The sequence below is a fragment of the Suncus etruscus genome, chromosome 4 (genome assembly GCF_024139225.1).
Source record: "Suncus etruscus isolate mSunEtr1 chromosome 4, mSunEtr1.pri.cur, whole genome shotgun sequence".
NCBI lineage: Eukaryota > Metazoa > Chordata > Mammalia > Eulipotyphla > Soricidae > Suncus > Suncus etruscus.
Window position 1 is genome coordinate 102344567 of NC_064851.1, and position 60948 is coordinate 102405514.

At 53.9% G+C, this 60948-nt stretch overlaps 3 protein-coding genes and 2 non-coding genes across 6 annotated transcripts; 2 read left to right on the top strand and 3 right to left on the bottom strand.

The window, feature by feature from the left end:
• Positions 1-9103: 9103 nt before the first annotated feature.
• Positions 9104-9210, top strand: LOC126007446 (U6 spliceosomal RNA). The gene has a single exon (XR_007495018.1). It is a non-coding gene; the product is annotated as a U6 spliceosomal RNA (small nuclear RNA).
• Positions 9211-17995: 8785 nt separating this feature from the next.
• LOC126007460 (U6 spliceosomal RNA) lies at positions 17996-18099 on the bottom strand. Its single transcript, XR_007495031.1, has one exon. It is a non-coding gene; the product is annotated as a U6 spliceosomal RNA (small nuclear RNA).
• Positions 18100-23228: 5129 nt separating this feature from the next.
• CTSB (cathepsin B) lies at positions 23229-30575 on the top strand. The gene is made up of 10 exons (XM_049771132.1): positions 23229-23319; positions 27532-27671; positions 27920-28005; positions 28228-28342; positions 28460-28578; positions 28672-28757; positions 28879-29025; positions 29209-29325; positions 29792-29920; positions 30043-30575. The coding sequence occupies exons 2-10, from the start codon at positions 27552-27554 to the stop codon at positions 30138-30140; spliced, it is 1017 nt and encodes a 338-aa protein (XP_049627089.1). The 5' UTR covers positions 23229-23319; positions 27532-27551; the 3' UTR covers positions 30141-30575.
• A 1918-nt stretch (positions 30576-32493) lies between these two features.
• FDFT1 (farnesyl-diphosphate farnesyltransferase 1) lies at positions 32494-46441 on the bottom strand. Of its 2 annotated transcripts, none has more exons than XM_049771126.1 (8): positions 46306-46441; positions 41282-41379; positions 40295-40478; positions 36805-36933; positions 35820-36011; positions 35261-35437; positions 34271-34423; positions 32494-32954 (listed from the first exon to the last, which is right to left on the bottom strand). In XM_049771126.1, exons 1-8 carry the CDS (start codon positions 46402-46404, stop codon positions 32733-32735), a joined length of 1254 nt encoding a protein of 417 aa, XP_049627083.1. In that variant the 5' UTR covers positions 46405-46441; the 3' UTR covers positions 32494-32732. The 2 variants fall into 2 exon arrangements, with proteins under 2 accessions (XP_049627083.1, XP_049627084.1); XM_049771127.1 differs by lacking the exon at positions 46306-46441 and adding an exon at positions 45790-45808.
• Positions 46442-46470: 29 nt separating this feature from the next.
• On the bottom strand, positions 46471-59664 carry NEIL2 (nei like DNA glycosylase 2). The gene is made up of 8 exons (XM_049772626.1): positions 59509-59664; positions 55249-55544; positions 53756-53952; positions 52582-52856; positions 52198-52327; positions 47607-47629; positions 46626-46748; positions 46471-46557 (listed from the first exon to the last, which is right to left on the bottom strand). The coding sequence occupies exons 1-8, from the start codon at positions 59644-59646 to the stop codon at positions 46471-46473; spliced, it is 1269 nt and encodes a 422-aa protein (XP_049628583.1). The 5' UTR covers positions 59647-59664.
• Between the last annotated feature and the right edge of the window lie 1284 nt (positions 59665-60948).

Genomic DNA, 60948 nt, shown 5'->3' on the forward strand with positions numbered 1-60948 from the left:
CCTGCAGGCCTGAGTGCTACAAGAACCAAATGTTGGTCGCCCTCTGTATATACAGGCTCAAGTGCTGTGTTCCAAGGAACCCTGAGCCCTGAGACACACGAGGAGCCCACTGCCTGAAGCTGGAGTCCTCCCTTTCATAGCCTGACACTGAGCATGGTTCGCAATGGGCAATCCTAATCATGATTGTTGGCTTCTACATCTTTGCGATGCAGAATTCAAGAACTTCGGTCTTAAATTTAGAGTCGCAGCCTTACTAAAGAAGACCCATCATCCTGCAAAAGCTACTCCAAAGACCACAGAGATAATACAGCTGGCAAGACAAGTGCCTTGTACGCAGCCAATCAGGGCTCGATCCCAGGCACCCCATTGCATTCATTAAACCCCACCAGGAGTAATCCCTGAATGCAGACCCAGGAGTCACCCTGAGGATTGCCTGGGGTGGTCCAAAAACTACCAAAATAAAACAAACAAACCTTCAACTCTATTTTCCAAGTTCAAAATGACATCCAAGCATTCTGTGGAGCCCAACTCACTCACTCTCTCTCTCTCTTTCTCTCTCTCTCTCTCTCTCTCTCTCTCTCTCTCTCTCTCTCTCTCTCTCTCTCTCTCTCTCTCCCTCTCTCTCATTTTCATGTGTGCACACTCTCTCTCACTCTCTTTCATTGTGGAAATAATAGCTTCATTAATTTAAAGTGGCTTCAATATAGACCCTGAATGATGGGTAAGGAGCTTTCTTTCATGTGACTGACCCAAAGTTCAATCCCCGTTACCCTAGATGGTCCGGTCCTGCCAGGAGTGACCCCTGAGCACAGAGCCAGAAGTAATCCCTGAGTACAGCCAGGTGTAACCTCAAAACCAAAACAACAATAATAGTAATGATAATAATAACAGCAATAAAGTAACTTCAAATTAGCTAGGATCAAAGGATGAACTAGTTGCCTTGGGGACAAGATGATGGGTCTCAAGGTAACAATTTTTCATAAAATAAGCCAGAAAGTAAAAGTCAATTACTGCATAGGCTCATTCATGTGGGACTGGAGCCTCTTGTGCGAACAAACTGGCAAAATATATAACAAAACCAACTTCTGATTCCAGGGGAAAACTATGGGCATTAATCAGGGCAGGTGTGATAGTCCCTAGGGATTGTGACTAGGACCCGAAAAGGGTCTGGGATAGAGATTGGAACAGATTAAAAACAGGGATGATGGGGCTGGGAGATATGCATGGAAATAGGGCGTTTGCCTTGCATGCAGAAAGAAGGTGGTTCAAATCTCGATATCCCATATGGTGCCCTAAGCCTGCCAGGAGTGATTCTGAGTGTAGAGCCAGGAGGAACCCCTGAGCGCTGCTGGGTATGATCCAAAAACCAAAATAAATAAATAAATAAAGGGGCCAGAGAGATAGCACAGCGGTGTTTGCCTTACAAGCAGCCGATCCAGGTCCTAAGGTGGTTGGTTCGAATCCCGGTGTCCCATATGGTCCCCCTGTGCCTGCCAGGAGCTATTTCTGAGCAGATAGCCAGGAGTAACCCCTGAGCACCACTGGGTGTGGCCCAAAAACCAAAATAAATAAATAAATAAATAAATAAATAAATAAATAAATAAATAAATAAAAATAATAAAAAATTAAAACAAGGATGAGGACAGGAGACAGGAGGGAGATGCCCAGCGCATTCTCTGCTAACCACAGGTGCTGGTCACAGGTGCCCACCCTGCTGGGCTCTGGGTCTAGACATAGAGGATCCCTGTTGTGCTGTCTAGGGAGACACACTCTGACCCCCAAAGGCCTCACGCTGGGGCATGTCCCAGACCGGGTTTATCCGAGTGTGTTGCAGCCCAGCTGGCACCCATCACAGACTGTGTGACCATGACAGGGGATACCTGGGACATTTCCGGTGTGTAAGCTGCAGGGGGAGGGGTGAGGAGGAGTTTTCAGACTGCCCGGCCTCGCAGAGACCTCCTGACTCTGCCCACCCATTTCTTTCCTGCTTCCCCCTCGACCTGCTAGTAATGCGGGGAGCTGCTCCCATCACCCCACCACTATCCGGCACTTCCAGATAAGCCTGGACTTTCCCAGCGCTGGCGCCAGCCTGGAGCAGAAGACAGACAGACGCACAAGGCTCTGGAAACCCTGGCCTGCCACACACACACACACACACACACACACACACACACACACACACACACACACACACACACACACCGCCCTTCCCTTCCCTGGCACCAAAACAGATGACCTCATCTCTTCGTGCTCAGCCCTGGATCCAGAGGGAGCATGGCTGGAGGTATCTCACTGATCCACTGGGCACAGCCAAAGTCTCAAAGCACAGTGTCCACATCCCTTCCCCTCCTCAGAGTCCAGCTGCCCTGGGGACCCTGCCCAGCTAAGGACCACAGGGGACACCCCCTTTCTCCCTGCATGTGGGAATTCAGAATCCACAGTGGGGCCAAGGATTTGCATCCTCATGGGGGAAGGGGCCTGTGAGTATCCCTCCAACTTAGGGGATGTCCAATGTTTCCCTCTTTTCCATATGGGATTTGACAGTGCCAGGTCCTGCATCACCTGTGGCTGAAACTCAGTGCACCCCCAATTTGGAGACCCCCAACTATCGTTCCTCAGCTTCTTGCAGGGATGTATTCACACTACCCAGAGCAGTGGCCATCAGCAGTGATGGATGTGGGTGTCCACCCCACCCCCTCCTTAGACCACCACAGCATGGCCCCTTTCCTCAAGGCTACACTTGCCTCTTTGGGTGGATGGGTGACTGCATGCCCACTCCAGGCTCTGCTGCTGGACCTTGTGCTGACCCCAGCAGGATGAGGATAACAGTGTAAAGAGCAGAATCAACCTTTGCTGCTTCCTCTGCTGTTAGTGGAACCCCAAATTTCCCTTCTTTCTGGGATGCCACACACAAGAGTGCTCAGGGATCAAACCTATGCCTCCTGCTGTAAAACTCACACCCCAGATGTCTGGGTGCTCCCTCTAGACCTCCTTTCCTGTCATTTGTCCTTACACAATATCATGATGCCAAGTGCAGTGACTAGCTACAGAATGTAGTATATGCTGTGATAAATAGATATCCTACATAAGAAGTATTATTATGGGGGCCGGAGAGATAGCACAGCGGCGTTTGCCTGGCAAGCAGCCGATTCAGGACCTCAGGTGGTTGGTTCGAATCCCGGTGTCCCATATGGTCCCCCGTGCCTGCCAGGAGCTATTTCTGAGCAGACAGCCAGGAGTAACCCCTGAGTACCGCTGGGTGTGGCCCCCCCAAAAAAAAGTATTATTATGGGTGGTCCCAAGGGCCAAACCTAGTACCTTGCACATGGCAAGTGCTCTGCTGTGCAGCAAACACAGAGACAAAGGGAATGGAGAGCATAGTGGGAGGGCATGTGCCTTGTGCTTGGCTGACCTGGATTCAATCTCTGGCATCCCATATGGGCCCCCAAGCAATGCCAAGAGTAATTCCTGAGCGCAGAGCCAGGAGTAACCCGTAAGCATTTCTGGGTTTGGCCCACGAACAAAATAAATAAATAAATGAATGAATGAATGAATGAATGAATGAATGAATGAATGAATGAATGAATGAATGAATATAGAGATAAATTGAAAGCCCAAAAGTACTGCCCCCAAGAGTTAAGACTGTCACTACTACATCTTCTTGGCTTCAGCTCTCTCTGGCCAAACCCAGGTTGGCCGCATACAGGGAAATACTCTCCCAGTTCTGCTATCACTCCAGCTGTTGTTGTTGTTGTTGTCGTTGTTACCATTCTCATTATTATCATTATTTAACATGTAGGAACATAAAATACAGGGCTGACTGCTTTCACTGTTTTTTATTTTGTATGTTGGGAGGCAGCACCCAACGGTACTCAGGGACCTTTCCCTGCCTGGTGACCTGGGATCCCTCGTAGCGGTGCTCAGGGCACTACACAGTACTGGAGGAGGAACTTGGGCCTTCTGCGTGCAAAGTTCACTGGCCATTGAAAAGGGTGGTTTAGCCACCCTGCAGTATTGACCTGTTCCAGCAGGTGGCACATGAGCTCCAAGGTGGAGGAATGGAGTGCTCTCTGTGTGTGCTATTTTCTGGCCTGGATGCTGCTAACAGCTTTATTTTCCCGAATGCAACAGGCAGCATTTTCAATAGATCTCTATATCTCTATTTCCTCTCTCCCCCTCCCTCTCCCCCCTCTTCCACCTCCCCCTCTCCCCTCTCCCTCCTCCTCCCCCTCTCCCTCTCTCTCTTTCTCCCTCTCTCCTCTTTCTCCCTCTTTCTCCCTCTCTCCCTCTCTCCTCTCTCTCCCTCTCTCTCCCTCTCTCTCCCTCTCTCTCCCTCTCTCCTCTCTCTCCCACTCTCTCTCTCCTCTCTCTTCCTCTCTCTCTCTCTTTCTCTCTCTCCCTCTCTCTCTGTCTTTCTGTCTCTCTCTCTCTCTCTGTCTGTCTCTCTCTCTCTCGTTTCTGCAACTTCTGCCATCTGCAGAGGGTCGGGACAGCCTTGTGTTGGCCATCACACTGTTTTGTAGAATGTTCTCTCAAGGTCCGAGGGTCTTCTGCCTCCTTCCAAGCTGCAGCCCCAAGGAATGCCAAATGGGACCAAACCTAGGGGGCACTGTGGAGCTATTCTCAGTCCTGTGGCCAGGGTGGACCTAGGTTCTAGTCTGCCAGGATCCATTGTGTGAGGCAGAGAACAGAGGTTGAGGCCAGGGTGGAGATCAGGTGTGAGTTTCTGAAAAATCACATGGGGTGAAGAGTGGCCCCTTGTGCTAAGACCAGGGGGCTTTAATTTCCACCTTTGCTCCCCCACAAATGCTCATACAAACATGAGGAATTAGGCAAGGAGGAATCACAAGGGCTGCAGTTACTGCAGAGATAAGAGCAGTGTTTGCGCCTGAGCCCCAAATGGGTGTGTATAAGTCAGGTCCAGTTGGGGAGGCCACAGAAAGTTGCAGCCCAGCCCCTCCCTGACCTAGCCTCTCTCTGGCCTCAGATGGGGGCCCTAAGAGGCCGTGGGATCTTGGCTCCCTTTCTTGGTCCTTATCTGCATCCACTTAGTTCAGTGCCTGGAACCTGGGGTCACGCTTGTCTCCAGAGAGACGCGTTATCTCGCTAACTGCGGGGACCTTGGCACAGGCTCAGCTTTCTGACGACAGAGAGGACCCCTGCCCTGGGCTGCCTGCACCCCCTCCTGCCTTTGGCTGGCCAGGCAGGCACTGAAATAGCAGTGTTGATAAGACAGACAGACAGATGCACATGACAGGGCCACCCTGACCTCCTGATCCAAGGAGGGCCCTTTGTAGGAAAGGCCTTGGGTGAAAAGTATGTGTGAGTTGCCCAATACCAGGCAACTCCAGAGACAAAAACTGAGGGTCAGGGCCAGAGCACAGCAGGGAGGCTGTTTGCCTTGCACACAGTTAATCCGGGTTCAATCCCTGGTGTCCTATAGGGTCCCCTGAGCCTGCCAGGAGTGATTTCTGAGTGCAGAATCAGTAATAAACCCTGAGCATTGCTAGGTGCCCCCACCCCAACAAAAATAGTAAAAGCAAAAAAAGAAATATGAGTCCAGAGTGTTAGCATAGTGGAAAAGGCATTTGCCTTGCACAGAAACTGACCCAGGTTTGATCTCCAGCATCTCATAGGGTTCCCCAAGCCTGCAAGAGCAATTGAACAGAGCCAGAAGTAAACCCTGAGCATCCAAAAGGAAGGAAGAAAGGAAGGAAGGAAGGAAGGAAGGAAGGAAGGAAGGAAGGAAGGAAGGAAGGAAGGAAGGAAGGAAGGAAGGAAGGAAGGAAGGAAGGAAGGAAGGAAGGAAGGAAGGAAGGAGGGAAGGAGGGAAGGAGGGAGGGAGGGAGGGAAGGAGGGAGGGGAGGGAGGAAGGGAGGGAGGGAAGGAAGGAAGGAAGGAGGGGGAGAGAGGAAGGAAAAAAGGAAAGAAGGAAGGAAGGAGGGAGGGAAGGAGGGAGGGAGGGGGGAAGGAGGGGGGAGGGAAGAAGGAAGGAAGGAGGGAGAGGAGGGAGGGAGGGGGGAAGGTGGGAGGGAGGGAGGAAGAAAGGAAGGAAGGAGGGAGGGAGAAAGGAGGGAGGGAGAAAGGAGGGAAGGAGGGAGAAAGGTAGGGAGGGAGGAAGGAAGAAAGGAAGGAAGGAGAAGGAGGAAAGGAGGGAGAGAGGGGAGGGAGAAAGGGAGGTGGGAGGAAGGGAGGAAGGAAGGAAGGAAGGAGGAAGGGAGGGAGAGAGGGAGAAAGAGGGGGAGGGAAGGAGGGAGAGAGGGAGGGAGAGAGGAAGAGAGGGAGGGAAGGAGGAAGGGAGGGAGAGAGGGAGGGAAGGGGAAGGAAGGAAGGAAGGAAGGAAGGAAGGAAGGAAGGAAGGAAGGAAGGAAGGAAGGAAGGAAGGAAGGAAGGAAGGGAGGGAGGGAGGGAGGGAGGGAGGGAGGGAGGGAGGAAGGGAGGGAGGGAGGAAGGGAAAGAGAAATTAGGGTTAGGTCATGGGGACCCTATTGGGGCCCATAAGCAGTGACTGGATGGGGTGGGAAGATTTGCAGGTTAGCCACCACGCCGCAGTCTGTCTGTCCATCCTCCCTGCACCGTCCCATCAGCAGCATGGATCTGCTTTGTTTCCTCCCTCCACTCAGCCTCCTTAGCACCTCAGCCAGGCTCTACACAGAGAAGCCTCTGACCACCAGAGCCCTGGGTGAAATGGAGTCAGTGTGGGGCCAGCTGGGTGGAATGAGAAAGCAAGGTCAAGAAAGGCTCAGCTGAGAACAAAGAGTGGGAGTACAATGAAGTCAGGGAATGGAGCACTGTCACAGTGAGAATTGGGAATAATCTGAATCATTCCCCGAATGGAACTCAGTGCTGAAAGGAGGGAAAGTGATAAATATGGTACCCCTCAGGAACAATAGTGCAAACTAGTATCTAAAACAGAAAAAAGAAGGGCCTTGTATGCGGACAGACCTCAGTTTGATCCCCAGTGTCCCATTTTGTCCCCCAAGCCAGGAGAGATTTCTGAGTGCATAGCCAGGAATAACCCCTGAGCTTCACCGGGTGTGGCCCAAAAGCAAAATAAAATGAAATAAAATAAAACAGAAAAAAGACAGGGGCCAGAGAGAGAGCATGAAAATAAGGTGTTTGCCTTGTATGCAGAAGGACAGTGGTTTGAATCCCAGCATCCCATACAGTCCCCCGAGCCTGCCAGGAGCGATTTCTGAGTGTAGAGCCAGGAGTAACCCCTGAGCACTGCCGGGTATGACCCAAAACAAACAAAAGACAGAAAGAAGAAATTGTCTGCTATGGAGTGGGGCTAGGGAGGGGGAAACAAGAGGAAAACTGAGGGCATTGGTGGTGGAAAATGTGCCCTAGTGAAGAGATGCATGTTGGAATATTGTATGACTGAAACTCAATTGTCAACAATGTTCTGACTCTGCATTAAATAGTGCTTCAAGTTGGGGCAGAGTGGTGGCACTAGTGGTAAAGCGTCTGCCTTACCTGTGCTACCCTAGGACGGACCTCAGTTCAACCCCCGGGCGTCCCATATGGTCCCCCAAACCAGGAGCAATTTCTGAGTGCATAGCCAGGAGTAACCCCTAGGCGACAATGGATGTGGCCCAAAAACAAACAAAAAAGTGTTTTAATTAAAAATTATAATATATCCAAAATATATAAAAGAAAGAAAGAAGCTGAAAGACTGACTTAACCCCGAGATAAGCTTCTAGGCATCTGGTCTAGGAGACCTTGTGGCCTTGGGGCCAGAGAACCTTCCAAACATGACTTGCAATTTTACCTTCTTCCCCACCTCTCAGCCTAAGCCCAGTTTCTCCCATCTTCACCAGCATGGGTTGTGACCCATTGACCTGCCACCCAGGGGCCCAGATCTGGTACTTGGGCTGGTACTGATAATTGGGGGTGGTCACCCCCAAATTCAACTGAGTTATAGGACTGGTTTTTACACACAGGATAGTCCGTCCAGATCCCTATCCCTAGGTCTTGTCTCCTGTACTTCCTTTGACATTTAATCACCACTTGGCTGTTTCTCTCACCAAAGATTATTCCATCTCAGAGGAATGTTCACAAACTTATTGTTTGTTACCTTTGGGGCCAAACCTGCAGTGCAGCAGGCCTTACTCCAGGCTCTGTGCTCAGGGGTCACTTCCAGAGATCCTGGGGGATTAGTTGCAGTGCCAAGAGTTGAGCCTTGGTAAAGCCGAGCCTTGACCTCTGTCCTCCTGTTAATACCAGAAGATATCTAACTCCTCGTGACATTCTAAGGTCCCATCTTTGTGACATAACAATCTCCTACTTCTTGAATTCCAACTTCCTTGGGGAACACCTTATTGTGTTCCCTACTACCTTAAACCAAAAAATAGGTTGTCACATACTGAGGTGGCTTCTGGCTAATAGGCCTATGGCCTCATTGTCAATGTCCCTCTGGATGGCCAACTGGGTGTCACATGCCAGTGCCCAGGCTGGTTGGCTGGTCACCAACATAACAGCCCTTATAGACAATATAATCCAAGAGTCCTCAGACTGCTTAAATGGACCAGTTCACTGTCCCTTAAGCCATTATGGAGAGCTGAACTATAGTTTAAAAGAAACCTATGAACAAATCCTATGTACACTGCCCATATCTTATTTTGAGGCAAAAATCCAAACAAAATAAATACAATGTTTAAAATTAAAAACAGTGCTTGTGAGGCCCGGAGAGATAGCACAGCGGTGTTTGCCTTGCAAGCAGCTGATCCAGGACCTAAGGTGGTTGGTTCGAATCCCGGTGTCCCACATGGTCCCACCGTCGCCTACCTAGGGGAGCTTTTTTTTTTTTTTTTTTTTTTTTTGGTTTTTGGGGCCACACCGGTGACGCTCAGAGGGTTACTCCTGGCTATGCACTCAGAAAGTCGCTCCTGGCATTGGGGGACCATGTGGGATGCCCCCCCCGGGGACCGAACCTTGGGTCCGTCCGAGGCTAGCACAGGCAAGGCAGGCACCTTACCTCTAGCGCCACCGCCCGGCCCCCTACCAGGAGCTATTTCTGAGCAGACAGCCAGGAGTAACCCCTGAGCAATGCCGGGTGTGGCCCAAAAACCAAAAAAATAAAATAAAATAAAATAAAAAAACAGTGCTTGCCTTGACAGAACATATAGTAAAATTGGAACAATACTGAGAAGATAAGCATGGCGCCTGTGCAAGGTTGACACATAAACTCATGAAGCTTTCCATATATTTGGCAGAGAGCAAGTGAGGAAGAGGTTTCAATAAACCTCAGGATTTGAAATTTAAAAGTTAATAATAAATAAAAATGAACAATAGCACAGCAGTAGGGTATTTGCCTTGCACACAGCTGATCCAGAACAGACAGTGGTTTAAATCCCGGCATCCCTTACGGTCCTCCAAGTCATGAGTGATCTGAGTGCATAGCTAAGAGTAACCCCTGAGCATCATCAGGTGTGGCCCAAAAAACAAAAAAAAAATAATAATATTTAAAAAATAATTAGTTAAATTAAGAACAAGGAAAGTGAAATCAACAAACTTGCCAGTATTTCCCTGGGATCTATGGGCCTGCTTTTGGCAGGCCATAGTTTGAGGACCCCTTCCCGAGACTGAGAGGAAGAGATGGAAGACTGAAGACAGAGAGAAGGAGGAAGTCAGAGAATGCGGTGCTCAACACACACATGCACACTGCAGGCTGGAACAAACAGACAGCTAAGTAGACCAGCAGCTGTGGCAAAAACACCCCGCTGGCCCAATAAATTCATTGGCGGGCCGAATGTGGCCCACAGGCTGTCTCCCTGTCTCTCTGTTACAGAGTCACCCAAACTATTCACCAGCACCTTGAGGAAGTGATGCGCTTGTGTGCACCCAGAGATGCATCTCACTCCCCAGGAAGGGGACCTGCACTCAGGAGGCAACAGCAGCTCCAGGAAACTCAGGGCACAGATGCTAGAAGGATCAGGCTTTGGCCCCTCTCCAAGGGCAGGCTGGTAGCTGTGGAGCTTTAGCATGGACTGGGTGTGGGCCTTGCTGTCCAGCAGCTTGGGCACATCAGTAACTTACCTTGGGAAGGGGAAGACTTGTACATCAAGGGCAGCACATGCAACTCATGCAGATCCTGAGCTCAGGGCAGGCAGGTGGCTAAGAACTGCCATGGCCCAAGCCCCAGACGTCAGGGGGCAGGGCCTGAGGCAGAAAGCCACCAGCTACAGCCATGTCAGTCACACGCGGTCCAGGGTCCCAGACACACGATAGTGCCACCCTGTCCTCTTTTCCACTCTACTCATGGCTCCCTCCCCACTGGGACACTTCCTTCCTGGGGTCTGCCTGGTGCCCCCAGCCCCGCATCTGCACCCCTGGGACAGGGCACCATGTGGAGACCCAGGCAGGAGGCAAACAGGAAAGTGATAAGCCAGCGGGGAAGTGGATGTGGAGCTGAAGAGGGCCAGGTCGGGGGCAGCAGTTGTCCGGTCCTTCACCCCAGGACGTGAGGCAGCTCAGGGCCAAGACATAACAAGATCCCTCTTCCTGATCCTACTGCACCCCAGGAAGGGCCCTGTCCTCCCTCTGTCCTTGTAGGCCATGGCCCAGCCTCCTGCCTCAGGTCCCAGTATGTCCCCAGATTCCTTTCAGTGCTCCCCCAAACCTGCCGCCAGAGCAGCAAACAGCATATTTCAAGGGGGGTCTTTGCTGTTTGGGGGCCAGACCTGGCTATGCTCAGGGATCTGTGCAGGGGTCACTCCTGGCTCTGTGCTCAGGGATCACTTCTGGCATTGCACTCAGGTCATTCCTGATCCTGTGCTATGGATCATTCCTGGCATTGCACTCAGAAGTCATTCCTGGCTCTGTGTTCAGGGGTCACTCCTGGTTTTGTGCTCAGGGGTTATTCCTGGATCTGTGCTCAGGGGTCACTCCTGGTTATGTACTCAAGGGGTCACACCTGGTTCTGAACTCAGGGGTTATTCCTGACTCTGTGCTCAGGGGTCACTCCTGGTTCTGTGTTCAAGACTGACTCCTGACTCTGCTCAGGGCTCAATCCTAACTCTGTTCTTAGGACATTCTCCTAACTCTGTGCTTTGAATTCTCTCCTGGTAGGACTCAAGAGGCCAAACATGGTGCTGAGGACCAAGCCCAGAGAGGCTGTGCTACACTGCCGCTCTGTCTCAGTCTCTCTCTCCCACACACGTTTCATAGTTGTTTCTTCTGTACCACAAGCTCAGCTTCAACCATTAGAGCTGGGGGAAGTGGGGAGTATTACCTGTTGTGAGAGTGGGTGTACCGGGATTTAATCAGGGCCTCATATGCCAGGCCTCAGTGCTACTCCCTGAGCCATGTCTGTGGTTCCTTTTTCCTTTCCCCCAACACCCCTCCACATTCCAGTAACTGATTCATCCTAGTGGGGCCACGGACATCCTCTAATATGTTCCTTCAGAGTGGGTTCAAGGCTCTGGATAGAAGCTTCTGGAATGAAAATCAGTAAGAGCCTGGAGTGAATTCTTCCCAGTTAATGAATCGAGATGTTCTAGACCAGAGACAGGGCTGAGGGGTCTGCCCTGGCTATGTTCCTGGTCCTGCCTGCACCCAGATCTGGTCCGCCTATTCTAGGCCAGAGCTGAGTCTGGACACCCCCACCCTCTAGCAGGCCTCAGCCTGACACCTGCCCCTGCTGCCCAGTGCTTTAGCAGAAACCTGCCCAGCCTGACTGGTAGGCTGCGTCCCTCCTCCATGGGCCAGCCTTGACCTGCCTTTCCTGGAAATCCAATGGGACCCCCTACCAAGAACCTCCAAGTGATACCCAAGAAAGGCAGGACTGTCCTCTGGGGTGAAGACAAGAGTCACTTGGAAGCATTTTCCCAGATCCCCAAGGTTCCCAGTGAGGCTCTGGGCACCTCAAGGACATCCCAAGTCTCTTCCTGGTCATGTCAAGGCCTTGCCACACCCAGGCTCAGCTACACTGACCAGCTTCTGCTTTGGGGCTAGGCTGGTGAGAGGTAGGCAGGAGATTCCTTTCCTGTCACCCTGAGCAGAGCTTCCTTAGGCTGAAGCTCTGGTTCCCGTCTGGCTCCCTGGAGACAGCAGAGGTCTGGGCCCCAGGCCAGACAGGCTCTTAGTGTCTGAGTTTGTCCTGGGCCTGAGCGTCTCCAGAACTTTGAAAACTGATCCATGCTGGAGTTGTTTTCTGTCAAGGGTTCAGACTGGAGCTGGGCTCAGGCCAACATAACTGAGGTTGGAGAAACTGGCTTATATCTCTGCCGACTTCTAATTAGAGACTGAAAGTATATGGTTTACTGGGGGCTGTGGGGGCACAGATTTGGCATGTGGGTTCTTCAATTGTTCCTCAGCAACTCCTGATCCCCCAGTACCACCCTGTGTGGCCCCAAATTCAGAAAAAAGATCCCCAATCATCTTTTACCTGACTACATTTTTTGAGATGGTTTTGGTAAGCCTAACTGTGGAATAAGTGGATATAGGCGTTGTGGTTGAGGGGTCTATAGCAGAAGAAAGTTTTCCTGCTACTCAACTGCAACATTGGTCCTTCTACTCTTGGACATTAGGGTTCCTTATTCTGGGGTTCTCCCTCCCCCAACTTCTCCAGCTTTCAGCAATAGGGCAGAACCATCCTTCCTGGTGGTGCCTGAGTGTGACTCAGCTCAAGCAGGAGGTCAGCGGGTCAGAGATGAAGATGAAGACCCAGACAGGAATCCCACAGCTAAGCTTCCAGGAAGGCTGAATTAACCCTTTAATGTGGTCAATTAGAAAGATAACAGGCCCTCAGGACTCGCTCTCATTAGCTGATGACCGAAGCCCAGCTTCCTGGCTGGGCTGCCAGCTCATGGGGTGACTGAGGGCCCACGTCATCATCATTGGCATGATACAAACTCACCTGTACTGTGTCAGCGCCCCACTATAGGCACTGCCTGGGGAAATGGGCCGGGCCTGGCACTGGGCTATGCAGATTGTGGCTCTTGGTGAGGTGCCCTCTCTAACCCTTGTGGAATGGGACTGAGATCAGAGCCACCCCCTACCCCCTCAGCAGTCTCTTGTCCAGTCGAGTGTCTCCTCAGATTCTAACATCTGGGCTTTTCATCAAGGCCCCTTAACCTATCTCAGACCCTGGTAGTCACAATGTTTTTCACCAAGGGCCACAGCTGCCCCAGGCCTGCCCACACACTTAGGGCAGATGGCCCAGACTCTGTCCTTCCTGCAGGCAGGTGTCTAGTCTCTGCATTCAGTTGCAGGGAGAACTTTGAGGGCCTCAGGGCCATATTCCAAACTGTGGCCCAGTTACACAGCAGGATCTCGAAGCTGAGCTAGTGGCTTAATGGGAAACTGCAAGAGACCTGGGTCCCATCCCTCCTGTCCCCCACCCCCAAAATAAAACCAAGGCAAAGCTACAGTGATCAGCAGCCTTGTAACAAAGGGGAAACTGAGGCAGAACCAGGTCCATGTGGGTGGCAAAGTCACCTGGGTTTGGCAACTTGGTTTGTCCTCCTGGGTTTAGCAACCCAGTGTTTGAGTTTTCAGGGATCTGGAGTCTCCCCTGGGGTGGGTGGTGCCCAGAACCCTGAGAGCCCATGGTGATAACAGCTGCTCCTTCCAGCCCAGCTGCATTTGGGGACATTTCAGCCCACTCCAGCTCAGCACCTCTGGACTGGCCTGGGAAGCTCCAGACACTGGCCCCCACCCACAATAGGCCCTTCCTACTCTGAAAGCTGAAGAGACAGAGCTGGGGGCTCTGTCCTTCTAGAGGCCTATACCCCAGCACCCCAAAACACCAGCAGAGATATGGGAACCCCAATATCCCAGAAGCACTGAAGTTTGACAAGTCAGCACCTGCCACTTTCTCTTCCCACTTTCACGACTCAGACAAGCATTTTTAGAAAGAAAAAACTGGGGACAGAGAAAAGTGTGGGCTGTGACTTGTGGTCACAGAGCTGCTGAGGAAGCAATAGGGCAGCCTGGGGAAGAGGCAGTAGGAGCCTATGACCTGAATAAGGACACTGTGCCCCCATTTCTGGAAGGTTCTTGCAGTGTGAGGATGAGAGGAGAGATGCCTTTAAGTTTCCGCTTATCCTGACTACTGTGGAAATTGCAACTACTTGATAGGTCGTTCTGGTTGGCCCAGCCCTTTATCTGAGTCCAGCCAACCCTACATCCTCCTTTTGTTTTTTAGGCCACACCTGGAAGTGCTCAGGAGTTACTCCTTCTGCATTAAGAAATCACTCCTGGCAGGCTCGGGGGACCTTGTGGGATGCCAGGGATCAAACCCAGGTTGGCCAATTGCAAGGCAAACACCCTCCTCGTTATGCTATCTTCTGGCTCCTATACCCTTTCACTGTACAGTAGCCCCTCCTGTTGTCAGAACATGGCCTGCACCAACTTGTATTTCTTCTGAGTTTGGCTCAGGTGTTTGGGAACAAAGGAAGAGGAGAAATTCAAAAATATAAGTTATTTAAATAAGTCATAGTCAGATGCACAGTGACAAAGTTGTTTCTGATGGAGTTTCAGCCCTATAATGTTCAACACCATCCAAGGCACATTTCCAGTCACCAATGTCCCCAGTTTCCTTCCTGACCTCTCCCCTGCCTGCCTCTGGGGCAGACATTTTTCTTATTTCTCTCTGTCTCTGTCTCTTTGTGTATCTCTGTCTGTCTGTCTCTGTCTATTTCTGTCTCTCTGCCTCTCTCTCTGTCTCTCTCTCTGTCTCTCTGTCTCTGTCTCTGTCTCTGTCTCTCTCTGTCTCTGTCTCTCTCTGTCTCTGTCTCTCTCTGTCTCTCTCTGTCTCTCTCTCTGTCTCTCTCTCTCTCTGTCTCTCTCTCTGTCTCTCTCTCTCTCTCTGTCTCTCTCTCTCTCTCTCTCTCTCTCTCTCGCTACCTCTCTGTCTCTCTCTCTCTTCCCGTCCCCTAGTTTTTTTCCCTTTTAGACACTGGTTTGCAGTATTGTTTCTGAAAAGGAATCATGTCTGTCACTTTCCATTCTCTCAGCACCCAGATCCTGTCCATAGTGACCATTCCCAACTCTCATTGTCTTAGTGCTCCCTTCTCTACCCTCACTGTACTCCCTGCTCTTTGTGACAAGCTTGAGAGGAGAAAGTTTTAAAAACAGAAGAATAAAAATCTGTAACTGGAAACAAATGTGACTGAGCAAACTTTGGCAACCAACCAGGCCTTTGGTGTGGCGTACAGTCCATCACCCTGATTTTTCCTCTTCCTCTCCTGTTAGCTTTTTGCTAATTTTCTTCCAGGCCCTGGTTTAGCTGAGCCCACTGCCCTGGCCTGGTTCCAATTTCAGGGAGGGGGCAGACCTACTCCCCTGATCCCTCTGCCAAGCACAGGAAACTTGGGACCCCCTGGGGTCCTGCTGAGACATTTTGCTCTGGGACCGCTCACTTCTCTGTGCTGGGCCCCCATGACCACATGTGTCTTGACTGTGGTTGGGCTTCAGGAAGCTCTTGGGCAACCACTGGCTTTGGCAACAGCAGAAGCTGGAACCTCGTCAGCAAGAACCCCAGCATGGGGAGAAGGATGCAGTGTCCCCCAGACAGGCTGACTGGGGTGCACTGGAGCAGGAGCAGGAGGCCTTGGGGTGGCAGAACCCCATAGAGCTTGGCAGGGGTCTTAGTCTTGGAAGTGGGCAAAGATGCATGCTAGAGTGCTAGGGTTGGAACGGGGCTGTGGGTGCGACCTCATCTGCTGCTGGGGGACCTGAAGACCACTCTCCCATGACCCCTATGAGAAGGACCTCATGCTGATCTTCCAAAGAACTTGCCCTTCATATGTCGCCAATGGGGGCATCATGCATGTCTGAGCCCCCAGGGTGCCTTCAGGAATTGTTTGGGGTCTGTGAGGGCCTGCAGCTCCCAGCCCATCCCCTGAGGTGATGGTGTTTCTCTAGGTGACCTTCTAATGGTGTGTCCTCTTAGGACCCGAGCCAGGACCCCCGACACTGCAGCTCTCACATGGATAACAGGCCTCAGGCTTGAACACAGAGTTCGAACCTGGCCAGCCTGAGCATGGACAATCAGTCTAAGAATCTGTGGGTAGCTATGTAGACAGGTGGTGTGGACAGGCAGTGTGGATCCTTCTTGCCTGTCCCTTCTCACACACCACCTTTAAGGCTGCTGTCTGGCTCCAGGTTTGCCATTGGTGCCAAAGGGTGCTGCCAAGTGCCGGTGACTGTGGCCTCCGTTGACACTAGTGAACCAGTCCTGCCAGTCACCTTCAGCTCCATTTTCAGGGCCTCTTCCTGCCACTGCATGCCCTTAGGGTGCGGGGCAGGTCTGGGGGCTCAGCTGTGTTTCCCTGGGGGTGACTCATGCTGAAATCACTCTGTATGCTCACAGGCCACCTCTGCCTCCCCCGGACATATCTGTCCCAGCAAGAAACTCCCTGGCAGCATGAGCCACACAAGCAGAACCAGGTTAACACAGGAGCCATGAGCCTGGTTTCTGATGCTGCACTCACTGGGCCTGCGGACGCCAAACTGTACAAGGCAGAAATGCATGTGATTCAGTGTCTGAAGAATGGGCAGTGACCGCAGTCGAGGATCCACCTGGGGCCCTGAAGGAGCAAGATTTGTACCTAATCCGTTATTATATTTTTAATTAAATATAATTTGGGAAGGGGGATGCTCAGGAATATCCTCCTAGCAATACATAAGGGACTCTGTGAGTTGCTGGGGAGGGAACCAGCTGTATGCAAGGCAAACACCCTCCCTGCTGCACAATAGCTCTGATCCTGCAACTAGGTCCTTTTTTTTTTTTTTTTTTAATTGTGGGATCACACCTTGCGGTGCTCAGGGGTTAATCCTGACTTCACTCAGAAATCGCTCCTGGCAGGCTCGGGGGACCATATGGGATGCCGGGGATTGAACCCAGGTCCATCCAGGAAAGACAGCATGCAAGGCAGACAATGCCCTACTGCTATGATATCACTCCATCCCCCAACTAGGTCCTTTAAACAGAGTAAGAGCTTTAACACTGTTCTTTTGTGTTGGCTTGTTTCTAAGGCCACACCCCAGAAACAAGGTTTTCAGAGTTTACTCCTGGCTTTGTGCTTAGGGCTCACTCCTGGCTCTGCCCTAAGGAATCACTCCTGACTCTGTGCTCAGGGCATACTCTTGGCTCTGTGCTCAGGGCTCATCCCTGGCTTTGCACTCAGGGATCACTCCTGGTTGTGCTCAGGGGACCATATGGGATACTGGGGGAAGAACCCTGGTCAGTAGCATGCAAGACAAATGCTCCCCCCACTGTGTATATCTTTCTGGTCCTAAAAATATTCTAATATGGGGGGGGGCACACCTGTCAGTGCTTAGGGCTTATTCTAAATTCTGTGTTCAGGGCTCACTCCTGTCTCTGTGTTAAGGGCCACTCTTGGTGGTGCTCAGGGCTTACTCCTGGCTCTGTGCTCAGGGGGTCACTCCTACAGGTGCTCAGAGCTTACTCCTGGTTTTGTATTCAGAGTTTACTCATGACAGGGTTCAAGGGCCCCTATAGGGTGCCAAAGATCAAATCTGGATAGTCCACACGTAAGACAATTGCCCTTCCCACTGTCCGATCGCTCCAGCCCAATCTTTAAGAGCAAGTGATCCCCTGTCTGAGGAACATCTACACTCTGATACAGGGATTGGGTCCCCAAGGTAGGAGTCACCCCAAGTGACTCTTGCCCTGCAGGGCTCAGGCTGGAGGGTTCCTGCTTCTGTCCTCTCCCACCCTGTCAAACAGCCCAGAATGCGGGTCTGAGTCTCTGGGGTCTGAGCTCTGCTGGGTCTTGCTGAGTCCACACACATCAGAATCCTCCCACTTTGAAAATGGTGACAATCCCAGCCCCAACCCTAGAGTGCTGGTCTGGGCTCCCACACACAGCAGCCCCCTCTGAGGCCACCTCCCGAGACCCAGAAATACTCCTCCCCTGTGTGGAAGGAGAGTGTCATGGGGGCTCAGAGGAGATGGGCCTGTCTTGGCTTCCCCTCCTCCCTCCCCTTCTTTGCTTCTCCCTCCTTTCTTCTTCTTCTTCTATTTTTAAATATGGAACGCTTCACGCATTTGCATGTCATCCTTGTGCAGAGGCCATGCTAATCTCTGTATCGTTCTAATTTTAGTATATGTGCTGCCGATGCGAGCACTCCCTCCTTTCTTCTATCCCACCCTTGTCTCCTCTTTTCTTTCTCCTCCCCTTCTTCCCCCTTTTCCCTTTCCTCTTCCCTTCCCATTCCCTTCCTTCCCTCTCTCCCTCTTCCCTGTCCTCTCTCTCGCATCCTCAACATCCCTCACTCTGACTACTTTCACAGACCCATGATTCACTTGAGCCTCAGTTGTGTGGAAGCCCAGGGAGAGGGTCAGTGGAGGCCTTGGTGCACCTGAGTCTGGGACTCTCCAACATCATGGGGACCCATGGATGTGGAAGACAGTGCCCAGCCTTCCACACTCTGAGCGGGGTCACCCTGGCTGCACCTGAGTCCAAGGGTCTAATCAGGCAGTGGGCTGTGTGCCCTAAGGGGCCTGCTGGGCTCTGGTGGCGAGACTCCTGCTCCCCCTTCTTGCCTTTACACTCACATACACACATTTACACTTGCACACACAAACTCACATACATATACGCACACATTCAATCACATACACATTCACATACACATAGACACATACCCATACATGCATACATAAGTACACACATATAAATGTGCATGGGTGTGTGTGGGTACATGTGTTCACATGCATACATATATGTACATGTATGTACATGTACATACATGCATGCTCACACACATAAACAGCCATGTATATACATGCTCATACACATCTACAGGTATGCACATACACGCTTATGCACACATGAGAGGCCTGGCCCCAAAAAACCGTGTGCCTGTCCAGCCCCCAACACACTGGTCTTTTCCAAGGATGTCTCTCCTCTCTGGTCCAGAGAATAAGCCCAAGGAGCTCCCAGGCAGACAGTTGGGAAGATGAGGGGTCCTCATCTCCCCTAATCGCATCTAGAGACTCAGCCACATTCACCCCCATGCCTTGAGCCGGCTGAACCTGAAAGTCACTCACTACCTTTCTAAGTAAATCACATAAGTCCACAGACAAGATGGCCGTGGGTCTCTGGAGCCGAGCAGGGCCCAGAGCACAAGGATTATTTTTCAGCAGCATGTGAGGATCCTACAGCTATGCCCCCCAGATCACCACCTTGGGGGATCAAACTAGGGACCACCCAGCACAGAAGTGGGGCATTTCTTCTCCCCTCCTCCTGGGGGCATCTGACTGGACCTTCTGAATTGCTGTGGGCAACCCGAGTCCCTCTGTCACTGTCATGGGTCTATACCAGAAACAGCTCTAGGAAGCTAGACTCCAGAGCATCCCATGACAGCCTGAGGACTCTGCACCAGGCAGCAGCATGGACACACCCGAGTGCCACCTTGGTCCAGACTCGTGGCCATGGGCACTGGGCCAGTCACTGCCCAAGACAAGCCTGTCTCACGGGACCACCAAGATACTGCCAGTGGCAAGCTGCTTCATGTCTGCCACACCCTCGGGGCAACCACTTATCCACCACTAGTTTATTTATTCTTGTTTTGTGTGGGGAGCACCTTGTTTATTTTTTTAATCTTGTTTTATTTTGGAATACATCTTGTTTGTTTTCAAGACTTATTCATGGCTCTGTGCTCAGTGATCACTCCTGGAAAGGCTTGCGAACCCTCTAGGGTGCCAGGGTCTGAACCTGGGTTGGCCACATGCAACAGCAGATGCCTCCCCACTATGTTCTTGCTCTAGTTCCATCACACATTTTAAAGTCAAGAGTTGATTGTCTTAAATAAGGGCACGGAGTGGGTAGGAATAGAAATGGGGGGCATTGGTGGTGGGAAGTTTGCACTGGTGAAGGACTAAAACCCAACTACAATCATGTATGTAATCATGGTGACTAAATAAAGAAAAAAAATCTAAACTTAAAAATAAAAAGTTGATTTTCTCATTCCTTTTCGCACACTTCATGCTAAAAAGAACCCAGTTTCTGCTGTTGGGGGTTTTCTAATGCAGAAGGTCCGAGCAGTGATAAAACTTGTACTTTGGACCTGTCCAAGGGGTCTGCTAAGCCTTTTGCTGTTAGTCAGAGCTGGCCAGGGCTGTTGCCTACTAAGGTGTCAGGTTCTTCCAGGCCAGCCACAGCCCTGCAGCTGCTTTTGCCATCCTGACACTTTTTGCTCCATTCTATAGTTTCTGCCACAACATACCTCTCCAACTTCAGTTTTCTGCTTGTCCTAGAGCTTGGCTTCTGGGGAGCCCAAGGTGTGCTCTGGCTCAGGAGTTCTTTCTCTGTGAGGGCCTATCCCAAGCTGTGTATGGCTGAACCCACCTCTTGCTGGGGGCTTTGTTTCTAAATGCAACAGCCCTGGCCTAGGAACACTGTACTGTACCTGGATCCTCTCACACGATGTTTGTGGTCAGATATGTGGATTTTTCTCTGAAAAAAGCCTAAATGCTGAGCTGAGTATACGGATATTCCAGCTGAAAGAGAATCAGAGCTGGGGCTGACAGCACAGAAGGGAGGGCTCTTGCCTTGCACTTGGCTAACCAGGTTTAATCCCTGGCATTCTATATACTCCCCTGAACCCTGCCAGGAGAGATCCCTGAGCACAGAGGCAGGAGTAATCCCTGAGCACTGCAAGTGTGTTCCAAAAACAAAACTAAAAAGGGAAAAAAACTGTTGTTAAGATGTTTCTTTATTGTTTTGTTTAGTTTTGGGGACCCAACCCACATCCATTCCTGCCACCACCAGAACATTCCAGGTGGTGATGCCTGGGCTCAAAGACAATGACCACAGGAGAGAAGTTCCAGTGAAGACAAGGCAGGAATTTAATTTAGGGAATAGGTAAGGGGGAGAGAGAGTAACACACTAGGGAGCGTTGAGGAGGGATGGAGACAGGGCACCAACCAGGCCTTGGAGCTGGGCTGCAGGTGACCATGGGGTACAGTCTCCTGGGAGGGGGACACAGTGCATTCCCCCTTCTACACCCTCCTCATTCCCATCATTCTGGGCTTTCTGGACATCATAAGGTGAGCAATAGACAGTGAACAATGACAGTGACAGACAGCTTGGGTTGCTCCAAGCTCAGGTCTAGCCAGGGTGGGCAATCTTTTTTTTTTTTTTTTTGGTTTTTGGGCCACACCCGACAGTGCTCAGGGGTTACCCTGGCTGTCTGCTCAGAAATAGATCCTGGCAGGCACGGGTGACCATATGGGACACCGGGATTCGAACCAACCACCTTTGGTCCTGGATCGGCTGCTTGCAAGGCAAACGCCGCTGTGCTATCTCTCCGGGCCAAGGGTGGGCAATCTTGAGAGTAGAGTCAGTGGGCTCAGGAGATGCAAGAGCACTGGGTTGGGCAGGACTAAGTGGCATAAGAGTTTTTATTCTTCCCCTAACTAGGGAACGTAGCACTGCCAGGGCAGAGGCAGGGGCCAGGTCCAGGACTGTCTCGGGGTTCATCCTCTTTCTGCTTACCTCACCTGTTTCTCTCCTACTCCCAATTGTTCTGTCCAGTTCTCTCTCTGGCCTGCAAGTATGCCTGGACTTCCACATCCTGGTCTGTTCCCCCACACCAACTCTGCACCCTCCTGTCTGGTCTGTGCAGGTCCTACACCTTGAAAAGAAAGAGGAAGGAACATCAATTTTCCCCAACACTTCCCTCTACCTGACCAGTAGTTATTGGGGAGAAACCCCAGTAGGGTTGGACTCATGACAGCACCAAGTGATGGGAGCACTCCAAAGGTCTGCATGTTGAGGGGTTAGGATATATTCCTACTGGGGTGGTATAGGGTGAAGGGCGGGATCCTGGGGTCGGGTGTGCCAATGAGTTTCAGGCGTACTGGCAAAGGACAAGGCAGTCAGATCCCAGCCTCCAGCTCACTCTCCAATGACACAGTGAACACTAGGTGACCAGCACATCTGCTGAGCGGAGTCCGGGGGGTGATGCTGGCACTTAGGTTGTACACCCCGCCCTGCCTTTCCTGTCCCCCACATGAACCGACCAGGCTGGCCTAGCTGCAGCCCAAAGACAGAAACCCTCATTAGCCGCTGGGAAACAAGAGCCTGACCCAGAAGAGAACACTGGCCTCTACACATGCCCACCTGGGCCCCAGCAGCCTGGGAAGACACCTCACCAACAACAACCCTGCATCAGCTTCCAGCAGTGCCTTGAACACTTCTGGTCTAGTGGAGGGCAAGGACAGGGGTGCTCAGACTCTCTGATGTCCTCCTGGCACACACCCCAAGGAGGGGCACAGGAAAACCCACAGTCTACTTGCTGTAGAGCTGGGGGCCAAGCAAGCCAGGAATCTGGCTGGGCTGGCACCCCCTTATACACATATATATGATGTGCACACAGAGACACACACATGCAGACACAGACACATACACATTCACCATAGATGCACACAGCTACAGAGCTGACCCAACCCCAGGATAGACCTGGACTTTCCTTCAAACCTCTGGAAAAAAAAAGGAACATACCTCCCCACCAGGCTGCCCGAGCACTTGAACCCCTGAGATCAGCACTCCATTGCCAGCACCCAATACCCGCATAACTCCTAAGGCACCTAAGGTGCCTGCTCATTGCCAGCCCAGTTTCCCCCAGACTCCCAGAACTTGCATGCTCTGGGGGAAGGGGAATGGCAGCTCCCCCACACATCACGGCCCTTCAGCCTGTGGTCTGGATCCCGAACTTGAGTGTATGTGCTGAGGCAAGACAGAAGGGACGGGTCTGGGGCTGGAGAGATGGGACAGCAGGTAGAGTGCTTCCTTCCTGAGGCACCATTCTCTGCACCCTGTATCCATTAGGTGCCCCAAGCACTTGGCCAGGAGTGATCCCAGAATCAGAGTCAGGGGTAACCCCTGAGAATCACCGGGTGTGGCCCAACAACAACCACCACTATAACAGCACCCATCTTCTTGTGGTGCTTCCTGCCCTCTTTCCAGCCCCCAGCAGTCCTCCAGGAGCCGGATTATGAAGGGAGAAGCAGGGAGGAAGGAGAACGAGATAAGGGAGGTCGAGAAAGAGGGCCAGGGTGAGGGTGGATATGGAGGTGAAGTGGGGGGGGGGAAGGAGGAGGAGGAGGAGAAAGAGAAGGAAAAGAAGGAAGAGGAGGGGGGATAAGACCAGACCAGTAGAAAGCAGGGGCGGGACCGCAGCACATGTGATCGGATGGGCGTGGCCTGCGAGGCGCTGTCACGATCACGTGATCGTGGGTGGCCCCCGGGAGGTCACGTGACTCGCAGGCTCGCTACTTAGGTGGTTCGGGCTGGGCCGCAGCGGATTCGGCGCGGATCAGCCCCTGTTTTGCCGAGTTCGGTGAGTGGCCGGCCTGGGTGGCGGGCGCTATCGGAACCCGGGGCCTGTGCGGGGCCTGCTCATGGGTCCCGGAGGCACCTTTGTCCCCGGCTGGGGCTCCCAGCGGCCCAGATCGGTGGAGGGGCCGGAGCTGCGGGGCGCTGCGCTCTGCCCTCTCCGCCGGCCTGGCCCTTGTCCGGGCAGACCGAGTAGCAGCACCCGCCCGGGCTCCGGCCCCAGCTTTTGCTGGACAGCGCGGAGCTGGCCGGGCCGGGCCGTGCTGTTGGCACCAGAGAGCAGGTTGATTGCCTGGAGGGCGGCAGGAAGCCCTGTCCTCGGAGAAAGGGGTCCCTGGGCCTTTTTGGGGGGAGCAAGTGCGCGCCTTATCTGCCAGCCACCTTCGAGAATTGGAGTGAAGAAAGTTCCAGAAGTGAGCGAGTTGGGGCTGTGCAAAGGCAAAGGCAGAGGTGGCCTCTTTTCCCTCCGTGGTTTCGGGGCACGGTGCCGGCCTCAGAATTCTGGGGATTCAGGAACTGTTAGGGGATTTGGGTGAAGCACTTTCCGCACTCTTGCGGCTGCGGGGCGGATTTCCTTCCTGCACCCCCGGGCCCCTGACTGCGGGGGAAGGCCCTAGCAGACGGGAGTGGTAAAGTGCTTTGAGAGCTTTTTGCTTGGTCTATCTGTTTTTGGTTTTGAGGCCACACCCGGCCGTGCTCAGGGCTTGATCCTGGGTCTTGGGCTCAAGAATGCCTCCTGGTGGTGCCACCGGGTGGGGCACCATATGGGATGCTGGGGATCAAACCTGGGGCTGCCCCATGCAAGGCAAACACCCTCTGCAATGCTGTGGCTCTGGTCCTACCTTTAATACTTTATAAGCGCTTCTGAGCTTCAGGGCTGTAATTATTCCCTCAGAAGATGGGGTTCCCATGATCAAGACCTGACGCCTCCCTGGCTGCGAGAGTCTGGTTTGCAGCTCCTGCTTCTCTGGACCCCACAAAGTTCTCAGGGCATTTGAAGAAGCCGACTGTGGTTTTCCTGGGCCTGGGCCGGCTGGACCTTGCAGGGCCCCCTGACCTTCCAGTGGGACTCGATGTGAGGCAGGGGTGGCATGACTGGGCCATTGCTCAGAGGCAGGGTTGTCCTGGTACATCCGTCCCTGGCATGTCCTCTTCCTGCCTGGGGCTCCGTGGTAGGGACACCCTCAGCGCAGGCCCTTCAGGATGCCCCTGGAGAGCAGAGGCCTTGTGGGTCTCTGTGGGCCAAAGATAAGCTGAGTGTGTTGGAGATGGGCATGCTGAAGGAACTAGATAAACGGGAACAGAGTCCCGGTGAGCACCTGGAGAAGTTCTGCCCCAGGGGCCTGTCTGATCTGGTGCCTGGATCACCTGGTCTGTATGTGTCCACACAGTCACTGTCACAGTCACATGTCTTGGGCTTTGCGAAAGCCCTGGGGGGCGGTACCAGGCTTGGGGGAATGAGGAGGCTTGGCTCAGCGACTCAGCGAGAGGCTGGGTCTCCTCGGGGCAGGGGGCCAGGAAAGAGCAGCTGCCAGCTAAGGAAGGTGCCAGCTAGGCCAGAGCCAGCAAAGGGTGAATGGCCTCAGGAACCACCTCAGCAGAGTAGACCAATCCTGCACAGCCCATAAGAGCTGGGCCAAGTGCATGGACTCGGGGGGCCACCTGGAGGGATGCAGGCACCCAGATGGGAGACCCCGAGCAAGGGCTTCTAGAACTCTCTGCCATAGTGGCCCAGTGCCTTTGTCTCCCTGTTCCCACTTCCAGCCATGAGTCAAGGTCACAGTCTGGCACCTGCATTCTTGCAGGTTCCACAGGAACTGCAGGGGCAGACAGCCTCTGTTGGGTAGGCATTGAGTCAGAGTGCCAGGCTTTCTCTGTGGGGGTTGAAGGGGGCTTCTGTCAAGGCAAGCTGCATTGGGTGAGGGGCCCAGGTCAGTAACTGTGAGGCAACCTGGGGTGCTAAGGCTCAGAGAATTGCCCCCAAGATAGAAGAGCCACCTGAGTGAGGTATCCAGCTTCTCCGTCCTAGTCCATTTATTTGGGTACTTTTGGTGCCTAGTCACTTCTGAGTCTCTCAGGGGATCTGAGAAGGGCACCCTTCTGGAAGCACCCTCAGCCCTGTACCATCCTCTGTCCTGTGTCTTAAGGTTCAAGGCTCTGGCCTCTATAGAATCTCAATGGCCACAGCCTGGAGCTCTGGAGATCTAGACAGGCAAGGCCAGGCACAGCCCTGCCTACTGTCCTCACCACCCTCTCTGAGGGAAGGTGTTTGGCTTGAGGCCCCTTGATATCCCTTCTAGAACCTTCTACAGAGCCTCCAAGGTGTGGCCCTGATCTACCCAGACTGCAGTCACTTTGCCCAGCCACTCCCACAGCCCTGGGATCTGCAAGACCTCTAACCCCTTTTAGCCTGCTCTGGTCTGCCCGGTGCTGGTCTGTCACCGTCCTTGCAGGCCCAATGGGACTCGGGGAACTGGCAAGAGTGCGATGGCATGACCAGGAGAAAGTGCCCTACTCTTGGCCTTGTCATTTCTCAGGGCCCCTTCATGGGGCCCCAACTAGAATTGCAGCTGACCATGCATGGGGAAACTGAGCCCAGAGCTGGAAGAGGAAAGGCGGTAGGGACCTCAATCAGGTGTGGGTGTGCAGGCTGAGGCTTCCACAGGACTCGCCCCACCATGTCTGTGGGCGTGGAGAACCATCTGGAAGGTGTGAAGGGCCTAGTTCTGCCACCGTCACCCCCAATCCCCCCTATGCTATGATGGTGCCCATTCCTCTCAGGAGCGGTGATTTCCATGTCACCTGGGTAACCACAGATGGGCTCTGGGTCTGGTGCTCCCCCATCCCCTCTGAAAAAGGGAGGTGAGAGAATCAGCAGGGTACAGGTTTACAGCTAGCATCAGCACTCTCTCTGCCTGTGCCTACCAGGGAATGTGGTATGTGGAGCCCAAGGGTGGCTGGGGAGCACACTGGGCCTCCTCGGGTGTCAGTGCAATGAGGGGCCAGAGTGACAGCACAGTGGTGAAGGCCCTGATTCCATCCCTGGCACATGTAGTTCCCTAGTATGGTCAGTTGTGGCCCCACCCTCACCCCCCAAAACCCCACCTCTATGGAGTGACAGTGTCTGGGGCTCCCCAGGAGGGAGCAGAGTCAGGGGCAGTAGCTGTGTGTGGCTTGCCCTAGGCTGCGTCCCCTATGAGCCACCCTGGGGGTGAAGGTGCTGTTACTAGGCCCCGAGCTCCAGGACACTGATCTTGGAGCCCCTTGGCTGTCTGGGTCTTCCCTGGCACTCATGTCTCAATTCTGTCATTCCAGTTCCTGTTTTCCTTGGGGACTCTCCTGCCTGTGGCTCTGGTATGGGGGGGGGGGCGGTCCTGGGGTGTCCCTGGTGCTCACCCAAGCCTTGTGTTTACTTCCTGGTGTTTCTCCTGCAGTCTCCCCCAGCAGGTGCTTCCCCAACCTTGCCCCATCCTACATCTCCACTTATCTCTGAGCTTCTTTCTGTCTGTCCCGTCCCATCCCAGGCCTTTATCTGGCCTGGGCCTGCCCTGGGCCCCCTTATCCTCTCAGGGGTTACTCCTGGCTCTGTGCTCAGGAATTACTCCTGGAAGGCGATCTACTCCTAACAGGGATCAAACCCTGGTCAGCCACATGCAAAGCAATTGCCCTCCTCTTTTTACTGTGGCTCCAGCCCCTCATCCAAGATTTTTGTTTTGTTTTGCTTTGCTTTGTTTTGTTTGGGGGTCACACTCAGCAGTGCTCAGGAGTTACTCCTGGCTCCATGCTCAGAAATTGCTCCTGGCAGGCTTAGGGGACCATATGGGATACCGGGATTTGAAACAGTGACCTTCTGCATGAAAGGCAAGCGTCTTACCTCCATGCTATCTCTCCGGCCCCCATCTAAGATTTTTGACTTCTTGATTGACTGTTGATAGGGATGGACATGTGTGTCCTGTGTCCCTCACATCTGAGGGGGTGGACACATGTGTCTAGTGTCCCTCACTGTGGGGCCACAGTGGGGTCAGGTGGGGATCCCAGGTCCCCTTTAGGGCACAGTGGGGTGTTCTAAGCACAGTCCCCAGGACATCAGTGAGGCCCAGGGAAACCAGCCTGGGCTCCACAGTGCTGAGGATTCTCTGCCGCCTGCCCCTTGGCAGCGAGCCTCAACAGGCTGCAAGGGCTTTGAGCAGCCAAGCTGATTCACCCTCGGTCCTAGGAATCAGAACCTACTTCACCATGTGGCGGCTGCTGGCCGTGCTGAGCTGTGCAGTACTGGGGGTGCAGGCCACCCTGAGCTTCCAGCCACTATCAGACGAGCTGGTCAACTACGTGAACAAGCAGAATACCACATGGCAGGTATGTGCTGGGGACTGGCTCAGGGATGCAGATTAAGGGGCCAGTTGGCAGCTGCATCCCGGCCCAGGGACATTGTAGCAGTGGCACTGCCCGGACATGGGCACCGGGGTGCAGGCTCGTCACTGCAGCCTCAGAGCCCATCCTGGAACCTGGGACCTAGGCATGAGCCAGCCAGAGTCTGGAGTCCAGTAGAGGTGACCCAGACCATGGTGGCCTTGGGGCAAGGACTGACAGAGCATCTCTCACAGGCTGGACACAACTTCCGCAACGTGCACATAAGTTACGTGAAGAAGCTGTGCGGTACCTTCCTGGGAGGGCCCAAGTTGCCCCTGAAGTGAGTGTCCAGGGAGGGAGTGACCGATTGGTGTCTGGGACAGGGGAAGCAGATTCTGGGCTTGCTTCCTTCTTGGAAACCGCCCTGCGGTGGACAAAGGAGCTTTTGTAGAGTGAATCAGAGTCTGGCTTGACACCCCCAGGGCCCTCCCTCCCATCTGCTGCCCCCACACCCATTCCCATCATCTGGGTCCCCCACACCCACCTTGCCTCCTGCCCCCAGGCTGCAGCTCTCTGGGCCCATCTCACTGCCTGAGAACTTCGACGCCCGCGAGCAGTGGCCCAACTGCCCGACCATCAAGCAGATCCGTGACCAGGGCTCATGCGGCTCGTGCTGGGTGAGGCCCGGGGGGGGGGGGGGGGGGGAGTGGCAAGGGCCAATGTCCAGGCAGCACTGCAGAGAGTGGTGGTCGCATTCATCTGGGGACCTTGCACTTACCGCTCCGTCCCCACAGGCGTTTGGGGCCACAGAGGCCATGTCGGACCGCTCCTGCATCCACAGCCAGGGCAAGGTGAACATTGAGGTGTCAGCCGAGGACCTGCTCACCTGCTGCGGCCTCCAGTGCGGAGAGGGGTGAGTGGCCCCTCTGCCTGTCCCTGGCTGTCCCTGGCCCCCACATCCCCTCGTGCCTGCTACAGGCTGAATTCCGTCTGTCCCTATCCATAGCTGTAACGGGGGATTCCCGTCTGGAGCGTGGAACTTCTGGACAAAAGAAGGGCTGGTGTCTGGGGGTGTGTACGACTCCCACATAGGTGAGTAGTGGCCCCAGCTGGTGCTGGGGAGGGGTAAGGGGGGGACGGCCAGGCCTCTCTGTCCCATCGTCTGCCCCCCACCACCACCCCTCAGTTAGGACTGATCCCACTTCTCCTCCAGGCTGCAGGCCCTACTCCATCCCACCCTGTGAGCATCATGTGAATGGCTCCCGGCCCCCCTGCACCGGAGAGGGAGGGGGAACCCCCAAGTGCAGCAAGAAGTGTGAGAACGGTTATGGCACTACCTACAAGGCAGACAAGCACTTTGGTAAGACCTCAGCGGGCAGGCCAAGAGTGCCTCAGGAACCCTGTGTGTGCATGTGTGGCCTGTGCATGTGTGTGCGTAACCTGTGTACGTGTTTATGTGTGCATATGTGGCCTGTGTGTATGTATGTGATCTGTGTACATGGCCGTGTGCTAATGCCTCTCCCACCCCATCTTTGTCCCCCAGGCTGCAGCTCCTACAGTGTGTCCAGCAACGAGGAAGAGATCAAGGCCGAGATCTATAAGAATGGCCCTGTGGAAGCTGCCTTCTCGGTCTACGCTGACTTCCTCATGTACAAGTCAGGTGAGTGCCTGCTGTCTGCCCACAGGCCCTTGGACACCAGCACAGGGGTGTCGCTCCCTCCTCTCACTCTGCCTGATCCTGAATGAGGGAGCAGGAGCCCATACTGTGTGTGCTTGCTGCTGAGAGCTGCCGGGATCTCTTCCCATCCCCAGCTCGGCACCCTGCCCCCCTCCTATGGCTCCCATCTGCTTCAGCCAGGCTGAAGGCCTGAGCTCTGCACTCTAAGGCCTGAGCAGTAGCTGAACAAGCCGAGAAAGGGCCCAGACTGGCAGTGAGTATGAGGCAGAGCCAAGAGGACCCCCACGGCCTGGTAAAGCAGGAACCAGCGTTCTGCAGCTCTCGTCCTCCAGAGGCAGCTAGACGTGCTCTGTTGTACTTTGTGTGGGGCCAGGCCTGAGATCAGGGAAGGCTTCTCCCTTTCCCCATCTGGCCTCAGATAGCTTCCTTAGCAGCACCTCTTTCTCAGGAGTGTATCAGCACGTCACCGGGGAGATGATGGGAGGCCACGCCGTGCGTATCCTGGGCTGGGGTGTGGAGAACGATGTGCCCTACTGGCTGGTGGGCAACTCCTGGAACACTGACTGGGGCGACAATGGTGAGTGGCAGGCACTGCCCAGGGTGACCAGTGTCCTGTGGTTGCTGGGCTAGGGGGCAAGTTGGGGTGTATGTGTCCCTCCATCCTGCCTGCTGACCACCTACCCGCCTGCTGCTTTCCAGGCTTCTTCAAAATCCTGCGTGGCCAGGACCACTGCGGCATCGAATCTGAGATCGTGGCTGGCCTGCCCTGCACCAACCAGCACCAACCAGAGCTCTGAGCGTGGGTGTGGCTGCCTTAGGGCATTCAGGAAACACCAGCCACACTTCAGGAAGACGCCCACTGCACCCCCCACCCCAGTGGTGACGTCCCCAGCACGCTCACCGTGTGTAGTCTTGAAGCCCCTGCCTTTCCCCCAGCCCCGTACAAGTCAGGGGTCACATCGGCCCCATAGGCAGTGCCTGGGCAGCTGCACTGACCCCGTCTCTGCTTGCCCCGCGCATGGCCTTTAACACAAGTTTTAAATGGGGGGTTCCTCAGCTGATCATGTGAATTGAAGAGGACTGCTGCTGTCTTCCGTCAGACTGAGGGGGCATATCCCGATCCAACCGGTAACTGGGTCCCACCACTGGAGGCAGAAGGATCGTTCCACTTTAACCCCATAAAGGACAGGAAATGGTGTTGCCAATCAATAAAAGGTTTTTCCTGTGCGGTCTGTCCTGTGTTGGTCTGTCCAGGAACACACACCAAAGGAATTGTATCTCACCCACCTGACGTCAGCAGTCACCTGTTCAGGGACTCCAGTGACTCCCACACCAAGTCCCTGTCATGGACTTTCTGTTCACTTTTTGTTTTTTGGGGCCACGCCAGCAGTGCTCAGGAATTTCTCCTGGCTCTGTACTCAGGAGTCACTCCTGGGAGCCTTAGGGACCCCGTAGGATGCCAGGGATTGAACCTAGGTTGGCTGTGTACAGGGTAAATGCCCTCCCCTCTGTGTTGTTGCTCCAGCCCTTCCTGGTTACACACAGGTCCCAACTTGTTCCCTGGCACTGCACAGCTAAGCTTTGCCCACTGGGCCACTAACACAGTGTTGTTAGCAGGGCTCCCCCCACCAAAAAAAGAAAGTTGAGGTTCCGTCCAGTTCAACATGCTCATGTCCAACAACTTCAAAGCTAAGGGGCTCAGAACTGCATGCCCAGCCAGGTCCTCCCACAGGTAAGACTTGTACTCAAAGGGAGCCCCAACATTGGCAGTGGGAGACAACAGGGCTGCTATGGTGAGATGCCACAGGCAAGCTGGGCTCAGCCCCACACTACACCAAGTTCGGTGGGGACCCTGGCCATGATAGGTGAAGGTTCTGGTATGTTCAAGGAAGGCTGACACCCTGGCACTGCATTTGGCCACACATACCAAGCTCAGGGCCTCCTCCAGCCCACAGGGGCTCCTGGGAGGATATACTGCTCCTTCTCCCCTGCTGGCTACGTCATGCGCTCCCCACCCCCAGCACTGGATTCAAGTGTTTTTTTTGTTCGTTTTGGGATTACACCCAGCAGTGCTCAGGGGTTCCTCCTGGCTCTATGCTCAGAAATTGTTCCTGGCAGGCTATGGGGACCATATGGGATGTTGGGATTCGAACCACTGACCTGCATGCAAGGCAAACACCTTACCTCCATGCTGTCTCTCCGGCCCCTGGATTCAAGTTTTTTAAGAACCCCGAGGAAGGGCCAGAGGGAGCACAGGAGTAAAGGCAATTACTGATCTGTAAAGCCAACCCTGATCTGGTACTATAGATAGGCTCCTGAGCACAGAATGGCGTAATTCTGGAGCACTGGCCAGATAGGGTCCAAAAATCCAAAAGACTGAAAAAAAGAAAGTATAGTGATGATATCTGTGAACTCAGTGATGTCAATGTCTACGCTGAGACCCTTTCTGATTTAGCTTAATGACCTATTAAACTACCGTTTTCTGCACTTTATTTAAAATTTCAAAGTTATTGCTGCTAGTTTACAGTTTTTCTTTAGCAATATTCAAAGACATTTAAAAAAAAAAAGTGTAAATGCTGGGAGAGGAACTAGAGCAATAGCACAGCAAAGAGGGTGCTGGCCTTGCACGCAGCTGGCCAGGGTCACACCTGGCAGTGCTCAGGGGTTACTCCCACCTCTACAATCGCTCCTGGCAGGCTCAGGGGACCATATGGGATGCCAGGATTCGAACAACCGACCCTCTGCATGAAAGGCAAACGCCTTACCTCCATGCTATCTCTCTGGCCCTAACACTTTTCTTATCCAAATTTGGGAGTTGCTGAGGATTGTCTCCTGGGCCTACCTGTGTCAGGCAAGTACTCCTCAGTACCTCTGAGCTAGTGCAGGGCTGAGCCCCATAAAGTAAAGATCCTTTAAAATCAGAAGTGCAGGAGTCCATAAGCAGGCAGGGTAAAGCGTTTGTCCTGTGCATGTTGACCCAGGTTTGAGGCCCCGAGCACTGCTGGGTATGGCCCCCGAAACCAGAAGACCAGCCAAATGACCGAGAAAGGCACAAGGAGGCAGCTCTAAAACACAAGAGCATGTGACAGAGGAGCCCACAGGCCCCTCTGCCACCTTCGAGGATCTCATCATTCAAACAAGATGAGAAAATGAGGACCCACAGCAGAAAATTTATTCTATATCCACAACAGAAATTCCGAGACGGCACTGGGTTAAATAACCTCGTCATTCCAGCTGGGTAGAGGTTGGGTGGGAAGTGCTGTCCACCTCAGTGGGAGGATGAGGTCAGTGTAGCACGTAGCCCAGCCCTCCAGAGATCACCAGGAACCAGGCTGAGTCCAAGCTCCTTCCAGGGCAGATATGGGGCCACAGTGTCTTGTGTCCATGTCTCAGTGTTCCCCGCCCTGCACATAGTCCCCCGTGACCTGGGCCATGGTGCTCAGGTACTGCCAGCTGAGGGCGACCAGGAGCATGGCGCAGGACAGGTACAAGGGCAGGTTCTGGCTTCTGGGTACCAGCTGGCAGCTGGCAAAGTTCTGCGTGCGGACCATGGAGATGAGCTGCGTCGTCTTGGCGAAGGATGGGTCCGAGTGGGGGGCCTTCTGATAGATCTAGGGAGAACAGGGAGAATGGGGGGAGGGACCCCCATATACAGTTTGGTTAGACTGAAGCTAGGGGCTCCTCACTGCTGGCCACTTGTCTGCAGTGAGGGCCAGGCTAGGCCAAGGGTCAGTAGCAGAAAGACACTGGCTCTGCCAGGTGTTCTGTTTGTCCCACACCTAAGGCCAACTGTCCCCCAAAAGTGGCTGTGAGCCTCAGAGCATGTGAGGCACGTGAACACAGTGCTGAGGGGTCCTGAGGTCAGTATCTACAATAATGAGGAGGCAGCACAATGGCATGGGTCGTGGGGCCACACAAAGAACATGAGGGAGCTCAGCCTCACACCCCCACTGGGGGTCACTGTTCAAGTCATCAAGTCAGTGAGTGTGACCGAGCCACACAGTGAGCACCCACCAGGCCTCCGGGACGGCCATGCCATGGCCCAGCCAAACTGTGTCGAACCCAAGTCTCCGGGCTACCACCATTTCCCCCGTACACATAACCAAACTTCACTCCTGTCCTAAGGAAGAACTGTGTGTATAGTAAGGGGGAACACTCCCTGTCTTGGTCTATCCAGTAGGGAGGAACTCTCCACATATGGGTCTGTATAGTAAGGAGGGAGCAATCCCCATCTTGGTCTACCCAGTAAGGAGCACTCCTGTTTTGGTCTGAATAGTAAGGAGGGAACACTCCCATCTTGGTACGTACAGTATGGAGAGAGCACTCCTAGATGGTGAGCAGGCTGCAGGTCCTCCACTCTGACTGACTGTGGAGCCTAGGTCGGTGCCACTCCACCTGGTGGCCATAGCCACTCAGCTACTTGCCATCATGCTGATTCACCAGTCCTGGGCCCCAGTGATAGTCCCAGTTCTGGGGTTGTCACGAAGTTTCCCAGATATTAATAGCCGCATGAGCTGTGCCAAGCTGACCGCTGGGCCCAGGGTGGCTGTGGCCACTGTACGACCTGTGCCTGGTATTTCCATCTGTCTCAAGCAGACTCCAGGGCAGGAGGCCATGGGTACAGCTGCTGGGCAATGCATCAGATCCTCTCTGGTGTCCCACTCTGGCCCTCAGAAGCTAAGGAAGGGGCCTGGGATCAGCAGCCCAAGGGGTCCCATACATCCCAACATCCATTCTTACTCCTTCAGCAGCCCTGAAACTTCCCATGGAGCTTTTAAATCAGCCCCAAGACCAGGCTCTTGCCCTGAATCCTGGCCAGCCGGCCACACCACAGGAGCATTGGCTCCCCGGCCCCTAGAACCCAACTTTCTGGGGGGTTCCGGTCCCCTCCCATGTAGCGTGACCAGAGCCCAAGCATGGTGCCCACCTCATCAGTGTACTGTTGGAATATGGCCCTGACGGCAGGCAGGTTAGTAGCATCCATCATCAGGGTTACAGCCTGCCCCCTGCGGATCTTCACCACCCCTTTGAACACATGTTCGTTGTTGTAGCAGGCAGCTAGCGTGGCAATAGCCATGACCTGCAGAGGAAGGAGAGAGGCACTGTTCACGGGCAGTGGCAGTCTACATAGGTGCAACAGTCCCAGGGCCATGAAACCTCACAGCCCTGATGCCCATCCTCAGCAAGTAAAAACCAGAAAGTTTTCATCATAGGGGACCAGGGTGACAAGCGTGGCTGGGAGTCAGTGAGGTCAGGACATTCTGTGGAAGTTGTATTTAAAAACTGTAGGCTGGAGAATGCTATCAAAGTAACTTCTAAGGTCCAGAGTGACAGCACAGTGGGGAGGGTGTTTGCTTTGCATGTGGCCCGACCCAGATTTGATCCCCAGTACCCAGAAACCACCAGGAGTGATTCCTGAGTGCAGAGCCAGGAGTAAGCCCTGATGCACTACCAGGGATGGCTCCAAAACAAAACAAAAATTCTAAGGTCAGGGCTGGAGCCCAGGTCAGCCACAGTTTCAGCTCAGCTCAAACCCTGCAACCAAAAAGTGCACTCAGTACCCTATTCAGCCTTCTAGGGGCCTTTACCTGTATTAGTGAGTGTCTGGAAGGCTCACCTAGACCAAGAGAATCTGGAATATTCTAGCACATTTTAGGACTCATGTCTCAGACTACAGAGGAGGAATAGGAACAGGAGAATAGCTGATGGGAAAGTAGAGGAATAGCCAGAAAGGTTCTGGAAGGTTCTGAAAAGGGCTGAGTGTGCTGCTTGGTGGATGACAAAGTGCTGGTGGCCCAAGCTCCAAGTTAAAAAATCCACTGTGTTCCTTAAAGCCTCAGTCAGGCTAGCGAGCCCAGCATGGACCACAGACACAATCACCAGGTATTGGATAGAAACTTGACACAAAGCACTCTACCTGTGGGATGGCACAGAAGTTGAACAAGCTCTGGTTCCTCAAGCGTGACAGGAAGAGTAGCACATCAGGGACATGTTGCAGTGCGTCGGTGACTAGCTCATTGAGACACTGCACAGCCAGCTTCAGGTTCTCTGGTTTAGGGAAATCCTCCAGTCGCTGAATATACTTGCCCCATACCTGAGTTGGGAGGAGGGAAACAGTCTGAGGAAAAGGAAAGGGAAACCCTGGGCCAACTTGGCAAAGGGCATGACTCTTCCTGTCTATGAAACACAAGGTCAAGGCCTTCCTGTTGCCACAAGTAGCCCCCAGAGCCCCTTCTTTCAGGGCAGATACAACATGGCATGGCCAGCTAGTGGCTGAGCCCTCAGGAGGGTCTGGCTATCAAGACTGTAGGTGGAACTCTTGGTGGTCACCTCCTTCCTGCCATCATCCCGTCTCCAACTCCAGAGGCAATTCCGCTTGATTGATTCCAAGATGCTAACAAGCATTGGGGGGGGGTCCACAATGTCCCCCCAGACGGCTCCAGTGATTCTCCATCATGGTTACGACTTGCCCTTACCTCCTTTGGCCAGAACACCCGGCCGTCCTGGAGATCCTCAAGGAAGTCGCGGATGATGTTGGTCTTCTGCAGGAAGAGGCCCATGGAGTTGGCAATCAGTGTGTCCTGGCCGCACAGCGGGTCCTCCAGCCCCGAGTTTGAGAACAGGCGGGACAGGCCAATGCCCACCAGGCCGGCGACATAGTGGCAGTACTGAAAGAGCCAGTGAGGGGTGAGATGAGAACTCAGTGCCTGCAAGAGTACTGAGGCTCCAGGCGGTTAGGACTGGCACTCTTGAGCTCACAAGAAGGCCCCAGGTCACAGGTCACTGGTCACTGGACTGTGATGACTGTGGCACCCTCATGCAGGTCCTGAGAAAGCTGCCGTTCACACATCTTGGTGCTCTCTGGAGCACTTCCCAGTGCCAGGCCTCCCTGTACCAGCTGTGGGCATCTGGGCCCCAGCCCACCCCATTGTCCTTTCTCTGGCCACCAGGCAAAGGGGGACCCAGACACATGCCACAGTGCCCTTGTGAGTGCTCAGAGCCAACGAAGAAAGGGCAGAGAGGTAGGAGTTGCCACCGTGGGTGTGTTGGGGTCAACGGTCCCATCACAGCCTCCTAGCACCAACTCTTCCAGAACCAGCAGGCCAAGGGCACTGACAGGAATAAAGGGCTGTCCCAGACACAACAAGACTCTTATGAGTCAAAGAATGAAACCAGGGTTTGAGTGGAAATGCCAGATGTCACCCTGTCATGTTTAGTGATGTCAGGGAAGAAGAGAAAGGGGAGAGAAGAGGAGGAAGAAGAGAAGAAAAAGCAGGAGGAGACAGAGGAGGAGGAGGTGATGGCAGCAGCAGTCACGTGACTACCAACTCTGATTACATTGGGGACACTTAGTAAAGACTGGGCACTTCAACATGACGAGAAGGTAGCCTCTAGGTCTCATCATATACAACCCTGAGCCTGGGAAGGGACTCCTGGAGGACCCCTCAGAGCAACACCCACCGTGTTCCACTCCTGCACCGAAGTCACTTTCTTCTCCAGGAACTCGGCCATCCCATTGCCCATGCGCTGGCACGTTTCAGAAATCACAGCCTGGTACACCTTGGCCAGGTTCCTAAACTCTAGGGAGATCTGAGAGGAGAAAACAGGCTAAGTAGATGTGTGTGGGCCCCATGGAGCATGGCCATAGTGACTGGCACAAGACCCTGTAACCCCCGACTCTCCACCAATGCCAAGAGAGGGCAGGAATGTTGGCTGGGGGGGCACAACAACAGGCCATCCCCCACTTCCCTGGTCTTTCCAACGCATGGCAAAGGAATTGTGGGGCAGGGGCGACAGCACAACGGGAGGGTCTTTCCTTTGACAATGAGATGGGCTGGCGCCCAACCCGGGTTCGATCCCCGGCATCTCATAGGATCCCCTGAACCTGCCAAGCATGATTTCTGAGGAGAGAACCAGGAGTAAGCCACAGCACTGCCAAATGTGACCCCAAAATTAAAAAAGAAAAGGGGATATCTCCACAAATGGAGCCCAAGTGGAAATCGAAAGATGAGCCCGCAAACCTCAGAAATTAAGTTGCTGGTCTGGGCCACATGGCAGTAACCTGATTTGTATAATGCATCTATATAGGTGCTGGACATGAAAAGAAACAACCAGAACAAGTGTCCTGCAGATTCTACTGGCCAGGACTCAGCAGCCACCTTGTACTGCTCCATATTTCTTGAGTTTTGGGGAAAGCAAAGATTTGGGCTACACAGGTAGTACAACCAGGGCTACTCCTGGCACTGTGCTCACTCCTGGCAGTGCTCAGGGGCCCATACATGGTATTGGGGATGGAATGGGATCAGCTTGAGGCAAAGCAAGCAAGAGCTTCCCTGCTGGCCTCTGTCCAACTCGCTCCATCCTGGAGATGTGGCATGGCGTGGCATGGCGTGTCCTGTCTCCCCTCGCCCTGGGTCCCACATGGGAATCACACAGCATCTCTCTGAATCACTATTCCTATATAAGAGTGTCCAGTGTTGGGGCCAGAGAGACAGCATGGAGGTAAAGCATTTGCCTTACATGCAGAAGGACGGTGGTTTGAATCCCAGCATCCCATATGGTCCCCCAAGCCTGCCAGAAGCGATTTCTGAACATAAAGCCAGGAATAACCTCTGAGCGCTGCCGGGTATGACCCAAAAACCAAAAAAAAAAAAAAAAAAAAAGAAAAAGTGTCCAGTGCAGGTGGGTGACCAGCACCCCAGAGTAGAGCACAGTGAAGGGCAGGGCTGGGAGGTGGAGTAGTTGGACCTGGCCAGAGCCTCCTCTACGGGGCTGGTGGGGTCCAAGCACTGGCCAGTGTGGCCTACACCAAAGATAACAAAAATATTAAAAGTATGAAGAAATTGGGCCAGAGAAATAGCACAGCAGGGAGGGCATTAGCCTTGCATGTGGCAGACTCAGACTCAGGTTCAATTTCTGGCATCCCACAGGGTCCCCCAAGCACCGCCAGGAGTGACCCCTAAGCACAGAGCCAGGAGTAACCCCTAAGCATTGCCAGGTATGGGTTAAAAATGAAACTAAGAAAGTATATAGAATGTTTTTCACAACAGGGCTAGGGGCCGAAGTGATAGCACAGCTCTAGGGCATTTGCCTTGTATGCAGATGATCCAACACAGACCAGGATTCCATCCAGGTATCCCATATGGTTCCCTAAGCCTGCCAGGAGTGATTTCTGAGCATAAAGCCAGGAGTAACCCCTGAGCATCACCCACTGGGTGTGCCCCCCCCCCCAAAAAAAAAAAAAAACACTCACAGGGCTGCTTCAAGTGCTTCAACTATTCAGTATAAACACAGCCCAGAGAACAATAAGATTGGGGTGTGAGGAGCGCATCGCCTGGGCTCAGGGCCAACAAAGCCCCTCAAGGATAAAAAGGGGAACGCAGGTCACAGACTCTAATACAGCCCGGGGGGCTGGGGCTGCTTGCACAAAAAGGCAGGTATTCAGTGGTGTCTGAAAACCAACAGCTAATTCCTGTCTGCTATCTCAAATGAGCAAACAAAACTCCGAAGGCTGCAGAGCAGGAGGCAGAAACTGGGGGCAGGAGAAGCCCCCCCAGCTCAGATGAAGGCACAAGGTCAGACTCGTGTCCTGGTCACACTGTTTCCCAATAAGGCCCCTCAGGTCCCACTCTGGCCAAGTTCGAGAGGAGCCTCCTGGGGCCATGGGCCAGTGGCTTGTGGGGGCAAGGGCAGCATGGCTCTGCCAATCTGTCAACCAGATGGGATGGGAACCTCGCCTCCTCCAGATGCTATGACAGAGATCAGGGCACCCTCCAACCTCAGCCAGGGGTCTACTACACTTTCAAAATGCCTGGTGACACCAGGATGCCCTTGACTCCCCGCCACCACCACCACCAGGAATCGGGTTCAAGTCCTGGCTCAGCCACTTTAGTGGCAGCAGGACTTCCAGGCCCTGACTCCTCAGCGCACCTCCAAACCCATGAGGAAGGGAGAAAACAGATCAAGGGGATGCCCATTCTGTGCCCGGCCCTGGGCTGTGCCACCCTCCCACACTCCTTGCGTGCCAGTGGTTGTGCGAAGAGGTCAAGGAGGGTCTCTCGACTCTCATGGAAGGAGATTCTCAATCTACCCCAGAGACTCAACTCATAGCCCGAAGGAGCCCTGGGTCCCCCAGCACAGTTTAAAGAGAGTCACAGTTAAAAGAAAAAATATCACATAAACAGGGACTGGAAACAAGTATGGTTGAGGCCACAATCAGAGAAAGGTAGAGAATCCTGCTCTGCCCTAGAGCATGCAGCACAGAGACTATTCTAGATAGCATTCTAGAAAACCAGGCCTGAATGACCATGAGGGCTACAGAGGCACAGGGTCCCAGCTCTGTCCAAGTGCAGACAGGCTGACCGAGAAGAGAGAGCACTTGTTTCCCTGAGTCCCACCAAAGCGACCTGCCAGCACTGGACTGGAAGTCGGCTCTAAGCACTGCTGGGGGCGTCCAAGCCTTGGGAAAACACAGCAAAGCCAGACAGGGTGAAGGATGGTCCTTGACGGGATGGCAGGGCAGGTTTACACGGGTGACCAGACTCACTTCTCCTCATGTCCCACAGTTAGCACAAAGAGCTAACCGGCAAGGGTGAAACATGGGTAGGGCCCTGCACGGCTGAAGCTGGTCCGGAGTGGCACAGATCTGTTAGCAAGAGAGTGCAGGTCACCCTAGGCCTCCCCTCCCTGTCCCTGCATCAAGGTCTGCACTCTTGCAGCCAGGCTCCAGAGTCCGAGAGCTGGGGACTGGTCCTACAGTCTGGGCTCTACATCAGGCCCAAGCAGTAGAAGCAAGAACTGCCATGATTCTGATTTTGAAGAGGGCAGCACAGAGTCTCGGGTGGGTGGCAGGGATCACACAGGAGAGGCGGGGAGACAGGCCAAGACCCAAGCTGCATCGCCAAAGGACCCAGAAATACCCCCATCCCAGGGGAGGGGACCCAGGCCGCACCGTGGGAAAGTCCTCTAGCACTTGGCGATGCTTCTCCTTGCTGTCCAGGAAGCACCAGTCAGGCTCATACAGGTACAAGTGAAAGTTCTGCAGCATAGGGACCTTCTTGGCCAGGGGGATGGACATGTCGTCTTCCACCGTGTCCAGAGCACGAAGCACCAAGTAGAAAATGCAGATAGCATTGCTGGGAAGAAGAGAGCAGCGTGAGCACCACAAGGCAGGCCCACCACAAGCCTCCGGATGGTGGGTCAAACAGACACCTGCACAGGGGAACCCAGCTATGTCCACTAGAACAAGAGCTTTCGTCTCTTTGGGAGGCCCGATGGGCTGCTCCGGTCAGCAAAGTGACCTGCCAGCTGGCCACCACCACTCCTCCAGCTGAGGCCAATCAGCCAGTGAAGGAAGAACAGCTGCTCTCAGACCTCAGGCTTAGTTGGACCTGAGGACCAGCTATCGAGGAGGGAAGATATTTGAAGATAAAGGCAAAGTCTGAGGGGCCGGAGAGATAGCACGGAGGCAGGGCGTTTGCCTTGCATGCAGAAGGTCAGTGGTTCGAATCCCGGCATCCTATACGGTCTCCCGAGCTTGCCAGGAACGATTTCTGAGCTTAGAGCCAGGAGTAACCCCTGAGCGCTGCCGGGTGTGACCCAAAAACAAAACAAAAATTAAAAACATAATTTCAAAACACTGTCAGAGGTAATAAGGAAGCAGGTCCAAGCTCCTGTGCAATCCACAAGGAACAACTTTAGGCCAGCTATAAAGGAGTAAACAATACAGCCGAAATGCAAAGTGGCAGAAAGGCCAGAGAAGCCCGGGCTGAGCTGCCAGGGACCAGAAGGGAGTCAACACCCCCTCCCCCTGCACGAGCTGGGCCTTCGGGACATGAGAGGGGGCAGTACGGGGGCACTGCGAGGACAAAGGCGCGTCTGCAGATGGGAACCATCCCCTCCCCGGGACCCCCAGCCTGTCGACCCCTCGTGCACTCACCGCAGCTCCTCGTCCAGCGCCTGGATGACAGCCGCGAAGCTGCGGCTGGTCTGGTTCAAGTACTTGTAGCACGTTTTCATGCTGCTGCTGAGCCTGTCCTGCGGGCAAAGACACAGCGGCCTGGGGCAGGTGCGGGAGTCTCCGGGGCGCGCGGTCAGGACACTCCGCAGCCCCGCGCCCTCAGCCTTAGCCCAGAGCTGGCACGGCCGGTCGGCGGTGGGCACTGGGCAGGGGCAGGGGCAGCCGCGCGGCAGGCCCCGCCCTAAAGTCCGCTGGAAGAGGCACAGAGCCTTGGCGCCGCCGGCGGCCATGGAGTCCCGGGGTCACTCCGGCTGCGGCCTCCATAGAAAACTGCGGGAGACGCCCCCCGAGGGGCCGGAGCCCATAGCTGCGGCAGGCGTGAGGGCTGGGCCCGCGAGGCTCCGCCCACCGTCTCGCCCATATCCCAGAGCCACGCCCACTTTTAAAGTGCTCCGCCCACTTGCCAGATCTGCCTCGCATAGCTCCGCGCGATACATTCCTGGAGCTCCTCCTACCTAGCAGGCCAAACTCGCAGATTCGCCCACGGCGTTCCCGGACTCACACGGACGATCCCTTCCACCTCCCGTAGCCACGCCCACTACCGCGCACCAGATTTGCCTAGCTCCGCCCACAGCCGTTGAACTCTTCTCAAGGCCCAGCCCAGGAGCCGGACGGAGCTCAGCCCACTTATCAGACTAGCCCCGCCCATATCCCACGCCCACCTCTCCACCCATATTTGCCAGCTCCGAATTTCCACTTCTACGCCCGTCATTCTATAGCTCCGCCCACCTATCAGACCCCACACACACACGCTGGTTCCGCTCACCTACCCGCCCACTCTCCGCCTTTCCGCCTCTAGGCTCCGCCCACTCCTCGCTAGGCCCTAGCAGCCCCAGGCGGCCAGGCTGCCTTGATTTTTTTCCAGATCCCGAGGCTTGGGATTCAGGCCCCTGGACCAACGTTGAACTTTGTGCAGAGAGCAAGGAAATTTTCTCTTACTGGTGTGTACTGTTCTGCAGAACCGCGCTCGGTTTGAAGCCAACATTTGCCCCCAAGTTGCCTGCCCTTCTTACGTCAGCCTGGGGCTCCCCATCCTCTGGAAAAAAAGGAAGCTCAGGCTGGCAGTGCTGTCCCTGACGCCTGTGCTGTTTTCTTTCCAGGCACCTCATATAAAGAGGTCCTTGGACACTGAGAGAAATTGGGGTAGAGGCATATAAAAGCATAGGATATGTGCCTTTTGGGGAGGTGCCCCCAGTGGATCCCAGGAAGCAGTGCTGCTCCTGTCCTGTGATACTCAGGCCCCATGCAAGCCCTGTTTCCCAGACTATCTCTGATGCAAGAGCATCTTCAGGAGGGGACCCTGACCCACAATTGTTTGAAGCTATAGTCATAGTCGGCAGTGTTCAGGGGTTTATTCTGCACTGAGGGATTCCTCCTGGCGGTGCTCAGAGGGGCCATGAGGGGATCAAACCCAGGTCAGCAGCGTGCAAAGCAAGCACCCAGCCGCTCTTACTCTAGCAGTGGTCCTCAAACTATGGCCCCCGGGCCACATATTGTATTTGTATCTGTTTTGTTTCTTCATGGCAAAATAAGATATATGCAGTGTATATAAGAATTCGTTCATAAGTTTTGTTTTTACTATAGTCAGACCCTCCAATGGTCTGAGGGACAGTAAACTGCCCCCCTGTTTAAAAAGTTTGAGGACCCCTGCGTCTAGAGTCTAGCCAGTGCACTCTATCTTCTTATGGTTATAGCTGGGTGGACCTCGGCCTCACCCTGAGGCCAGTGCATAACACTTCACTGCACCTCCCCAGAAGTTCACAGTAGCCCAAGCTCAGCAGGGCACAGGCAAGTCAGTCAAGCAGAAGCTAGAGAACAGAGCATATGCGGGCGCTTATGCCCTTGCTACCACACAGGGGGTCTGGGATGCCAGCCAAGGTAGCAGGCCCCTACACCCAGGGTCCTCAACACTCTGCCTTTGGCCAGCAAATCAGATCAGCAGGAGAGGCTAATGGAAGCCAGAGAAAGGGAGAACACAGGTCAGGTCCAGGTCCCCTAGACCTAGACTCCTGCGTGTCCTCAGGGAAGTAGTGGCATTTGTAAGCTGGTATGTGCTTTAAACCACGACCAAGATCTGCCACCACCTGTATGCGTGCGGAGGTGAATAGGTTCAAGCACACAGCCAGTGCATTCAGTTCAATGCACATGTGTGGTGCAATGATGCAAACAAGAATCCAGTAAGTGTAGCTGAATTTGGTTTGGTGGATAGGTCTGCTCATCCAGAACCAACACAAGCACAGTGCGCCTCAGGCACTCAGCTCAGTGCCCGCAGGTAAAGAGATGGAGGCAACTGCTCTTGACAGGACTGGCAGCAGCCTCCTCCCACTCCCTTGCCAAATCAGTGTACAGAACACCACTGAACCCTGTCCTGTTAACTACTCTGCTGCTGGACTCCTTCCCACAACCAAACTTTGTGTCACCAGCTCTGAGTCCTCAAGCTCCAGGGACCAGGCCAGAAAACAGTCCTAGCACCTTCCTAGAGTCCCTGTCTATCCTAGAACCCAGGACAAATGAAGCAATGGGTATTTAGCCACCTGTCCGCATCATTATAGGTATGCCTAACTTGGAGCTGCACAATGCTCTGTGCAGACATTCTCAGGGACCGGTCCCTTCCTAAATCTCAGATGGGCTGAGGAAGGAACGCTGCTAGACCTCAGACAATTTGCCAATCTCTGATGTTTCTCCATCTTTAAGATGAAAGCAGTAATAGAAGTTTCTCAGACTATTCTGGGAGGTTTAAAGGACAGCTTTGAGGAGGCATTTAAACCCAGTGCAGGGCACAAGGCATCACAATCCTGGTTCAGGACCAGATAGAGGTCAGTCTGACCATGATCTGAAACTGTTTTTCTGTACCAAAACATCAATGACCAGGGCAGGGGATGTGGCACAGAGACAGACTTGCCTTGCCTGCATGAGGTTCTGGGTTTGATCTTGGCACTACAAACAAAAGCCAATGAGAGAGAGAGAGAGAGAGGCAGAGACAGAGACAGACAGAGACAGACAGAGACAGCAGACAGACAGACAGAGACAGAGATAGAGAGAAAGAGAGCACGCTTGTAGTGTCACTGTTAAAGGATTTAAGTTGTCTCCAAACATCTTAAGAAAAAAGGATTAGGGGCCGGAGAGATAGCATGGAGGTAAGGCGTTTGCCTTTCGTGCAGGAGGTCATCGGTTCGAATCCCGGCGTCCCATACGGTCCCCCGTGCCTGCCAGGAGCAATTTCTGAGCCTGGAGCCAGGAATAACCCTTGAGCACTGCTGGGTGTGACCCAAAAACCAAAAAAAAAAGAAAAAAAGAAAAAAAGAAAAAAGGATTAGACAACATGGCAGAAATTATATATTTAGAGTTCAGTACAGACCTAAAATGGATTATTGTGGAGGCTTTTTGTACTTGCTCCAGAAATTGTAAAAATGTCATCATTGCCCTTGGTTTTTGTTACTGTTTTAGAGGTGGAGGAGACAGAACCCAGGGCCTCACACACACACACACACACACACACACACACACACACACACACACACACACACACACACGAAAGACATGAGCCCCACAGCTGAGGACACCCAGGGTCCCTAAAGCACTTTTAAAATTGAGCAGATGGTCTGAGAGGGGCTAAGATGCAGAAACTGCCCATGGCAAGAGATCAGAGGGAAGGACCAAGGAAGGGCAGAAGGACACAGATTCTGTTTTGTTTCTGGGGGCCACAAGCCAGTACTCAGAGGAAACCCCAGTTCAGCCAGCATCAACACTATCAGACAGGAGGACTCTTAAAATCCCTGCAGTCCTGGAGTATGGTGTGGGCTGACACTCTGGCAGAAGAGGGAAAAGTCTTGAGTCTGCCCAGCCCCACGCTGTTGAGGACACGGATCAGCTGGACTTGGGGACATGCAACCCTTAGGGAATCAAAATAGCAGTGCCCCTCACATACACAAGGAAGCCAATATTTAAAAATTATCCCAAACATCTCTATACGACTCTTCTGAAATAAATATCTACTGGCCAAATACCGGGCAAAACTCCACTGTTTCCCAGGGCATCCTTCAAGTGCACCCCCATCCAGCCAGAAGCCGAGGTTCCCTCCATACCTGAACTACCCGAAGTCAGAGAGTGACCCTGAGCCCAGAGAGTCCTGAGCACAGCTGGCTGTGACCCAAAATATAAAAGTCCTGGGGGTAGGCTGACACTTGGTCTGACACCTGTCTCTTAAAGAAACAGCAAAGATTCCTTATTTGCAAACCAGAGAATCCCGAATTCTAACCCCCATGCCCGATGGACACAGGCCCCTAAAAATCCCCCTGAACCCCACTCACACACCCTAATATGGCAGAGGAAGAAAAAGGACACAGGCTGGCCCTGCCTCCAGCATCCAGGATTCCTTTCCTAACCCCCTCCTCGTCGGGCCCCGCCCGGCCGCAGCTGCCACTCACTCCTGCAGGCTTCCTATCTGAAGCCGGGCACCAAGTGGCCGCTCCCAGCAACAGGACCCGAGGGGCCAAGAGTCCCCCCTGGGCTTTGTTTTGATTTCTCCAGAGGAGCCAGTGAGGGCGCAGCGCGTCTTACAAGGATGATACTGGGAAGGAAACGGGGTATCCCTTCGTGGGGACCGCTCATTCGGGCGATCCTATGTCTCGGGTACCTGGGGGGGGGGGGGCTTTCCCTTTAGCAAGGACCAGGCGGCTGTCACGGAAATAAGACCACCCCAAGGGGGCGTGGAGCAGGGTCCGAGCCCAGGAACAAGGAGCGGGGCACCCGGCTCGCGGGCACAGCAGCCAGCCAGCCAGGCCCAACGAACGACTCGGGCTCGAGGCTCTCAGCAACCACCCGCGTCGTCTTCGGGACTCCAGGCCTGGGGGTCCCCACCCGGCCCACCCCGGATCTCTCCTCGGCCTGGGAGGCCGGGATGCTCCGCACGGCCGCGGGGATGCTCGGTGAATTCATCTTACCAGGTCCACCTTGGGCATCACTTTACTCCGGCCCCCCATCCGGAAGCGCAGCAGGTTGTAGAACTCATCGGGGCGCCCCAGGCATTTGACGAACTCCATCGCTGCGGCTCCGACCCGGCGGCGCTCACCTGGGCCGAGTCCCACCTGGGTGGCTCCCGGTCTGGGTCAAGTGGACTGCGAGATGGTGGGGCGGGGCCTACGCGAGGCTCCGCCCACTCCCCGCCGCCCCGCCCGCCTCTTGCTCTCGCGCGGCTGCCCGCCAGACCCCGGGTGAGCTGACGGGTGCTCATTGGCTGAGCGCCCGCCTCGAACCAGGATACGGTAACCAATCGCCGGCGGCGTATGTCTGGCGTGACGACCGCGCCTCGCGGCTCATTGGAGAGTGGCAGAGAGGCCAGCCAATAGGACGGCGGCGCTGCGTCTCTCCCGCCCGGATCCTGCGGCTGGGTGGGCCCGGGGTGCCCTTCCAGGAATCTCGCCTGCGCAACTGCGAGTGTTCCGGCAGGCACTCACCTACAGCGCTCGCTCGCGGGCCACCCCCGGGCCGGGGTCACCGTAGTCCGCGCTCATGTTCGTTACGTTTCTTCGAGTCCCTTTAATCTCCCGCTTTGCCGCCAAAAGGCTTCGGTGCACTCCTGGCTGGGACCGGAGCGCTAGCACAGCGGTAGGGCGTTTGCCTTGCACGCGGATGACCCAGGAGAGATCTGGGTTCTATCCCCGGCGTCCCATATGGTCTCCCCCAAAGCCAGGGCCGACTTCTGAGTAAACCCTGAACGTCACCGGGTGTCCCCCCCCCCCCCCATCAAAGAAAAAAATCACTCCTGGCGGTGCCATAGGGACCTACCCTATGGGAAGCTGGGGATCGAATCTGGGTCGGCCGGCTGCTTGGCAAACGCCCTCCCCATCATGCGATCACTCTGGCTCAGGATTTAGTATGTTCCTACCTGTGGCAGGCAGGTGAGTGTTGAAGTTTTTTTCTTCTTTTAGCGCCACATTTCTGCCTCTGCACTCAGAAATCACTCCTGGCAGTGCTCAGGGACCATATTGCAATATGTGCAGGGGATCTATCTTAGGTCTGCCGCCTACAAGGCAAACGTCCTATCCACTGTACTTGGTGGCCCGTGAGTGAAATTTTTATTTTCACCCTGGCTCTTGCCAGCCTACTTTGCAGACCTTTGCCTCACACCTGTTGTTCGCCTTAGCGCACTGATCAGCAATAGCAATGAGGTTCACCCAGGCTCAGTCCCAAGGAAAGAAAGTAGGTGTTTGGGGTTTGTCTTAGTTTTGTTTTTTTGAGCCACACCCTGTAGTGCTAGGGTGGACACTTGGCAGTACTCGGGAGACCATTTGGGGTGCTGGCCCTACTCATATACTATCTCTGGGGCCCCTGGAAGATGTTTTAAGATCTTATTTTGGGGTCTACACTCATTGATGCTCAGGGATCACCTATGGTGGGGCTGAAGGGGCTCTGTGCAATACTGGGGATCAGACCCAGTTCAGCCATGTAATAGACACAGACTCTGGTCTTTGGGCCTCTGTACATTTTAGGTGCAGGGAGATATGTATGAGCAGAAGGAAGAAGCATCAGACATCAGGCCTAAAAGACTGCACAGGGCAATGTCTGCAAAGAACTGAGACCCAGAGGAGACTGGGAAGCACTGCAGAAGAGCCAAGCTAAATACTGGGAACTGACATCAGTGAAGCCATCTTGCACAGAGACTGGAGGCTGCATCCGTCACCTCTGTGGTTTGAACCAAGCCAAGTATCTTTCAAACCATCCCATTGTTTGAGAAACTACCTGGATTGTGACTGGCCACCAAGATGTCACCAGAGGCCAGATCAGTTTAAGCTCAGGCAACTTTCCTTTAACCACAACCCCCAATTGTTTTCTGGAACATACCTGTACCACATGGCTATTCCCCAGACCGCAGAAGAGTGAACACAGGTCACACTGACCCACAGCCTCTCAGCCACAGAGGAGTGAAGCCCAACGTTGATCCCAGTGTCTTGCCCACTCCCTGCACCACCCTGCACTCATTCACTGCCCTGCAGCTGGGGTCTCCTGGGCCAGGGTCTATCCTTCACTTGTCAAGGCTATCTTGGTCCGGACACCAGAGAATTCTTGGGGTTCCCAGAAAGTGGGCACAGGTTCAGCAAAAGACAGCCACATTCATTGTGGGAATGAATCTGAATTTGTTGCTACAGTGTTATAATTTTTTTTTGGGGGGGGCACATCCAGTGACGCTCAGGGATCACTCCTGGCTTGGGGGACTTTATGGATCGCCGGGGAATACAACCGCGGTCCACCCTAGGCTAGCACATGCAAGGCAGATGCCTTGCCGCTTGCGCCACCACTCCGGCCCCTACAGTGATGTATTTAATATGAATTTACATGTGAGAGACTACCTATATCTGCTTTCCTGCGAAGTTAAATTGTACTTTCCTGTTAGCAGAAACCTTATCCGTACATACTGTTTGGTCTATAATTTTCTTCACAATAGATATAATTCACAGTATCAGTTTGAGGGTCAACTTTCCTTTAATCACTATCCCCTTGTTTTCTGAAACACCTGCACCTCATGGCTGTTCCCCAGACTGCAGAAGAATGACTGTAAGTCACACTAGCCTGCGGCCTCTTGGTCACTTCAGGACAAAGCCTAGCTTTGATCTCAGTGCCTGGCCACTCACTGCACTCTGCACTCGTTCCTGACATCACAGCCCCACAGCCAGGCTCTGTCCCTCTCCTCAGGTGGCAACAGCACCAGGTATTTATCTGCAAGACCCTCATCTTGCGTGCAGTCATTCCTGTTAAGAATTGCACAGGGGTGGTGTTGGCAGATGGCCAAACAGGAAACAGTTGGTACTGTAAAGAGGTCCGAAAAGGAAGATACAGCTTCCGTCCTGTCCGTGCACTCTTGTTGTACCCTTTCTGAGCTGTCGAGACAAGTCCGAATAGTTCTCCCATACAAGGAAGAATTTATGACTACATGATGAATGGAAACTAGATTTATTCTGCTAATCCTTTTGCAAAAATATACACAAGTCACATATCACACTGTGTCTCAATGTCCATTATCTCAATAAAATTGGAAATGTGTTAATCCTAAGGTTTAGTTCCTCAAAGAGACGTAGTTCACAGGTCAAGGTGCTTGCCTTGCATGTGGCTGAGCACCCAGCCACCTTCCACCCCAGTTCCTAATAAAGTTTTTGAAAAATTAGGAACTGGAGCGATAGTACAGTGGTAGGGTGTTTGCCTTACACACAGCTGATCTAGGACGGACCTTAGTTTGATCCCCTGGTGTCCCATATGGTCCCACGAACCAGGCGCGATTTCTGAGCACATAGCCAAGAGTAACCCGAGTATCACAGGGTGTGGCCCAAAAAGCAAAAAATAAAGTCTTCAAAAAATTATAAAAGTGGGGTCAAAGAGACAGTAGAGCCAGCAGGGCTCTGGGTTCCATCTGTTACCCCCAAATGGTCCCCCAAACCATCCAGAAGTGATTCCTGAGTGCAGAGCCAGGAGTAACCCAAGCACCTCTGGATTTGGCTGAAAAATGAAAACAAGGGGCTGGAGTGGGTAAAGCGTTTGCATTACATGTGGCTGACCTAGGTTCAACTCCCAATACCCCATATGGTCCCCAAGCACCACCAAGAGTGATTCCTAAGCGCAGATAAGAGTAACCACTGAGCAGCTGCTGGTGTGGCCCCAAACACAAAATATAAAGCTTCCTGGCACCAATGAAGCACTTCCTCATGAGGTCTGGAGGTGTGGCTCAGTGGTTGGCATTTGCCTCATACTCCAGATCCCGGGTTTAATTCCTGACTCCACACACGCACACATGCCATTAAGAATGGAGCCCTGAGGGCCCGGAGAGATAGCACAGCGGCATTTGCCTTGCAAGCAGCCGATTCAGGACCAAAGGTGGTTGGTTCGAATCCCGGTGTCCCATATGGTCCCCCGTGCCTGCCAGGAGCTATTTCTGAGCAAACAGCCAGGAGTAACCCCTGAGCACCACCGGGTGTGACCCAAAAACCAAAAAAAAAAAAAAAAAAAAAAAAAAAAGAATGGAGCCCTGAGAAGCACCCAGATGCTCTCCTGGCATATAGCCTCCTCTTCAGGGATTCCCATATGGACATTGCTCCCTGCCCTGCTGGTTAGGTTCCTAGTGTCACACAGGCAAGTCTGAGCACGAGCCATTCACCCAACCATCCTCACAGTCCCTGCTGCACCCACCAGCCTGAACCACAACATGGGAGCACCTATGTAAGACACACATTTTTACATCACCTGTATCCCACGTACAAATACTATACCAGGGGTCTCAAACTCGAGGCCCGAGAGCTGTTTGCGGCCCTCCGTACAACATTTTGTGGCCCTGCCCTAGAGGAATCTTTGTTTTACCATATTTTCTGTCATATAAGACTGGGCGTATAAGACGACCCCCTAATTTTGCAGTTAAAACATAGGTTTAGGCCTCTATTCGCTGTATCAGACAGAACATTCCTGTGCTTCAACTGTATGTACTACAGTGAGCCAATCACAACAAGCAAAGGTTCAAAGTTATACTGTAATAGACTTCCTCTCTGACTCTGGCCAATCTGAGCAGGCTTTTGACAGTGTAGATTCGGATCCAGGACATTGTCTAATTTGCATGCATAAAAAGCCTGCTTGGACTGGCTGAGTTAGAGAGGCGGTCCGAGCAGCCTTGCAGTGATTGGTGCAGGATCGAGTTGGAAAATTCGTTTTGTGGCAATATTCAGACAATTTTCGTTTAGTGGCATATTGAAACATTTTTCAGGATATACTGGGCGTATAAGACTTCTCCCGATTTTCGGTTGACTTGTTTCAAAAGTCTTATACGCCGGAAAATAAGGTAGATATTTGGGTCACACCCCCCAACGTTCAAGGCTTACTACTAACTTTGCACTCAAGGATCACCCCGACTTTGCCTCCTGCAGCCCCCAGGTAAATTGAGTTTGAGACTCCTGTACTAGACAATGGAAGCCAATGTTACTCAACTGTTCCTGGTTTCTGGCCTGTGAGTTGTATTGCTGACTGTTCCATTTAAATCAGGGGAGGGAGGTTGTAAAGGCCAACAGTGGGTGCAATAGCACATCTGAATGGTGGGGTCTGAATCATCTCCTGGTGTCTTAGTTCCCATGTTCATGTCCCAACCCACTGACAATCAGGCCTTTGAGTGGTCAGAGGGGACTGGAGCCAGAACACCCAGACACAGCATTGACCTTGCACACAGTAGATCCGGGTTTGAGCCCTACTATCCCATAGGGTCCAAAGTACAGAGCCAGGAGTAAGCCCTGAGCAATGTCAGGAGTGACACCCCCCCTCAAAAAAAAGAGAAAAAAACAAATGATTAGTGAAACACAATTGTAAAGGGCAGCCCTGGTCCAGTTAAGTCCCAGTTCCTAATCAGAGGTGTCAAGAATGGAGCTGCGGCAGAAGACAGCCTCCCAAGAGTGAGACTTTTGGAACTAAAAGATATCCCAGAGTGGCACCCAGAGGGAACAGGAGGAACTGCTCGCAGGACAGAGGGAGAGGGCAGCCCTGACACATGCCCCACCTATGACAAGCCATGGGGTGGCATGGAGGCGGTGCTGCCTGCCTGAGTCTTGGGTAAGCCCCCTGGACTGCCCTGTGTTCATGCCCGGGGTGGGCAGAATAGGGTGGCAGCCAGAGAGCCTACTCAGAGTCCTGGACTGTGGCTGCTGCTCTACCCAAAGCATACTCCCCCCAGGGTGCCACTGCTCTGCTGGGGAAGCTGCCACTCTTGTGCCAGGACTCGATTCCCACGAGCTAAGTTCTGGTGTGCAGACCCTATGCATAGGGTGGCAGTGACTCAAGAGTGACCAGAGGCTTTATTTCCACACACTGACCTGGTTCCTCAAAGGTCACACTGTGGGCATCTGTGCCCTTCCACCAACTCCCTGTTGAGCAACCAGCAGTGGCAAAGGGCTCCTCCGCAGGAACAAGAGGAGGCTGGGAGCTACCTTTTTCTGCAGTCCACTGGGCATGCATGGGTAGTAGTTACCCTGTGCTGATCCAGGTGAGTGAGCCTCAATTCAGACAAACCAGCTGGGCAGGGGCTTCAGGGCTGTTGGGGATGGATGGGGTGGGAGGAGGTTTGCTTTGCTGCTCCTTCCTCTTCACAAGGGACCATCACACAGGGAGCGTGGAGAGAACTCCAGAACTAGCTCTAGAACTGCCCAAAGCCCCAGTCCTGCGTCTTAGGACGCCTGCAGCTATTCCTTGGGAAGCACCTGGGACTGGCACTGTGGGCACCACCAGGTGAGCCTCGGCCAGCCCCCCGGGGGGCCCAGGGCCTCCCTCCGGACCAGATGGCCAGCTGGGCAGTGGTCTTTTCCATACACAAGTGTGCACTGCCGGCGGCCCTGGGCCTTGGCGTGGAGCCAGCCCTTGCTGAATGCCAGGACCTCATCCAGTAGAGCCTCTAGCCGTGCAGAGCCAAGAAGGGAGCCGGGGGAAAGAGGGTGCACTCCAGCTCTGTACAGGGCTTCGTTCTTGATGATGTTCCCTGGAGAAAAGCGGGAGACAAGAGTGTGAGAGCCAGTCCAGCAGGGACGAGGTGAGTGGGCAGCTGGGACCCAGCCCAGGGCTCACCCACTCCCCACCTGGGTCTGATCTCTGGCCATGTACTAATGCTGGAAGGTCTCAAGCTGCAGTTACTTGGCTCCAGGATGGGCACTGGGCACAGAGAGGTGGGAGAATCACACCCATGGCCTCCACACCCACAAGGCCCAGCCAGGTCTCCTGATCTTAGGAGAGGGAGAGGGATGGAACCACGGCCAGTCCAGAGAGGGCACTGTGGCCCTTCCACACTAATACCTGGGCACTGGGAGGAGGCAGGATTGGTCTGAGGTCCAGTGCCAATTCCCTGGGATGAGAGGAAGGGCAGAGCATGAGACAGCTCACCCCTGGCATCTGTGTGCCAGCAGGCCCAAGCTCAATCCCTGGAACCACGGAGCTCTAACCACTGCCAGGTCAGAAACTGTGGGTCAATCTGGGCATCCAGACTGACTCCTGGCTCTGCACTTGGGTCACTCCTGGCAGGGCTTGAAGAACCGTATGGACTGCCTGGGATCAAACCAGGGCTACCTATGTGCAAGAAAGGCGCCCTCCCCACTAGATTCTTGCTCTACCCCTAAACCAAATAAGAAAGGGAGAGCAGAAGCTAGCAATAGGGGTAGGGCTTTTGCCTTGCACGTGGCCAACCTGATGGAACTGGGTTTGTTTCTGCATCCCCTGTGGTCCCCTGAGCCTGCCAGGAGCAATTTCTGAGTGCAGAGCCAGGAGTTACTCCTGAGTGCCGCTGGGTGTGGCCCCAAAACAAACTGAAAAAAGAAAGGGGAGAGCTTAAAGAGTTATATGACACCGCCCCCACCAGCAGTGCACACCCAGCCCATGCCCGCCTACCAAGGCCAGAGAAGCAGCGCTGATCCATAAGCGTGTAGCAGACGGGCCTCGCCTGGCCCAGAGCCTCCAGGGCTTGTCCACGGTGGAACTTCGGGGACAGGATGTCGGAGGCAACTGTGCCCACTGGCCCCAGACTCCAGGCCAGCTGACAGTTGTAGAAGGTCAGGAAGCCACCCCCCTCAAAGCGCAGGAGCAGCCTAGGAGTGTGAGAGAACCCACAGGACAGCTGACCAGAGAGACAGTGCAGCACTTGGGACTGACCAGTCACCCCATAGATATGACTGCTCAATTCTTGGCTCTCTGCATAAGGCCACAGCTCCCCCTTCTACACATAGCCACAGCTGTCCACAGACACAAAGTCCATCAGCTCCCAAAGAATTAAGTTTGTGGTTCCATCCCTGCACCACATGGTCCCCAACAGTGCCAGGAACTGAGCACAAGATGTAGCCCTAAACCAACAGATGCAGAAAATGAAGTTGACTCTCAAGTGACCAGGCTTAAAAGGGGGAAACCCACAGGTATTCTGACATAAGAGAGAAAAACAGGGACAGGCAGGGCCTTTCCCTTCCCTTCATGTTGTCAGATACAGGGTCAAAGCCTGGCACCCCATATTGCTGCTCCAAACCCCACCAGGAGTGATCCTAAGGACAGAAAAGGTCCTGAGCACTGCCACGTATAGCCCAATAAAAAGAAATACCTGGGGCCAGAGACATAGTACAAGAAATAAGGCACCTGCTTCACATTGGGCAGATCCCAGTTCAAATCCCCAGCACCACAGAGGACCCCAAGCATGCCAGGGCACTCCTGAGCCAGGGAGAGGAAGAGAGGAAGGGAAGGACTCACACCCACGAGTCCAGACCTTGAACTGTCTCCAAAGGACACAGGAGACTCTGATGAGATTAACGTTGGCTTGTGTCACTGCAGATTGTAACAGCAGAGACCTGGAGGCTACCCAAGTGTCCACGGAAAGATGTGCAGCTCCAGGAAACGGGGATGGACATAACATGGAGCTGCAGCCAGGGCGCAGCTTACGAAAGCCCCAAGGCTCATTCTGGAAACTGAACAGGGAATAGGTTTCTGGGGGTCAAGAAAGGCAAGGGGGGAGGCATCATCAGCTGAAACTGTCATAGAGCAAGAGTCGCCGGCACAAAAACATGAAGAATTGGAATGACTTGGGGCACCCAGGACTCAGAGCCACATGTCCTGGGATTCCCTCCTGCACCCACAGCCAACCTCCTGTTCCAGGGACACTCCAACTAAGGGTGAGAGCACTGGAGCCCAGTATAGGGACTTCACCAGCCCCAGTCTTCTCTGTGGCAACAGCATCAGTACAGTGAAAAACAAACCTGGGGAGCCCCAGGGAGAGGCAGCGGCCTCACTAGGCCCAGCCCAGGCCATCTGATTTTCCAGCCCGCAGGGCTGACACTGCTGTCAGGGTACTGACCCCTCTCCTCCCTGGGGACCCCTTCCCTCCCACAGCCTGCCTGGCTCACCTGGGAGCGGGGTCCCTCCAGTCACCCCTCTTGTTGGCCTTCGTGGCCCGCGAGAAGCTGTTGCTCCGGACACTGCCAAACAGGCCAAAGCGCACCTGCAGCCACCTGTCAGCACCTTCAGCCGTGCCATCAACCCCACCTCGGGCAGCAGGTTCTGAGGTCTGGGGGCGCCCAGACGGGCCTTCCTGGCTGCCAGGCCTCTCCTGCTGTGCTTGTGACCTGAGGGGCTCTGGTTGGCTTGGGCCCCCTGTCTCTTCACCTGGATCAAACCGCAGGAACAGCATCTTCCCGTGGACCTGTGAGGAAACAGGGTGACTCTGAGTCTCTGCAGCAGACACACCAGGTCCCCGTCTGCCCCTGGTGTGAGGGAGTCAGAAGGAACACAGAATGAGACTGACCGCCTCAGCCTCAGCCCAGGAGTCGTGACCTCAAGGAAGCCACAACAAAGCTGCGCACTCACCCACATGCGGCCACGGCCACAGGAGGAAGACATGGGACCACTGGGCCACCAACAGACCCAGTGCTGCGCTGCCCATGTCTGGGACCCACAGCAGGAGCCTCCAGGACCCACGGGGGGGTAGGGTGGGGGAAGGAGACCAAAGTGCCCATATGGAGCTTCATGCCAGCAGCTCCCTCAGTTCTTCCTAGAATTTTCCTGAGGAAATGCTCTGGACTCACCTTTTGGTTCAGTGATGGCTCACCTTTTTGAGCCCATGTGCCCAAACTGCTGCACAAAACCAAAGAATTTCCTCAAAAGTGCCAGCACATAAGAAATAAAATAAGAAAAAAGAAAAAAAAAATGCCAGCACATCAATTAAACCTTAATAACAAGATTGTAGTATCTAAAAACTGCTTGGCACACGCCGCATATCTTAATTGCAGACCTCCCCACGTGCCAGCTGCAAGGCCTTTGCATGCCACCACTGGCACATGTGCCATAGGTTTGCTATGGTTTTTGCATAGGTTTTGGTTCCGTGGTTCACTGGAATCCTTGCCACCACAAATAGTGCTGGTGACACATGCCAGGCACAAGCTCTGCCCCTAAGCCACATCTTGGCCTGTGTCCTCTGCAGCCAGTGGGGGAGGGCAGTAAGCACACAGTTCTCAACCACACAGATCTACACTGAGGGGGTCCTCGCGGGGCCCAGTGAAGACACCAGCACCAACTGCTCACTGCGGGGTCTCTCCTGGGCACCCAGAATCACATACAGGCAGCACCCATAAACCATTCTCAAGCACCCCAAAACCATACTACAGATGCCAAAGTCCTCCCAACCCCAGACATCAGACTGGGGAGCCCTTATGAAAAAAAGCACTGCTGGCACCTGGACCAAAAACTCAAGACATGAATATCGTTCAGGAGGGGCCAGAGTGATAGCACTATGGGGAGGGCATTTGCCTGGCATGCAGCTGATTTGGGTTTGATCCCAGCATTCCCTATATCCCCCCCCCCAGAACTGTCAGAATTCCTGAGTGCAGAGCCAGGAGTCACCCCTGAGCACTGCTGGCTGGGTGTGACCCCAAAACAAACAAACAAAAAAACTCTCATCAATGACCCACTCCCACATGAAGTTCTTCTGCCCCTTGCCATCTATCAAAACACCTATTCACCAGCCTCACTCCCCTTTTCAGGAGATGCAGGATGCAAACCTCACAGCAACACACTCAAAGAGTTTCTCTTTTTGGGGCCGGGCGGTGGCGCTGGAGGTAAGGTGCCTGCCTTGCCTGCGCTAGCCTAGGACGGACCGCGGTTCGATCCCCCGAGTCCCATATGGTCCCCCAAGAAGCCAGGAGCAAAAAAGAGTTTCTCTTTTTTTAGGGTTACGCCTTCCGATGCTGAATAATGGCACGGGACCAGCATGTGGCTGAGCAGACTTCCCTATGCTCTCTTCAAACCCAGCTCTCTCCTGCAGCCTCACTGTAAATGCACCTTCCAAATGCAGCGTCTACGATTCATGGACCAAATCTGTGCTCACCCATTAAACAAACCCTGGACAGGCTTCAGGGAAACTATAGACCAGTTAAGCAGAGGGAGTCAGACGAACAGGCGCATTTCCGACTTGACTCAGGGGTGGGAAGACCCTGAGTGTTCCCCGAGGATGAGCTGTACAAAGAATTCAGCTTCTGGACAGAGATATAAAGTGCCTCAGTGACAGAAGTGCACAGAGCCTGAGCCCATCCTAGCTGTGCTGGAGTCTATTTTCATACCTGAGCCCAAGAACCAAGACATGTAGGGTGGGACTGCAAGAAATTCAGGCTATTAGAAACTCAAAGTGTCAGGGGAGAGAGCCCAGGAGTTGGGGCACACACTGAGATGAGCCCCTGTAAGGCCCTGCAGCATGCATCCCTGGACTAGACTCAGAAGGCCCCTGTAAAAAAAAAACATTAATTATAAAGTCCAGGATGGTTGTGGATGATGGAGGGATGGACGGAGAGAGAGGCCTTTCTCTGCCGGCCTGGACCACGTGCCTGCAACCCCCTCTAACCAGGTCTCAGAGTGGCAGCGATGAAGTGATCCATAGGTAGTCAGGTTTCAGGAGACATCAACTTTATTAAGGCCCTAGCCAACATGTGTGGGTCCTAAGCTTTTTAAACCTTTTAAGCCTGCCCCATAACTAGCCCTGCATTCAAACCTGTCTCTCCCAGACACCTCTCTTGCTGAATCCTCTCTCCCAATCCTCATGCTCAATCTTCCCCAATCTATCTCTTGCCCCTGAGGCAACCCCCCTTTTACCTCTCTAGGTCAGCAAAACAGGAAGCCAAAGACACCCCCCCCGCAGATGTGGGCAGGTATATCTCTCAAGGTGATCAAAACAGGAAGTCGGGGGAGGGGAGTAACAGGCCCCAAGCTGGCCAAGTTGGGGTGGCCAGCTGATCTGCATGTGGCCCCAAGTGTGACCTTGTGGTCCCAGCACTGCAGAACCAAGCCTCAGGATGAATAACAGCAGGAGTGGCACCCTGATCCCCTAAGCATTTTTGGCAGGCCGAAAAGAAAGGGGCCAAAAAGATAGCACAAAGAGATAGTTCGTGCCTTGCAGTGGCAGACCCAGATTCAACCCCAGCACTGTACATGGTCCCTGAGCTCCACTAGTATGACCTGTGACCAGTCCTAGTACTGCAGGGCCCCTCTGGCAATAGCTACATGGACACCCACACTTGGCTCTCACCAGCCCCCATTCCCCCACATTCATAACCCTCCAAAGCCAGTGCACAGGAATGTGGGGCTGAGAGTCACAATGAATGAGCATGATACATGCCCCTCCCTTTCCCCTTGATTTTTGGACCACTCCGGAAAAGCAAAAGGGTTCTGCCTGGCTCTGAGCTCAGGAGTTACTCCTGGTAGGCTCAGAGGACCTTATGGGATGTCAGAAATCGGATGGAACCCGGGTTTCCCACATGCAAGGCAAATGCCTTCCCTGCTATACTATAGCTCTGGCCCCACATTCCCTTTTTTCTTTTTTCTTTTTTTTTTTTTTTTTTGCCACACCCATTTGATGCTCAGGGGTTACTCCTGACTAAGCGCTCAGAAATCGTCCCTGGCTTGGGGGAACCATATGGGACACTGGGGGATCAAACCGCGGTCCTTCCTTAGCTAGCGCTTGCAAGGCAGACACCTTACCTCTAGCGCCACCTCATCGGCCCCTATTTTGTTCTTTTTGGGCCTCACCCTGTGATGCTCAGGCGTTACTCCTGACTCTGCACTCAGAAATCGCTCCTGGCTTGGGGGACCATATGGGACATTGAGGGATTGAACCACAGTCCATCCTAGGTCAGCCACATGTAAGGCAAATGCCCTACTGCTACACAACCGCTCCAGCCCTCCACATTCCCTTTTCTAACTGCATCAAGCCCTCCACAAAGGCCTCCCTGAAGGATTCCAGAATGATCTGTGTACACCCGAGACAAACTTAGCTGGGATGCAGAAGCACTGGCTGACCAGCTAGGAATGGGTGCCAATTGGCAGTGCCCCCAGCAGCGCTGAGGTACCCTCATAGCCCTGTTCCAAGCTGCTGGGACAAACCCTGGTGGGAGAGAAGTTATAAGGCAGCCCAGAACCTTCTGACTTCTTACAGTTCCACACGCTGGACTCTGTGCAGAGGCTCTGCTGGAAAGGTCACAGACCTGGTAAGAATTGTCCAAAATGGACAAAGGGAGGAAGGACAGAACCAGGCGCCGCTGCAGGAATAGCCGGGCCATCTCCAGCCCATGTCCTGCTCGGAACCTGCAGCAGGGTGGAAGGGTGCGAAGTCAGGCACTCACCTGTGTGTCTGCCATCCGCAGGGCCTGCAAAGTGGCCGGTTCCAGCTTCTTGGTGGTGCCCACAGCGCTGGCCACACGCTGCCCCACAAAGGGCAAAACTCGCTGGTGAAACATACGCACAGACGGGCCCTCAGGCATGCCTGCTGCAAAGCAGAAAGGCACCCTCAGTAGTTACTCAGAGGGGCTGCATTGTTTTCCCTTCTGTGGGAGTTTCACTGTGGGCTGGAGGGGATGTCTAAAGGACCCTGGGGCCGGGTCCCAGCTATGTGTTTGCCCCTGCGGTGCTGTTTCTCCTAGGCGTGCAGGGCTGAGTCCAGGCGGGGTCCCAGGATATGGCAGAGGAAGCCCAAGCACCTTGCACTATTCTGGAGGTCTAGGGAGCAGCCAGCTCGGCGCTAGTGGACTGCCCCTCGTCACCTTGTTCCAACAGCCCTGGGGGTAAGGGGCTGTGGACATCTACATCCTGGCCTGTCCCCACCCCTTAGCCTTCAGCCCCGCCTGGGCCAGGACAGCACAGGGAGCCCCACAGAAACAGCTGCATCACACAGTGGAAATGGGTAAGGCGTCTGTCTTGTATGCGGTGGACCCAAACAGACCACACTTCGAATCCTAACGTCCCCTACGGTCCCCCTGAGCCTGCCAGGAGCCACTTCTGAGCGCAGAACCAGGAGGAACCCCCTGAGCGCTGCCCAGTGTAACCCCTAAACAAACAAACAAAAGACAAAATAAGGGGCCGGAGAGATAGCATGGAGGTAAGACGTGTGCCTTGCATGCAGGACAGTGGTTCGAATCCCGACATCCCATATGGTCCCCCGAGCCTGCCAGGAGCGATTTCTGAGTAACTCCTGAAACGAACAACAAAAAAAGAAACAGCTGCATCTCAGCCACCAAAAATCCGCATTTCTGCTGCCTGCTCTAGGGCGAACCTTGCAATAAGGTGTGTCTTTTTTGGGGGGCACACCTGGTGACGCTCAGGGGTTACTCCTGGCTCTGAGGTCAGAAATTGCTCCTGGCTTGGGGGACCATATGGGACGCGGGGATCGAACCCGTGTCCGTCCTGGTTAGCCAAAGTGCAAGGCAAACGCCCTACCGCTGCGCCACCACTGCTCTGGCCCAGTAAGGTGCGACTTGACGAGCTTCGGGAGAGCCACGGGGATCAGCACAGCCAAAATCCTGAGCCTGCCCCGTGGACATGTGACCCAGGGCAAGCACGTGGGGAAGAGCAGCCAATCGCGAGCCTGCCTGGTGTGCATGTGACCCAGGGCACGCAGGAAGAGCAGCCAATCCCAACCTTCCCGGTGGGCACGTGGACACAAGGTGGGCGGGAGGGGGAGAAGCGCAGCCAGTCTTGGGCCTGCCCGTTATGTAAATGATGTGGGTCTAAGTCAGTGGTTCTCAAATAGTGGGGCGCGCCCCCCAGGAGGGGCGTGAGGCTTGACC

Coding starts and splice junctions, on each gene's coding strand:
- CTSB (XM_049771132.1), top strand. CDS start 27,552: ATGTGGCGGCTGCTGGCCGTGCTGAGCTGTGCAGTACTGGGGGTGCAG. Junction 29,026..29,208: donor CAAGGCAGACAAGCACTTTG/GTAAGACCTCAG, acceptor TTTGTCCCCCAG/GCTGCAGCTCCTACAGTGTG. Junction 29,326..29,791: donor CTTCCTCATGTACAAGTCAG/GTGAGTGCCTGC, acceptor CCTCTTTCTCAG/GAGTGTATCAGCACGTCACC.
- NEIL2 (XM_049772626.1), bottom strand. CDS start 59,646: ATGCCTGAGGGCCCGTCTGTGCGTATGTTTCACCAGCGAGTTTTGCCC. Junction 52,857..53,755: donor GCGCTGCTTCTCTGGCCTTG/GTAGGCGGGCAT, acceptor GCTTTTCTCCAG/GGAACATCATCAAGAACGAA. Junction 46,558..46,625: donor GCCGCCGGCGATTGGTTACC/GTATCCTGGTTC, acceptor TCTGGCGGGCAG/CCGCGCGAGAGCAAGAGGCG.
- FDFT1 (XM_049771126.1), bottom strand. CDS start 46,404: ATGGAGTTCGTCAAATGCCTGGGGCGCCCCGATGAGTTCTACAACCTG. Junction 36,012..36,804: donor CGGTGCAGGAGTGGAACACG/GTGGGTGTTGCT, acceptor TGGCTCTTTCAG/TACTGCCACTATGTCGCCGG. Junction 34,424..35,260: donor ACTTCTGTGCCATCCCACAG/GTAGAGTGCTTT, acceptor CTTCCTCTGCAG/GTCATGGCTATTGCCACGCT.